The sequence below is a fragment of the Megascapheus bottae genome, chromosome 2, assembly GCF_031878675.1.
Source record: "Megascapheus bottae isolate mThoBot1 chromosome 2, mThoBot2.hap1, whole genome shotgun sequence".
In the NCBI taxonomy this organism is placed as follows: Eukaryota; Metazoa; Chordata; class Mammalia; order Rodentia; family Geomyidae; genus Megascapheus; species Megascapheus bottae.
The window spans coordinates 82,657,181-82,718,350 of NC_143510.1; the positions used below are offsets into that span (position 1 = coordinate 82,657,181).

A 61,170-nucleotide genomic window follows, 5' to 3' on the forward strand; every position below is an offset into this window, starting at 1 on the left:
GTTGGGAAGTGGTAGAACGTTTGGTAGGTAGGGCTTAGTGGGCGGTCTTTAGGGCACTGGTGATATAACATGAAAGAGGATTTTAAGACCAGAACCTTGCTTCTTCTTAGTTTTCAGCTCCCTGACGAAGGAGTGAACAGGTTGGTTCCACCACTTATTTCTGCCACAGGCGCACAACAGTGGGGTAAATGGATCATGGACTGAAAGTTCCCAGATAAATTTTATCTCCGTGGAAAGTGGCTGATGTTGGAGACAGAGCACTGACTGGCTAAGTGTGAGGTCTTGAGTTCAATTTTCATTCTTGCTAAGCAACCCTTTTCTCTTTATAATTGTCTTAGATGTTTTGTTATCCTGATGGCAAACTGATCAGCACAAGCACAAAGGTAAAAACTGTTAAAGATCATGAACTAAAAAAACAAAAACAAAAATAAAATACATTTTCGTGGCTTTCCTCCCAATGAAATGCAGGATGAATTTTATACTTGACGTATCAAAACAGTTACAGATAGGAAGGTTGAACTTAACTGTGATTTTTCTTTCCCAGAATTTGGGCTATGATTATTATGGCTGGACCCAGAAGCATGAACATGGGAGGGTAATGAATAAATTATTGAATTATGAATCCTTCAAGCCCGTGTATGTCTTCAGTCAAGTAAGCCATGCCTGTATAGACAGACCCAGAATTGAAAATGGATATTTTTAAAAAGAGGCACAATTTTGCCAGGCACAGTGGCTCATGCCTGTAGTCCTAGCTACTCAGGAGACTGGGATCTGAGGATTGTGGTTCAATGCCAGCCTGGGCACTAAAATCCAGGAGACTCTTATCTCCAATTAGCCACCAGAAAATGGAAGGTGGTGCTGTAGCTCAAGGTGTAGCCTTGAACTGAAGAGCTCAGGGACGGTGCCCAGGCCCAGAGTTCAAGCCACATGACTGACAAAAAGAAAACAACAACAAAAAAAGAGGCATAATTTAGCTTGACTGACAGCTGATTAATATTGAATAAAAAGAAAAGAAGAAAACAGAGGAAGGAAAAGAATCAGGATGAGAACCAGTAGAGAACAGAGCTAGGGATTGAGGAAGCTGTGGAACTCGGAAGGCTGATGGCTAATTGACCAAGTGACTGGCAACCCCTTCGCTTCCTAACTGCAGATGTGTCCCAGAGAAGAGCTAAGAACCTGATTACAAAGAAGCAAGATGCAAGATGCTCATGAAACCCAGTTGAAGCTGCGCAAATTCTGATCGGAGCTTTGGCCTTGCTGAAGGCAGATGTTGAGGGGTTTTCTTGGGGTCTGTGCAGAGAAGATAGATGATGCTTGTATATCATGCCAATGGCTGGGATCAGAAATATCTTCCTAGTTTCATTTGGAAAGAGACTTAGAAACACACAGAAAGCCCATGTACTATAAACTTTCACATAATACTTTCTAGAAAGTTCATTAACCTAAATCTCTCTTACATGACCTCTATCACTATTTTCTGGTAAATGCGAGGACTTGGGGATTTTTCTTTTGAGTTTTTTTTCTTTTTTTTTTTCTGGGCAAATACTATCCTCAGATTATTTTCTTATCAAGGTGGCTTCTATCATTTTCATTTGCAAAACCTTTTGTCTTCTTCTCGCTTTAAGAAACACAGTATGACTGTTATAATTTTTTTCATGTAAATTACAAATATTTAGAATCCCTGTCAAGGGAATGAAATAAAAGCAGATGTTTTCCTTTATGTTGGCCCGCAAGTAATACCACATTAGAAAACAGAGAGTGTTTTCAAGTCTTGTTAAAAACTATTTCAAGAAAATAAACATGTGTTGAATGCAAACAAGAGCAGAAGATGGCTTTTTTTTTTTTTGGATACTAGTACAGAATTTAGTGCTATGAATCTGGAAGCCCAGAGGTCAAAGGTCCTAGCGTGAGTCTGCAGCCAGGACAGCATCTGACAGTCCTCTCACGTCTCAGCCTGATGTGTTCTCTGTTCTCTGTAATAGATTAACTGCAAAAGCAGCCACTTCTTGAGTCCGGCTGCCCTTGTGATTTGCTTTGGCCACAGAAGTGGAAGTGATGGAAGCACTTCTGATCCCAGGTCTGGAGTGATAGTGTTTCTTTGCTTGCCCCGCTAGGACTTTACCAGTACTGTAATAGACAAGCCTGAGTACCTCAAATCCAGTCTATGACAACAAAATACTCAGGACTGGATTCTAAAAGAATAGAAATGCACATCTTTTTGCTCCAGAAGGGAGAAATTAAGATGGTGAGGGCCTGCTTTTTCTTTCCCAGAATGTGCCTTGATGATCACTTCCTCAGGAAGCGGTAAGGACTGTGTGCTCCCACAGTGCAAAGGTCAGAAGGCAAAAACAATTATGTGAATTATTTTTTTTTAATTTTGCTTTTTTTTGGGGGGATGGGGAGGTGTTGGTCATGGCACTTGAACTCGGGACCTGGGTACCTTCCCTGAGCTCTTTTTGCTCAAGCTAGCACTACCACTTTGAGCCACAGCAATACTTTTAGTTTTCTAGTGGTTATCTGGACATAGAGTCTCATAGACTTTCCTGCCTGAGCTAGCTTTGAACTACAATCCTCAGATCTGAGCAGCTAGGATTACTGGTGTGAGCCACCAGAGACAGCATGAATCCATTCCTTTTTTTTTTTTTGTCAGTCCCGGGGCTTGAACTCAGGGCTTGGGCACTGTTTTTGAGCTTTCACAGGCTATTGCTCTATCACTACACAGCACTACTTCTGGCTTTTTCTGCATGTGTGGTACCAAGGAACCGAACTCAGAGTGTTATGTATACTAGGCAAGCACTCTACCACTAGGCCCCACTCCTGGGCTGAATCCATTTTTAAGAAAGCCAGATAGCTCCCTCACACCTCTGTTATGAGGCCATTCATTCATCTTTTTCATGAGGGTTCCACCTCCTTGGTTAGTCATTTCTTCCAGGCTCTAGCTCTCAGCGATACCACACATGATTAGGTTTCATCTGAACCACAGCACAAGACTACTTGGATAGAAAATGGAGAGTCACATGGAAGACAGCAGTTATTGTAGTTAATTCTATAGTAGACCAGCTGATGGCTGAGGGATCAGATCTCATCACTGACCATGGCAGGGGCACAAGATTGAAACGAGAAAGGCTGTCATGCGGAATCATGAGCTCTAACATTCACTCTCTCTTTGCAACAGAATTCAGCAGCCCAGTTTCATTTTTCTTTTTAAAGAGCTTGATAGTAAATATTACAGATTCATGAGCTTCCCCAAACTATCTTCTGCTGCTAGGGTGCCACAATTATTCATAGAGAAGATGTCAATCAAAGGACACAGTCAGGTGCAGATAAATCTCCCTTTACAAAAATCAGGAATTGGCTTCACAGGGGGTGGTTTGCTGAGTCCTGACGTCAAAAGCCACTGAGTTTCAGGATGATCTGTTGCACAATAAGAGCTAGTGGATAGGCATGACGAAAATGTTATCATGAGATACGTTATTTTGTACAATTTGATGTGATTCTAGGTTGAAATCTCAAAGAATCAAAGACAATATCAAACAATATGGCCTGCTAAAACTCACGTTGGAAAGTAATTGGTATTGAAACTGTACGAAGAGGCAGGCCCTGGGAAGGTTTCTACCCTCTGTCTCACTTGTGCTTGCTTGTTTTTTTTCTGCCATATGACAGCATGGAGGTCTAAGAATCATCGAACCTACCTGGCCTGTATGAATTACTCCACAGGTTGATAGTTCAGAAATCTTCACCTTTTCTCTTTCCCAATCTCTAGTCCAAGTATTTATGGGTATGATCTGCTTATACAAGCATGATAAATGCTACACTAAATATACCATCTCCATTTCAAAAGCTCCTTTCTCTTTTTATAATTAATCATCCCCACCCACACACACTGTCTTCAAATTCACTCTTTGAACTATTTTTTGTTTCCATTCCTTACATGGAACAGCCCGTAACTCAGCACACCCTTTTTTGTCCTCTATCTACTTTGTTATTCTCTCACTTGGGACTTTATTGACTCTTGGCAGTATAAAGGTCATTGCCTTGTAGGTAGTTTCTGCTTTTCATTTCTTCAGCCCATCTTTCCCACAAATGCCAGAGTGAGCTTCTACAACCTGTTTCGGCTCCCATTATCACTCTTCATCAAAATGAGCCCAAACTCCTGAATATCTCCCCTCCCAACCAAAGAACTTCCATCCTTAGCATAGCAGTCAGCATCCTGCATGATTGAGTAGCTAAGTACTGTCTCTTCCTTTCCTCCATGATCTCCTTCTCCCAGCGTCACACTCTGCTATCTAATCTATGAGCTGCTTTTCCATGGCTCTGGGCTTCCACACAGGGTCTTTGTTCAGTCAGAAATGTCCCTACTCCTTTGCTGCACAGATACAAACATCAAAGCCTAAATGTAGTGGTCTTCTGAAGGCATTTTCCAATTATGCTTTCCCCTAGGTTTACCACAGGCACCTGCACAGACGGTGTGTCACCCAACTGTAGTAACATCTACAATAAGTACAATGCAAGCTGAACTATCATGCATAATATCAAACAACTCTTGGCAGAAGTAATTTGTTTTCTGCAGTTCTTTCATTTTGCCCCTTAAGAACACTTTATAACTCCCACTGTATGCCAGCAACTGACTAAAGATGTGAGACACAGAGATGAATATTATCAGGTCTTGATCTTGCAAGGCTTAAAGTTAGAACAGACATGCAATCCAATCTAATATATACTATAAAATTTGTCTCTCTATTTTACCCTTCTTTTGCTCTCTGTAGTGGGGTTGTGTGAAAGCTCTATTTTGTTTCAAGACAGAGGTCATGTGTTAACATGGTCTACACTAGACTATTCTAACACTAGTCTTTGTATCATGAAGGGGCTCAGATAATTTTTATTTTGCTTTGCCTTGATTTTCCTTTTCTAAGGAATTACACTATTTGAGATCTCCCTTCAATCTACCCTATCTCAGCAAATACATTTGTATAAACTTCCATATTTACCTACCATTTTACTAGAAATTTATAAGTGAAATCTAGATTCCACACGTAAAAGAAAACATGCATCTCTAGGCCTGAGTTACTTCATTTAACATAATTTTTCCACATCTTTCCATTTCTTTACAAATGATATGTCATTGTAATGGATAAATAAAATTTCTGGTGATTAATTGGAGATGAGTCTCATGGACTTTTTAGTGTCCTGGCTGGCTTTGAACCTCGATCCTCAGATCTCAGCCTCCTGAGTAGCTAGGATTATAGGCCACCTCCCCTGGCAAGACTATCAAGATTCTACAGAAACTTCCACATACCTGTTTAAGCAAGGGCTATGTGTAACGTGAGATCTAAGCCACAACAGACTGTGAAATAGGATTTAACTATTTGCTTAAGGGACACACACTTGGAGAATGAAAACGGGACTCAGTTTCCAGTAAAGTTTTTTTTTTTAAACAAAACAATGAAAAAGAAAATCCTTACTATTATCTACTACTCCATGGGTTTTGGAGATTTAATAATATAATTTCAAGCAGGGCGTGGTGGCTCACACCTGTAATCATAGCTACTCAGGAGGCTGAGATCTGAGAATTGTGGTTCAAAGCCCAGCCCCTAAAATCTGAGAGACTCTTAACTCCAATCAACCAATAGAAAATTGGAAGTGGTACTGTGGCTCAAGGAGTAGGGTGGTAGCCTTGAGCCGAAGAGCTCAGGGACAGCTCCCAACCCCAGAGTCCAAACCTCATGACAAACCAAAAAGAAAAAAAGATTTCAAAATCAACTTTGCGATAAACTACAAAATGGTGAACAACAATTTAGCAATATTTTGAAGAGGCGAGTATTATAACAAGAGTTGCCAGGTTTTTGACATAAGTAAGATAGAAAACAGAACTTGAATGCTCATTTGTTCTAGCAGGAAAGCATAAATATTGGCTTCAGATTATGCCAACTTCTCACAGCTGTACATCAGCTCTCAACTATTAAAAAAGAGTCTTAAAATCCTAGGGATAGAAAAATCAATTTCAGCCATATAAGTCTGTATATAAATAAATTGTAGTTATCCTGAATCTTTACTCATCAAGAAGTTTGGCACAGTTTTTTTGTTTGAAAGAGACTGTCTTCAGTTCACCCATTACACCACTGTGAACTTTGCTTAGACAATTTCAATATCTGTAACATGCCAGTGATAGCTCAGCATTGATATCGATACATTTCATTATTTGGCAAGATAGTCACTCACAGCAAAAGACTGGAATTCTAAGGCTGCTTTCATCTATTTCAGTATTCCTCGTGGTTGCTCTTGCCTTGATTTTTTTTGGGGGGGGCTGAGAGGGGGTTCGTGGGGTTTGAACTCTGGGCCTGGGTGCTATCCCTGAGCTCTTCAGCTCAAGGCTACTGCCTTACCCCTTGAGTCAAGGCCCTGCTTCCCATTTTCTAGTGGTTAACTGGAGATGAGAGTCTCATGTTCTTTAGTGCCTAGGCTGGCTTTGAACCATAATCCTCAGATCTCAGCCTCCTGAGTAGCTAGGATTATAGGAATGAGCCACGGTGCCTAGCTTTTGCTTGACTTTTCTTGCTCTCTTGGCAAAACACTTGTTTCTCAAATTATATTTTAAAAAAATCTATTTTATCTGTTAAGGTTCATAATGAGCTAAGTGGTTGCTATGATAATACCAAATCAATATGTGTATTCAGGCCTTAGATGAATCCTCATCATTATAACCTTTGCTCATATTTTCTGGTATATAATGATGCTCTTGTGTCATTAGAGGTCATTTTCTATATTATTCTTGTAGATTGTCACCAATGGCATAGCGACTCTTGTACACACACTCAAACAAAGTAACAGCTGTGATATTAATTTTCTGGGCTATAGAAACATCTGTAAGAACTAGTATACACCTTTACTACAGTTGAAGACACAGAGATATCTTTTGTGCACATTCTAATGTCCCAAACAGCTGGTTAAAAAAGAATCTGAGATCCCATATGCAGAGGTTCTAAGTGGGGGTTAGGACTTTGACTGCCCATGCATTCCCAGGTGCTTCTGATAGCGTCAACACACAGCTCACTTGTGGAGGGACAGTGGACGAGAGTGGAGTGACGCAAAGCTGTTCCTGTCGTCCCGTGGTCAGATGGGTTCAAATCCTAATTTGCCAGTTACATGCTTGTTGTTTGGGGGTAGTTTTCTTCAACTATACTGAAATTTGGTTTCCTCATCTACTGTATATGAGCTTTTGAAGGATTAGATAAAATAATGTCTACATTAATGTCTAAAATTAACGTCTAAAAAATAATGCCTGCACTTGGCAGAGCTGGTATTAAATGGCAACTATGGCTACTTTAAAAATAACGTAGGTTCCTTTCCCAGGATCCATCTGACCAAAAATACTAGGTTAGGGCCTCGCTAGTGAGTCTAGTTGACTGGATAAGGAGTCCTCTGACATTGGACTAGCCATTGTTCAGGATTTCAATTGCTCAGGTTAAATCCTTTAACAGAAACTTCAACTAAACACCACATTAAAATTGTGTTTGATGCTGTACTTTGAATTACTTTTCACTTAAATTGCTTTATAGTTCTACAGTTGTGCCGCCTCCTCCTCCTCCTCTTCCTCTTCTCCTTCTCCTTCTCCTTCTCCTCCTTCTCCTTCTTCTTCTCCTTCTCCTCCTTCTTCTTCTCCTTCTCCTCCTTCTCCTTCTTCTTCCTCCTCCTCCTCGTCTTCCTCTTCCTCTTCCTCTTCTTCTTCTTCTTCTTCTTCTTCTTCTTCTTCTTCTTCTTCTTCTTCTTCTTCTTCTTCTTCTTCTTCTTCTTCTTCTTCTTCTGTCTGTTCTTTTTGGATTCTGGGGCTCAAACCTAGGATGTTGCACTTAGGAGGCAAGTGCTTTGCTGCTGAGTTACATCCCAACCCTATGAACTCTGTCCCTGAGTCTTCAGCTCAAGGCTACTGCCCTACCCCTTAAGCTACAGCGATACTTCCGGTTTTCTAGTGGTTCATTGGAGATAACAGTCTCATGGCCTTTAGTGGCTTTGAACGGCAATCCTCAGATCACAGCCTCCTGAGTAGCTAAGATTACAGGCCCAGGCCACTGCACCTGGCTCTTCTTTCTTTCTTTTTTCTTTCTTTCTTTCTTTTTTTCTTTCTTTTCTCTTTTTTAAAGAGCATCAGTTTATTTTCAAAATCAAACTCAAGCCTTTGGAGACTAATATCCTTTCTCTTCATATTTTGCTATTAAGAGGACTGGGGTTCTGCCAAGGTAACATATTAATAAATTTAAGCTTGTGATTTTCATTGTCATGTGAACATTGAAATTGGCTCTCAGTTATACAAAGCAGCCAATTCAACAGGATACATGTATTGGATTTACAATGAAGATGTCCATAAAAGAATGACTTTTAAAATCTCTAATTTTGTGGTTTGTTTTTAGTTTGTTAAAAAGGCATGATCTACTGGTTGCAAAGATCCTGTCCAATTCAGACCATGTTTATTTTGAGTAATATATGATTTTACTTTCACCTGGTTAACAAATGAAATTATTTTTCATTGAAGTGCTTATTCTATTGTTTATTTAATAGTAAATTCCATCTTGTTGGTAGGTACTGGGCTAACCACTAGGGAAAAGTTACTACATCTTCTGAAATTGTGTGTGTGCCAGTACCAGCGCTGGAACTCAGAACCTGAGTACTGTTCCTTAGCTTTTTTGCTCAAGAAAGGTGCTTTACCACTTGAGCACAGCTCTATTTCTGACTTCTTGGTGGTTAACTGAAGGTAGGAATCTCACAGACTTCCCTGTCCTGGCTGGCTTTGAACCTCAGATCCTCAGATCTCAGCCTTCTGAATATCTAGGATTACAGAAATGAGCCACTGACACCTAGCTGTGAGATCTCATAGTCCAGTGAGGAAGATAAAAGTGTAGTTTTCAGAGTCTTATTTTAACAGGCTGATGGATTTCCAATGATAATCAGTTGACAAGCTTCAGAAAGTGTGGGGTCTATATGTGTATGTGAATATGTGTGTGTATACTAATGCTCAATTACCTATAAATCCCCTGACTAGTACCCAAAGCTTCAGATGCATCTCCACTAGTAGGGGATATGTTCTAGAAGAAGGAGCCTCCAGAGCTGCTAGCCAAAGAAAAACTTGACATTTCCTATGATCCAAAATCAATGCTGATTTTGGATTAAAAGGAAAAAAAATGATGTTCACATGCATATGATCTGTCCTAAAGCAAATACGTATATGTCTCTCTCAACTTCACACAGGTCTTGCCCTCTTACCCTCCAGTGTGCTGGTTTTTGGAGACAGGACTGTTAGATGGTAATTAGGGCTAGTTGAGGTCATGGGGTAGAAACTTCATGAGGGGACCAGACATCAGAGACCTTTTTTTCCTTTTCTTTCCTCCTCTCTCTCTCTCCCTCCTCTCTCTTCCTCCCTCCCTCCCTCTCTGTGCCATGTGAGGACACAGCAAGAAGGCTGTCAGCTGAAAACCAAGAAACTTCATCAGAAGCCAAATCACTCAATACCTTGACCTTCTATTTCCCAGCCTCCAGAATGGTGAGAAATAAATTTCTGCTGTTTAAGCCACCATGGTATTTTGTTATGGCAGCCTGAGCAGATGAAGAGATATGACCTTAGCAAGTCTCTGGGATTTATACAAAACTGTGGAAATGCTCCAGACCTATCTCTTATTATTCCCGAGCAGGCCCCTCGGCCCGTCTCTGCCAGGATGGCTCCTTACCATTGCCTGAATGCAATCTGCTCCTTCTTGCCTCTGGTATGTAGTCCTCTTAGGCTGTTTTCTTTACCCAAAATGACCTCCCCATGTCGTTCACTTCTAGTTGAAGGCTCATCTGTCTTGAAGTCTTTGCTGATTTCCCCTGGCTTTCTTCTTCACAATCCATTGCTTATTGTGTTTTCCCATGCACTTACTTGCATCTCATTAAAAAACCACATTATTTTAAAGTAGTTGTACAAAGGAGTTGCCATTTAACAAAGCATTCATCTTGATGAGTGTCACCCATCTGCTTTGATCCTTATGTTTGTTCAAAAATGTAGGCTTTATCTCCTTTACTTGACCTTGAGCATTTCTGGGATGAGGCTAGGGTCTCGATTTTCCAGATCTTGTGTCTTACACTGGCCCTCTTAAGAGTATCATGCCAATAAAAGGGGAATAAAATCTACTGAATGGATATTGAACTAAATTCTGAGAGCCAACAAATTGTTTTGAGGCAAATGAATCAAGTAAAACTAGGATATTCAATAAAACCCTGGCTCCAGAGGCTGTGGGTGGGGGGTGAGGGGGAGGAGAGCTGTTCTGGATAAGTGAGTTTAATAGATGACTGAGGATTTATCCTTTTAAACACCAAAAGTTTTACTTTTAATTATCTTAGGTGGGAACATTTCCAATATGTTACTCTTCCTTGACTTCAAAAATAGTACATTAAAAACATCATCCAGCTAGATGAGTCCAATTGTCATTAAAAGTGGTAATGAGCTAAAGCCCTTGGGAGATAGGTAGAACTGTTTGTCCCTATTCTAAATGGCTGAAAATTGCTGTGTTTTTATTCTTGTTTTGTTTTTAGCCTTGTGAGGATTCTCCCTTGCTATTCTGTCAATCTCACTGATACCATGTTACTGATGAAGCCATTGCTCCACCCACTTTTAAACTGCTATTTCTTTGCTAAGCTAAGTTTGGGCATCCCGTGTCGGGGAAGTAAACCAAGCACGGAGGGCTTGCTAAGGTCTCTGTGGCAAAATGGTGCTAAGAATCAAGCATGTCCATGTTGTAAACTCTTAGTCCTGCTGCTGTGAAGCCTTTCTTACTCTGTTCTGAAAATACAACTTGATAGACACATGCTTCTCAAACAAATGAGGATTTAGTCATGTATTTAACAAATGAAAACTGAACACTTACAAAGTTTGGAATAAATGCTAGGTACAGTGGAATGACCCTCCAGCATCCATGTTCTTTATGCCTGGCTCACTATCTTCCCTATAGCACCACAAATAACAGGTACTCAATAAGTATTTATTGAAAAAATGAAATGATCTTCATTCTCTTACCATAGATATGATATTGATAACTGATACAAATAAACTATTGTTTCCAAAAGATGTAAAGTACAGTAGGGTTCATGATGAATATAAAAGTAAAACATGTTCAAGGGTCAAAAAGTATTTCCTGTTGAGAAGTACAGAAAGATATCATGGAAGACACAGTAGTTTTGGGTGGCACTTGAAGGATGGGGGCATAATTTAATGAGTAAGAAGTTAAGAGAAATAAGAAGGCAACAGAGACAAGACCCAGATGTTGGAATGGACAGGGTGTATTTGGGAGTTGATTAGCACATTTTGGCTGAAATTCGTGGAGGGGAGTAGGTAGAGATCACATTATGATGTTACACTGAGGTCAGAGTATGGGTGGGCCTTAAATGTCAGGCTGAAAAATTTGGACTTTGTTCATTAGCTGATGGGGAGTAACAGTGTACTTGAGCTAGGAGGGGACAGGCCTAGACTGAGCTTTGGAAAGATTGCGTTGGTAGATGGTGGAATTTAGGACTTGAAACTGGAGGTGACTCTGGAAAGTACTGGGGCCTGACTAAAACGTTGGCTGGGAGAATGTCAGTGAGGAACAATTGTCACAGATGGTTGTGACAATTGAAATAAGAAAACTAAGCCAGCCAGGCGCTGTGGCTAACACCTGTAATTCTAGCTCCTCAGGAGGCTGAAATCTGAGGATCACAGTTCAGAGGCAGCCCCGGCACTAAATACCATAAGACTCTTATCTCCATTTAACCTCTAGAAAACTGGAAGTGGGGCTGTGGCTCAAGGGGTAGGGTGGTAGCCTTGGGCTGAAGAGCTCAGGGCCAACACTCGGGCCCAGAGTTCAAGCCTCATGACTGATGAAAGAGAGAAAGAAAGAAAGAAAGAGAGAAAGAAAGAAAGAAAGAAAGAAAGAAAGAAAGAAAGAAAAAAAGAAAGAAAAAAAGAAAGAAAGAAAGGAAGGAAGAAAGGAAGGAAGAAAGGAAGGAAGGAAGGAAGGAAACAGCCAGAAAGGAAGAAAGGAAGGAAGAAAACAGCCATTTATTTGCACCCAAGAGCAATGTAGGACATACCTGAGAATGACTTCACACAGTGTTCTTTCAGAATTGAATCTAAAAGGATATGTTATGGAGAGCTGAGTTTGGTTTAGGGTGTATTGAGGTATGAGACTATCAACAACTTGGTAGCTCAGCTATTAAAAGGCCTCAATGGGAAATAGCACTGAAAAGTATTGAGGGGGCAAAGAATACTCACAAAGTAAGTGTCTATGTAGACTCAGCCAGTAAGAAGGAGCTTAAATGTCCACATCACGTTTTTAGTTCCCTTTTCATAAGGCTGTACTAAAAATTAATCTCTTCATTTCAAATATCTCTGTGAACTTTTAAAAGAAATCCATTACTTGCATCCCTGAGAAATTACTCTAAATGCAGTATTAATGTTATCTGAAGTTTGAGCATTTATTGGGCATGCTCATGGCTGGAGATAGTGCCACCTTTCATTAGAAACAAAGGTATTTTCAGATTAGAAAGGCAACAACCTCCAGGGTAACTAGAGACTCTGGGCTAAGGTGCTAGGTTCCATTAACTGGATTAGAAGGATTATGACCAAAAGAAAATCAGGAGGAAAAGTGCCTAACAGAAAAAAAGGATTGACTATCAAATGATAGTATATTATTATATAATAATAAAAATGATATAACATGGTCAGATGGTGAGAAGTTACTTCTGTGTGATCAGAGACAGGGAAAGAGTATGGGGGAGACATAACACAACTAGATAACTAGATGAATACTATCAGAGTGCTGTTGAAAGCAACAAGGGCTAAGGAAATGAGGTTATGAACTGAGCCTGCCTAGCCTATGAGAAACACATTGTAATGTGCTGCTGCTTGATAAATGGTGCAAGTTTCAAGGGCCCATTCAGTTCAGCCCAGCCAGATTGCAAGAGCTTCCTCTTGGGTTCAAACCAGCTTTTGCAGTAGGTTGCTTGGCCAGAGGTCATGAGAGGCCCTAGAAGATCAATACTATTGCTAGTGGACCTGCTTCCTCGTAAAATGGACAGTGTTTTAGGCACGAGAATTTTTGTCATGAACAAATCAGGTCCTATATGACAAATATAGGAACCTGTATAGTCTTTGGACAAGACCAAAGGAAAAACCATGAAGACTACCCATAGAAGTGACTGCTTTTTCTTATAAACAGACATGTGCTACCCTACAGAATTCCTTTACGCAACAGAATAGCTATTACCCACTGTGAATTTGAAATGGGATTCTGATTTGCTATATGTACAAACACAGCATATTTCAAAGACAACAGAAAAATATAATGTATAATTTATATACATATGACTGACATGATAAAGATGATATATGATTTCAAAGACAACCATATCTGATTAAGCTAGATTTATGACAGATAGTAAATCAGATATTTGACATTAGAACAATGAGATACTGTCAAATATCTGATTGGTTTAATTAATGAGATATTTGACAATATCCCGCTAATACTCTTTGTACTACTTTAGGTTCAAATACAATTTCTGACATATTGGATTAAAAATGTATCATAAAATAAAGTTTAAATATCTCTTTTGGCTTTTAATAAAGAAGCTGTTGATAAATTTAAAATATATGGCTAATGTTTGACAGAACTACTACAGAAAGTTCATGATTTTTTTTTTTTTACTGCAGTCATGAAGTAATTCTACCAGCTGTGGAACTTGCCAACTAGGGAGACAATCAATTGACAATCAACAGGTTAATGTAGTCTTATCTAGTGTGAACTTGTTTATTTGTGTGTTTCCATGGAGAGTAAAGTACTACTGCAGCTTTAATGACTATGGTGTGCTGTACACTTGGCATCCTATAAAAATAAATGAAACAAAAAAAAATTGACAGGCTTCCTTACGTGGGGCCATTAAAAAGCAAGAAAGACAAAGGAGGGAAGTGGAGGTCTCATATTAATAACTTTCATATCAGGCAAATTGTTGTCTGACATGTTCAAACACACTCACCCTTTCTGAAGAGGTTATTGCAAAATTCTGCTCCCCTACAATGTTCTTCCAGCCAGCACTCTATTAGAACAATTGCAAATCGTCAAAAAGCAGCACTTGGAAGGATCATTTTGCTTTCACATTGGTGAAAAGACATTCCAGGATTCAATTCGAGGGCTTCCCAGACCTTCCTTGTCTTTTTCTTGTGGGTTAGTAGAAATTGTGATGTTTGATCTTCACACTAACCTTTAACTTAATTTGCCCTAATTTTATGAATCTTTCCTGTCTCACACCACCAAACTCCGATGACTCCACAAGTTTGGTGTATGTTAGCACTTAGCAGAACGGGGCAACAGCCTCAAGGATTCTCCGCCAAATGGAATCGATTATACAATGAAAACAAACTGCAGCTAGGATCTGAGGCATCATGTAAAATATTTTACTGTGTTTTGCAAGGCTCTTTGCATTTAGGAAGCAAGCAAGTTTGTTTTCAAATAAAAATGCTCTCTGTTTAAAAAAAGCAAAGCCCTTACTCACTGTCTTTGAAGTGTCAGTAAGCAACAGCAGTTCACAATGTTAAATTATGACTATGAAACCCAAAGGGGAGAGTTACAATCTGAGGCGTGCCTGCCACACCGAGTCTGTGGTAGTTCAAAGCAGTTGGAGCAGTTTGTGTCTATGGACAGTCTGATAATATTCAGCAGACAGTGAACCTTTTAGAAGAACAGGCAGTTCTTAAATACCTGTCACCAGTGTTCTCTTGCAGAGAGAGATGAAACTAGAAGATTCTCACGTTAGGCCTTTCATATTGCTACAACAAAAAATGACTTCATTTGTGCAATTAGTGAACAAGCTGTTCCTTCTCATGTAATAATAGCTCCAGCAGGAGAAACTTACTTTGACTTTGATTTGTCTCATTTTTCCCCCTCCAACAATGAATATTTTAACCTTGCTGACTGAAATCTCTTGGCCTACTAATTATATTTAACATCAAAAATCTCTGCCCTCATGTTGTAATTATTAGCACAAATAAAAGGAGGGAAAATAAATTAAGCCTATTCCCAAGTTACAGATGACATCTACCTGTACCTTGGAAGCATAATGATTACAATGTTTCTGTACTTTTTTCTTTTTTCACCAGTCCTAGGGCTTGAAATCAGAGCCTGGGTACTGTCCCTGACTTTCTTTTTTTTTTTTTTTTAACTGTATTTTTTTTGTCTTTTCTTTTTTGGCACTGGGGATCGAACCCAGGACGTTGCACTTCCTAGGCAAGCGCTTTGCCACTGACCTACATCCCAGCCAGCCCCCCTGAACTTCTTTTGCTCAAGGTTATCACTCTGCCATTTGAGCCACAGTGCTACTTCTGGCTTTTTGTTTATGTGGTACTGAGGAGTGGGATTCATTTATGCTAGGCAAGCACTCTACCACTAAGCCACATTCCCAGCCCTTTCTGTACTTTTCGATTTATAAAAGCTAAATTTTTCTTTTCTTTTTTTTTTTGTCAGTTGTGGGACTTGAACTCTGAGCCCTACCCCTGGAGCCACAGCAACACTTGCGGTTTTCTGGAGATTAATTGGAGATAAGAGTCTCAGGTACTTTTTAGTGCCTGGGCTGGCTTTGAACCATGATCCTCAGATCTCAGCCTCCTGAGTAGCTAGGATTATAGGTGTGAGCCACCGTGCCTGGCAACAACTAAATTTCAACCTAATCATTTATTTCTTAATAATGTCTTGGGTTTTTACTACTCTTATGGCTTTATTGGCCCACTTGGATCATGTATTCCATAAATTGGGAAGGGAATCTGAATTCTTTTACTTAAACCATATGAGATCCTTTCCTCCCCAACCAATTTCAACTAGAGAGATGGCTGAAGGGACACAAGCACATGTAGAAATGTATGTTTATTGTGATTTCAGTGCATATGAGAAATTCACTGGACTAATGCATCTATGTAGAAGAAAGACTCAGATATTAACATGTTATATCTCAGAAGGAAAGAAACTGGGTTGTGTAAGCATACCCATTCCTTTTCTTTATCACAAATTGAAGCATCAGAAGAGGAAGACAAATGAAAACAGGAAAATACAGAAGAGAATAAACTCAATAATGAGTAGGCTATCAAGAGAGGAGTAGTAAAGAAGCAAACATCATAAAACACAACCAACCATGACATACCTCTCAGTACTAACACTGAATGTTAAGGTTCTCAGTCAAAAGGCATGAATTGGCAAACTGGATTAAAATGGAAGACTGAAGCAGGCCAATGGCAAGCTACTCAGGAGGCTGAGATCTGAAGATGGTGGTCTGAAGCTGCTCCCGACAAGACTCTTCAACTAACCACCAGAATAGGTAGCCATGCTGTGACTCGAGTGGTAGAGCTCTAGCCTTGAGCAAAAGAACTCAAGGACAGCACCCAGGCCTTGAGTTCTACATTATAGACACACAGAAAGACAACAAAACCCCCTATGCTTCCAGTTTCTGCCCATGCTCTCAGGTCTGATATTGAAAGCTAGAATCAGCGCACAGCAAAGAGTAAACCAGGATGGCTAAGTAGCCCCTGAGAAGATGAAGAAGCAGCTTTGTCAGAGGATAACAAATTTCAGTGCAAGCGAAAAATTGAGATCATCCCTAAAATGTTAAGGATGTGTGAACATTTTTTTCTCACCACTTCACTTGGTAGGTAAAACTTGAATAAAATTGCTTGAATGTACTTGGCTTTTGGTTGGACCTCAAGTCTTGATGTTTAATATTATTATTGAGAAATTAAGTATTTTCCTTCTATAGATAAATATCTTTTTTCTTACCTTGAGCAAGTCAACTCCTTTGGGCCTCAGTTAATTCCTTAGTAACAATGAGTCAGTCAGACTGGATACTTGCTAAGATTTACTCTAGTCTTAAAAAATGTTATTGTTCTACTTCTCAGAACTTATTTCAAAATGAAGTTTGCAATGTTAACAGTGAACAAAGTATTTAATTCTGGTGTATAATACAATTTCATCAATTTGAATATAAGTATATACAGATGCCCAGTAGATAAATTGTAGATGTAAAATAAAGTTGTGAGAATCTAAAGCAATAGTGTCTGGGGAGGAAAAGAAATGGAGACATGTGTTCTGCAGGAAGGAAAACACCTAATTTTAGATATTTATCCAGGGGGCTGGGAGTTTGGCCTAGTGGTAGAGTGCTTGCCTAGCATGCACGAAGACCAGGGTTCGATTCCTCGGTACCACATACATAGAAAAAAGCCAGAAGTGGTGCTGAGGCTCAAGTGGTAGAGCTCTAACCTTGAGAAAATCTAAGGACAGGCAAAGCCCTGTCCTAGCCCAGGACTGGCAAAAAAAAAAAAAAGATATTTATCCAAAACCAAGTTACAGTGACACTAGCTGTAGTGCCAATCCTTTCATTTGCCAGTCTTGCCAACAAGCAAGATTTTCTAAAAAAATTAATGTTTGGGGAGACAAACATTAGTACACAGGGATAAATAGTGGGAATTGAGGATCTCTGTGAATTCTGGAAATCAAGCTTGTTTTTGTGAAACAAAGTGTTTGACTGCCTATCATGCTCTCTGGGCACACTTCAAGAGCACATGGACACAATTAGTGTTTTGCTGTTTTTTTTTAAACAGGAGCCATGCTCTAGTTCAGATATAAAAGTTTCACAGAAACTCTGTGGGGTATGTGTAAAAGGAAACATTTAAACTTGTCATGTAATTATAACAGACTATAAAGTTATAGATTTTCTCTTTGTTTATCCTTAGCTCATTCTTAGTTTTTTTTTATTAAAGAATTTATTAACGTTGATTTTTACATCATATTTTAAATGACAAGTTTAACAAACAAGTGTTCAAGGAGGGAATCTCAGAAGGTTTTTTTTTTAATGTAAGTTTTAATGAAAAAGTTTTGGACATCTTGAGGGTAGCCCATAGGTATACAAGAAGCAATGAAGAAATTTGCACTTATTTTTGTTTTTTACAGTCCTAGGGCTTGAACTCAGGGTCTAGGCGCTGTTCTTGGGCTTTCTCAAGGCTACAGTTCTACCTCTTGAGCCACAGTGTCACTTCCAGCTTTTTATGTTTATGTGATACTGAAGAACTAAACCCAGGGCTTCATGTATGTTAGGCAAATACTCTATCACTAAGCCATATTCTCAGCCCCCAAATGGTACATTTTAAATCAAGGTAAGCATGGGTCATTCTGGGATTTTAGAAGCCTCACTGTCTGTAGGTGACACGTAGTAGTGCCCCCAAAACAGACCCCCATCTGCTTTGGATTTCAGCCACAGATGTGGGGGAGACTTCGGACTTCCCTTTTGATGAAGGAACCTACCTCAACTAAGCTCTTCCTTTGCCTCCTCAGAGGAGCCGCCAGGTCTGGTGGAAGGAGACCCTCCATGCTAGAAGACAAATACTCAGGATTCTGTGCCTTCAGGTGGAAAGCTTGGGAAGCAGCACCCTTTTCTGAGCTGGTCCTTAAATCAAGTCCCACAGGCCCCCAAGAACAATCACACCTTGATGTTAGATTTTCTTCCCTTCTCATTTTTCCCACTCTTATTCATTCCTTGCTTGCTGGGGTTACCTCTCAAACTACTTGCAGCCAATCTTTTGTCTCAGGGTTGGTTTGGGGGACGAGGAGCGATGGCAAAGCAGATCCTCAGGATGGGATTCTGGTCCTGGATCATTTCTCTTCTGTGCCAGGACAAGGAGAACACTGATTTCTCCTGGTGTGCATCCTAATTCCCATGAATCTCAAATGTGGCGGACTGTGGTGAGACGTAATGGGCTACCAGACAGCCAGACTTCTGGATGATACACAGGGAAAGGTCTTGGGTGGACTGACATTCAATAGCAGCTTGCAAGCCTTGACAAACGAAGTATGAGGCAGATCAGGCCAACCAAGGACTTTAAGCACCGTGAAGTCGCAAGCCTTCTTTCTTTCTTTCTTTCAACTGTGCTGAAAATTAGACCCTGCGTATACATGTAAGCATGGAGGTGTGGCACCAAGGAGAGAAGATGCAGCACCAGTATCCTTGTTGAGGTGAGAGCAAAGCCGCAGAACTGACACCTGGGACAGGAGAATCTGGTGACGGTAGTGAAGGAGCTTGCATCTCTATTTTCCTTCAAACCTTCCATACAGGGAAAAGCTGCTTCTACTCTCACAGTGAAGAAGGCCAGCGTCCCCTGCATGGAGACAGGGGGTGTGTCCTCCCGAGGCAGACGCATGGCAGAGGGCTCTTCTGTGGTCTTGCTGCCCTCCCCACCGCTTCAAGATGAACGAAGGCCAGGTCTTGGCACATAAACTTGTAGAAATCACTTGTTCAGGCAATAGAATTTATCAATGATACTTGCTCACTTTAAACCACACTGGAGCTATCTTCAGTATTTGTTTGATAATAAAAAAATACCTTAAGGGGCCGGGAGTTGGGCCTAGTGGTAGAGTGCTTGTCTAGCATGTGCCAAGACTGGGGTTTGATTCCACAGTACCACATGCGTACAAACGCTGAAGTGGTGCTGGGGCTCAAGTGGTAGAGCGATAGCTTTGAGGAAAGCCCAAGGACAGTGCTCAGGCCCTGAGTTCAAGCCCCAGGACTGGCAAAAAAAAAAAAACCCCAAACCCAAAACACTTAAAAAAAATCTTACTTTGATAATATGTGAACTATCAAGCAAGTAGTAAAAAGCAATATATGCTAGTAAATATGGCCAATAAATTTCATATCCCTAATAATATCTCAGGTTACCACAGAAAATTTCAATACAGTATTCTTTTGTCAGAATTCTTCTGATACAAATGTATATGGCACTTTTTGTGTTAAAATAGTCACAGTGAATAATTCATTAATTTCTACATCGAGTCTAGTTTTTGACCATTAAACTCACACTAATTTAACTTTAAAATTCTCCTGTACGTCTGGAACCTTAGCATCTGTAGCACTAATTGCAATTTAGGTGTTTCAGTGTTTCATTTTAGAGCCCTTAAGTTTTGATCACAAGATATATTGGCAGGTTATAAAAGCTTTTTTATTATTATTGTTATTATTTTTAACAGAGAAGAAGGTTGGTGAGATACATGGCTGTTTGATGTTTCTGTGATCGAGAGAGTACAGACTCTCTCACGGACTGTCAATGTATCAGTCCCTATGTACAACCAATTCTTATGAAAACAGCTTAGTCACTAAAAGAGGATTCACTATCTGAACTTTCTTCTACAGGTTTTTCTTTTTCACCATCAGGCACTGGGGCATCTGGCCTCCTGAAAGAAAAGGAAAATGTTTAAAGGTGTAACCAATTGAAGCAGGGCACTTAGAAACTGTAAACTAGGCTCGTCCTACTATACTGCTGCTAATACATCTGCCAAGTCTGCGTCCCTAAGTGAAGGAGTCTCTGGCCTCCAAGGCAGCATGATTGTGTCTGGCTTCGAGTACTGCAGGGGATTAAGTGCTATTCCTGCAGAGGCCACAACGGCACTGTTTCTCCTGCCAGCCCTTACATACTATGCTCCTTCAGCACTTTCTACTTCTCATTTCCATGGAGACCCAACTATAGACAAGAGCTGTGATCTGCAGAGGTTGGCACCGCCAATGCTAAACTCCCTGCAGCCTTCTGTGTACACAAGGCACACACAGAGAAAAGCTAGAAATGGAAAGAGAAGTTCAGGGGGAAACAGAAGAGGGCTCAAGAATGGCTAAGAAACAGGCAAGATGGAAATTGTGCAGGAGGAGTGCCTGGCTAACGAAGATTTTTAATGTTCGTGGAGTGTTTTCACTTAAAAGTTTTATCTCTAGAGAATATAAAGAAGTATGAGTTGGTAAGAAATTTAACAATGCCATATCAAAGACTCTCTAGGCACAATAAAGAGAGCAGAGAGTGGTTCAACTCCCAACTTTGCATGGATGTGCTATAGAAAACCCAAACGAGATTTTAATGGTGTCATTAAAATAGCCATTCCAATAGGCTTCAATATCAACAGTATTCATACTAGCAAATCATTTCATCAACCAAGAACTTCTAGCACTCAGCCTCTACTTCTACTAACAAGGCAAATTTGGTGAGTAAGGAAGGGGGAAGGAAGGGGGTAAGAGGACAAGGAAGAATAACAGAATGGTTATATCTTACTAATTAGAAACTACTAAGCTTATTTCTGTCTCAGCCTCCTTGATCTTATTAAGGATTTAAGAGATTCCCAAATAGGAATTATTATCATTAAAATAAGAAAATGGATAGCCTACTCATTACTTTTAGTTACTCAAAGATATAGCTAGCATAATTTTATTATAGCTGGCATGTTACTAGACAGAAAGAAATGTCGGGCCTGCTCCCTTGCTGTGAAATGTAAACTCATTTGCTCTGCAGAATAATTCTGATGACTCGGTTGGGTAGCTATAGTTCCTAGGACAATGAGACTTTGAAAACTGCACCAAGCATTTCCAGACTTGGACCTAACATGCTAACATGGAACCATCATCTTCATCACTGTGCGCAGAAGCAACAACCAGAGCAGTGTGGGTGTAAAGACTAGATACATTTCTTTTCTGCAGCAAATATTTTTCTTTGCCATATTATAGAATTCTTCTTACATCTCTATTGCATAATAAAGGAAAAAATTACTAGAAGGCCTTACTTCAATACCACGTCAAAATGATATTAGTATCTATGACAACTCAAACAAATAAAGTAATGTACAGGACCCTGTATAAATAAGTGCTACTTTAAAAAGGATAAAAATAGTTTAGGTCTGAAAGCCTGCTATTGAGCCTGCTCAGGATGTTGAGAGAGTTCAGGCTTCCAATTTTCATGGAAGACCTGCCACCTTGCCACCAATCCACAATTTCCTTTCTATCATTTTGGTTAAGCACACTGTATTTAGTCTTGCCTTTTCAGCACCATTTGCTTTTGAGGAGGCAGATTTTTCACAAGGATAAGGAGAGAGGTCCAGCCAGCAGATCACTCACACTTTAAACACAGAAACTGATAAGAACACAGCATCCACGCATCAAGCGAGCTGTGGAAGGCACAAGCAAGCATTTGAATTTTGTTTTTAATATTTCTTTTGATTTTTATGATTATGACCAAGCCTGCTCAAAAGCAAATCCACAAAGAAGGTGGGCCTACAGTTCTTCTCCTCCACTGTATAGAAATAGCATGTCGTGCAGTCCCCTCATCAGGCCAAGGACATCTGGGTTGTTGTTTACTTCTTTGTCATTACAAATCATGTTACTGAGAACATCTGAGTACAAGTTATATGGGAGCATATGTTTTCCATTCTCTCTGCTATATACATAGTAGCAGACTTTCTGGGTCATATGGTAATTCTGGTGAGCTTTTTGAGGAACTGTCAACAGTGGCTACACTACTTTTTAAGTCACATAGTAATGTGTAAGGATATCCATTTCTTCACATCTTTGCCAGTGTTTATATTGTCTGTTCCACTTCCTCCTCCATCCCAGTTGTTCCTTTGTATATTTTGACAGTCCTGGGGCTTGAACTCAGGGCCTGGGCACTGTACTTGGGCTTTCTCAATGCTAGTGCTCTACCACTTGAGCCACAGTACCATTTCTGGCTTTTTCTGTGTATGTAGTACCAAGGAATTGAACCCAGGCTTCATGCAGGCTAGGCAAGCACTCTACCACCAGGCAACACTCCCAGCCCTATACTAGCTCTCTTCGAGTATAAAACGAGGGAAAACATTATGACATTACAATAATCCAGTGAGATACTATACAGTGAAGCATTTTATAGTTTATCAAGGTTTACATAAACATTAATACCCATGATAAAACTCACAGCATCCCCCTCACTTCTATCTAGTTATGGGGGTGGGGAGAAGAAACAGAAGCTGGCCTTCTTGTGTTATGATTATAACTGCTCTATCCTGATATCATACTATATGCATTTTTCATTTTAACTTGTTATTCATGCAAAGAACTTTGAAGACATGTTTGAGGGGACTAGCCTAAAGTTTAACTTCTCCAAATCTAAAAGAAATACACCTCACAGCTGGGCATGGTGGCTTATGTTTGTAATTCTAGCTCCTCAGAAGGCTGATATCTGAGGATCATGGTTCAAAGCCAGATGTAAGATTCTTATCTCCAATTAACTACCTGAAAAAAACAGAAGTGGCCTGTGGTTCAAGGGGTAGGATGGTAGCCTTGAGCTGAAGAGCTCAGGGACAGGGTCCAGGCCCAGAGTTCAAGTCCCATGATGACAAAAAAAAAAAAGAAAGAAAGAAACACATCTCACTACTAAATGCTGGACATGGGAGTATTGGGGAAATGGCCTTGAGTTCCCATGCCATAACATAAAAACATACAAAATTCTAAAACCCTGTCTCTGTTTTAATATATAACTATATATTATAAATATGTACACATGTATGAGTTACTAAAAAAAGTGTATCAGAAAAAAATACATCATGTCCTATCTTCATGATGTGCATTTTCCAGAAAGCTTAATTCATTGATTATAATAAGTTAAATAAGGTAACTATATATTTAATAGGTGACATTAATGTTAGCAGTGAAATGTTTATGTGTCTATGTGTGGGTACTGTCCCTTAGACCTTTTGCTCAAAGATAGTACTCTGCCATTTGAGCCACGACGCTACTTCTGGCTTTTTGGTGGTTAAGTGGAGATACAAGTCTCACTGACTTTTATGACCAAGCTGGCTTTGAACCACAGTTCTTAGATGTCATAGGATTACAGGCGTAAGCCACAGCTGCCCAGCAACCAATAACATTCCTTTAAAAAACAAAAAAACAAAACCACCAGTCTTGGGGCTTGTGATCCTCTCCTAGGATTATCCTACAATAATTGTTACAAATGAGAGCAACCATGAAGCCTATGTTTCTTTGCCAGTCCTAAAATTCCTTAATGAAAATCATGTTTTTAAAATATAAGTTTAAACTCATTACTAAGTTTAAATTATAAAATAAACCTTTTCAAAGAAGTTACTAGATTGTTTAAAAAAAGGGAGGGGCCCAAATTTAGAATAGAAAGCATATGCAATCGACACATTTTTTTTTTAGCACAGCACACTTGATATGATACTGTGTCCATGGCTGATTCTGAAACCCATCTTCTCCCATTCATGTGAACTAGCAAAGGCTGTCAACCATAGTCCCTGTGGTCCTCTGTTTTTCCTTATCCACTTCCTTATTTCAGTCACAGGACCAGGCCAATCACAGAAAGCTCTTGGGGGGGGGGGGGAGAGAGGAAGGAGAGAGAAACTGAGAGAGAGAAACTGAGAGAGAGAAACTGAGACAGACTGATTCAATAGAGGACACAGAACTCAAGCAGGCCCAAATCAGAATGGTTCTACAGAAATGAGCTAGGAGTTATAGAGCCAAAGTAGTATTTTCATGTGAGTGGCAGAACTAGAAGTAGAGCTGGGTGCTAGTGGCTCACACCTCTAATCCTAGCTTCTGAGAGGATGAGAATACAAAACATTATGGCTTGAGGTGAGCCTATCCAGAAAAGATAGCTAGATCCCATCTCAACCCATAGCTGGGTACAGATGTGTGTACTTATCATCCCAAGCTACATAGGTGAGTGAAGCTGGGAGGATTGTGATCCACCAGAAAGGAAAGTCCATAGGATCATCTCCATGAAGGGAAAGCTGGACTAAGTGGCACGTGTATGATCTCTGCAATGATGAGAAGCCTGTACAGGCTGACCGCAACTTAGGCATATGCTCATGCCTAAGAAAGTGAGATCAAATCCTACAACTAATCAACGAAAAGCTGGGCTAGAGGTATAGCTCTACACTATTGCTCTATAGGCTAAGTTCAAACCCCAATACCACTGCTTCAGAAATAGCCTCGCTGAGGACTTCATCCTCTGGTTTATAGAGAAAGCTTATCCACAGTAGAGGGCAATAATAATAATAATAATAATAATAATAATAATAATAATAATTAGTGATATGAGGTAGGGAGACAAGAATAACGGCCAGCCAGCCCCAATGACATTGAGGCCCAAGGTTTTTCCTTTACCCACATTTTTCAGTTTTGAACAGAGTAGTTTTCTTTCTGCTCAAACTAATTTAATTGGTTTCTGTAGTCCAGAACATGAAGAGAGTCCCAAAGCAAAAATATAACTGGGTATAATTTCTTTTCATTATGGGAAGGTTTATATTTCTGTTTAAAACTATAGCCACTTCACAGACAAAAAAAATGTTAAACTAACGTTCTTTGGAAAAACATTTATGCAGATAAAGGGCTTAAAATCAATTTTCTTTACACTTAAAGTAGTTGAATTTGAAACAGATTAGGCACGCAAAAACACTGTTAATAAAAGCTTTGCTGAGTGATAGGGAGTAGGGTGTAGCTAGTTTAAATCATTTTTCTCTGTGTTTTCACTGTCATATAAAATTAGCATTTTCACATGCCATTGTTTTTTTTTTTGTTTTTGTTTTTGTTTTTGCCAGTCCTGGGCTTGAGCTCAGGGCCTGAGCACTGTCCTTGGACTTTCTCAAGGCTAGAGCTCTACCACTTGAGCCTCAGCACCACTTCCAGCTTTTTTTCTATGTATGTGGTACCGAGGAATTGAACCCAGGTCTTCGTGCATGCTAGGCAAGCACTCTACCACTAAGCTAAACTCTGGGCCCAGCATGCCATTGTTTTCTATAGTGATCTATCAGATTTCTATGGACTCGAGTAGGTGATCTTAAGATTCATTGTGGGGCTTGAACTCTGGGCCTAGGTGCTGTCCCTGAGCTCTAATTAACCATCAGAAAAACAGAAGTGGCTCTGTGGCTCAACATGGTAGAGCGGTAGCCTTGAATATAAGAGTTCAAGGAGAGCATCCAGGCTCAGAGTTCAGCCCCACAACTGAAAAAAAATACACTTGAAATTTAAAAAATAACTGCTTAGAAGTACTGAAGAAATAACACTCATTTAGTAATTAGAGGCATTTTCTTCAGTTTTACAGATACCCTAAAAGACTATGACTTTCTGAAAAAAAAATTGCCAGGATTTCTTCCCCTGATCATGTAAAGCCTTTTAGTTTAAAATAATGTATTTTCAGTTTCCAAAATTTTATATAACCAAGATAATCAAACCACAATTTGTTTGCTGATACACCTCAATTTTTCTCTTTGTTTTGAACAGATAGATCTAGACTAGTTCTAACAGTTATGAGTTTGTCTTATTACCTAAAGATCTTTACAAAAAAAAAACAAAAACAAAAACAAAACAGAACAACCTTTACTGAAAGTTCTTGGATGAGGCTCATTAGGTCCCTAAGCAATAAAAAAAAAAAAAATCATACTCTGCCCTTGGTTGGCACATCATTTTCTTGCTCACCACTTTCTTGACTTGACCACTTTCTAAACTTGACTCTGGAAGTGTCACAATGTCTCTGTTAAGTGCTTGATTCTACTTGCCATACTAAGCTAAGTGTACTTACAACTTGTTTACTAGTAGTGAGGCCAGGTTAAGTGAGTGCTCTAACCAGTGCCCCTGGTGACCAATGGCATGTACTTATGAGGTAATGGGACAGAAGTCAGCCTCAGACTGTGGTTGAGGTACAGCTTTTCTGTAAGATGATGTTAAGTGTTACTGGAACTCTACCCTAGAAGTTGGCACCACCTCAAGATTGAGTGTTTCTCAACATTTACAGACAATGACATCCCGTCAAACTTGTTAATTGAGGTACAAAATTTTGAAAATGCATAGGGCTCTCCTGCTGCTAGGTGCCAGTCCTGGGTCTTGAACTCAGGGCCCGGGGCCTAGGCACTGTCCTTGGGCTTTCTCTCACAAGGTTAGCACTCTACCACTTGGTCCATGGCACCACTTCTGGCTTTTTCTGTGTATGTGGTGCCAAGGAATCAAACCCAGGGCTTTGTGCATGCTACTCAAGCACTTTACCACTAGGCCAGACCCTATATACTTTGTGTGTGTGTGTCCTGGGGCTTGCACTCAAGGCCTGAGCACTGTCCCTGAGATTCTGTGTTCAAAGTTAGCACTCTATGACTTGGGCAATAGTGCTACTTCCAACTTTTCCTGAGTAGTTTATTAGAGATGAGTCTCATAGCCTTTTCTTCTTGAGCTAGCTTTGAACTGTGAGCCTCAGATCTCAGCCTCCCAAGTTGCTAGTGGTGAGCTACCAGTGTCCTGAGCTTATAAAATTCACATAGTAATACCTAACAGACTTCTGAATATAAGGAATTGACGAGGCCACCTTGAACAAAAATCCCCAAGGATAGTGCCCAGGCTCTGAGCTCAAGCCACACATACACATGGCTAGGCTGATAAGACAAGAGAAAGGAGAGAAAAAAATAATATTTACTGACCAAAAGGAATAGAAAGATGACACTTTCAGAGACCAGCAAATTGTTTGCTCTGGCTGTATGGGATAGACATGCATGAAGAGCAGCAAGAGACACAGATCACAAGTTCCAGATTTAATGGCAAAAGTATTTATATGTAATTCTTTTTGTTGTTGTTGTTGTTATTGTTGGTTGTGGGACTTGAACCCTGGGCCTAGGTGATGACCCTGAGCTCTTTAGCTCAAGTCTACTGCCCTACCCCTTGAGCCACAGTGCTACTTCTGGTTTTCTGGTGATTAATTGGATATAAGACTCTCACAGACTTTTTAGTGTCCAGGTTGGCTTTGAACCTTGATCCTCAGATCTTAGGATTACAGGTGTGAGCCACAGTGCCAGGCTTTATATGTAATTCTTAGATGTGAGGTTATATGTGGAGAGTCATAGGTAATAAGAAGCAAGAATGAGTGTAAATATTTTTTAAAAATATATGAATAGTTGGGTGCGGTGGCTCATGGCTGTAATCCTAACTACTCAAGAGGCTGAGATCTGAGGATCTGGGTACAAAGGGACCTGAGACTCTTATCTCCAATTAACCTCTAGAAAATGGGAAATGGGGCTTGGCTCAAAGGTAGGGCAGTAGCGTTGAGCTGAAGAGCTCAGGGACAACACCCAGACCGAGTTCAAGCCCCATGACCCACCCCCCACAACAAAAAAAAGTATGAATAGATGCACTCAGGCTTTAGTAGATGAACAAAAGAGAATGGAACACAAACCAGGAGCTACTGTAAGAATTGAGATGAGAAATGGTGACAGCCAGGACAAACAGTGAGTATGGAAGAATATTAAAAATGAAAAGATCATAGGAAATTAAGGGTATTTTATTGTTGTTAAGAATATTGCTGGCTGAACTGAAGAATACTAAAAGTAGGCTTAGGCTGGGCAGGGGATGACATAGAAACAGAAGCAGGTAAAGGCAATAGATACTCAGCATGGACACATGCTTGGAAAGATACTGGATTGCCAGTTTTTACATTCCTCTCTCTCTCTCTCTCTCTCTCTCTCTCTCTCTCTCTCTCTCTCTCTCTCTCTCTCTCCCTCCCTCCCTCCCTCCCTCCCTCCCTCCCTCCCTCCCTCCCTCCCTCTCTCTCTCTCTCTCTCTCTCTCTCTCTCTCTCTCTCTCTCTCTCTCTCTCTCTCTTCCAGTTCTGGGGCTTGAACTCAGGGCCTTTGTACTGTCCTTGGGCTATCCTCAAGGCTAGCGCTCTACCACTTAAGCCCCAACACCACTTCTAGCTCTTCTATGTATGTGGAACCAAGGAAATAAACCCAGGTCTTCTTGCATGCTAGGCAATTACTCTACCACTAGGCCAAACTCCAGGCCATTTTTTACATTCTTGAGAGAGACTACCGTGTGTGTGTGTGTGTGTGTGTGTGTGTGTGTGTGTGTGTGTGTGTAATATCATTATGTGGGAATTACTTACTCAAGAAGATCTGGATCTAGTCCTTCTGATATCATTTTGTTTCTTATTGCCATCACTGGAACACCCTAAGCAAAAGACATAAAGCAGTAATTCAGTCATTAAAAGTGCCTTCTTCGCCATTGCCACATATATCATTACTGATCACATATTTTCATCTGCATGTTAGCATGTGTAAAAACACACTTGAATCATCTAATCAAGCATACATTTTATAGTGATTGAGTAAAGTTGGTACTAATACCAGGTAAGGTTAAAATGGACTATTTGAGTTTATTCACTTCTAATTCTTTTTTTTTCCCCTCAGTCCTGGGGCTTGAGAAATTCTTGGGCTTTCTAAAGACTAGAGCTCTACCACTTGAGCCACAGCACCACTTTTGGCTTTTTCTGTGTATCTGGTACTGAGGAATCGAACCTGAGTCTGTGTGCATGCTAGGCAAGCACTCTACACTAGGCCAAATTCCCAGCCCAGAGATTGCATTCTTATCCATTCACTAAGAGAATACATTGATAACTGAAATGACAAAAAGTTTAGCTGAAGTGGAAATAATTGATTTTTAAAACAAAAACAAAGATTTCAAAGTTTAAAAAAAAATAATGCATATTCACCTTAATGATCTTTTAATAAACAAATAGACCAATTCCAATTGGACTTTTTTTTTTTTTTTTTTTTTTTTTTGGTTGCGGAGCTTGAACTCTGGGCCTGGGTTCTTCAGCTCAGCTCATGGCTACCCCCCTATCCCTTGAGCCCCACAGGGCCACTTCCTGTTTTCTAGTGGTTAATTGGAGATAAGAGTCGCAAGTCCTTTTGTGCCTGGGCTGGCTTTGAACCTTGATCCTCAGATCTCAGCCTCCTGAGTAGCTAGGATTACAGACATGATCCACTGGCTCCCGGCTTCATTTGAATATTTTACATACACAGAATTCAAAGACCCTTGAGCACTACATCATACAACTTCCCAACACCTCTACAATGTGAGCAATGACCATCCTAGAAGTATGTATGTGGTGAAAATATTGAGAATGTGAGTTGCCACATCTAGGCTAGAAATATGAGCAGTAAGAAAAAGGTACATCAGCCGGGAGTTTGGCCTAGTGGTAGAGTGCTTGCCTAGCATGCACAAGGACCCAGGTTTGATTCCTTGGTTACCGCATACATAAAAAAAAAAAAAAAAGCTGGAAGTGGTGCTGTGGCTCAAGTGGTAGAGCTCTAGCCTTGAGCAAAGCCTAAGGACAGTGTTCAGGCCCTGAGTTAAAAAAAAAAAAAGTATCCAATGTTCAAAAAAATAAAAAGCTATAAATAATCTAAAAAAGAAAAAAGAAAAAGGTACATCAGAAATACTGATTTGAGTAGGAAATTGATTCGATGAAGAAGTAAACCCTTATTGAACACCCACTTAAGTAAAGCTCTAGGGAGAGAAGATGCAATCAAACCTCTGCAAACTCCTCCTCCCATCATTTCCAAGGATGAGAAAGCACTAAACTGCTGTGTTCAGTTTGAGGATCTGCATTAGATCACCTTAATACATAGAATGGATCATTGGATGGGACCCTTGCGCTCACATCACATTCTCTTATCACAGAATATCTCTTCTGTTTTAGGTAGAGAAAATTTTATTTCCAAAAATAAGTGCTTTATCCTTTAAAAACTGCTCATTTATATGAAGAATCATAATCACTTGTTTTGGCTGTGAAAGAGAAAAGACGCATGTGACCTTTTACAGCTTACAAGGCTGAGGCTGTGAGCAAGACCCCCACAGGAAGCAAACAACTTCTTCTCTATTGCTATTACGCACTTTTTCTGTCCTGCCATGTCACTAGCTAGCTGTAGTATTTAATTTGGAACCTAGGTACAGAACTACTTTGTTGAATGGCAACTCCTTTGTACAAATACTCAAAGATTTTATATATATATATATATATATATACACACACACACACATATATATTACATACTGTATATACTACCATATATACCATATTTATTTATTTAATTATCTCACAGACGTTCCTGCCTGGCTGAGTTCAAACCACAATCACCAGATCTCAGCCTCCTGAGTAGCTAGGATTATAGGCATGAGCCACTGGCACCTGGCTCAAAAAATGTTATTTGAAAAAAATGTTACTAGCCAGTGGTAGAGTGCCTGCCTAGCATGCTCGAAGACCCAGGTTAGATTCCTAGGTACCACATACATAGAAAAAGCCAGAAGTGGTGTTGTGGCTCAAGTGGTGGAGTTCTAGCCTTGAGAAAGCACAAGGATAGTGCTCAAGCCCTGAGTTCATACCCCAGGACTGACAAAAAAATATTTTCTTTTAAAAATTGCCCAGAAATGACAGGAAGAGTCATAATCATTTGCTTTAGCTGTGGAGAAAATGCCTACAGGTCCTCTTACAGCTTGCTGGGTTACTTGAGAAGCAACCTGGTCCTCTCAATTGTACAGGTCACTCAGAAGATGCAGCGAAAGAAGGCAGCACTCATACACTTCCTTTCATGACTGCTGTATTTGATAGTATGAATGAGGGCAACTCAGGTACAACTAAATACTTAAATGCGTTTGGAATGTTACATGGATGAATATAAATAGCAGCCACATAAAATTCTCCTTAAAACCATTCCTCTAGAACAGCTGCTGCCCTACAAGACAACAAGTCTTAATAAGTCACCAGAACATTTGTATTAGACTTATTTGTATTAGAAGACAGAGGAGGTAGAAGATAAAACTCTGGGCCTTTGGTATAACTTAAAGTTTAAAGACTAATCCAAAGTCAACAGACTTGTATTTGGATTCGAGTGAGGGATCAAAACTATACTGTTTTAAATACTTTGAACTAAAACTTGAGCAAAATAGATTTTAGAATAAAATTTACTTAATAACAAAATTAACTTTTAATAATAGAGGAGTAAACCAACTACTTAAATGACAGGAGTTTAACTTGATAATTAAATATCATTCAACTATTTAGTATAACAGAGGGAAAGGTAGGAATTTGAAATAGTTAAACAACTACCCCAGCACAGAAGTGCTAAGGATAATAAGGGAAAAGAGCAGAGTTCTTTTAAAAATACAAACATCTCAGCTTCAATTTACTCTGGTGTGATGGTACATGGTCTTTCTACAAACCTGACTTTGTGATTTACTTATCATATATTAGCATAATCTAGAGGACATCATGGGAAAGGTTAAACAAATTAATTACAAAGCCCAAAAACATGAAGGGAAGAAAATGAGGATGAAAAATGTTTCCTAAAATACAGCACAGAAAGTGTGTATGGTGTAGAGATGGGTGGAAACATAGAAATGAAGAATAAGGGCATTGGTGGAATCAGATAAACTCTCCATTTTGATTCATTTCATGGAACTAGTTGCAATAATAAAAAAAATAGAAATTTGATTGGTAACCTTAGGTTCTGTGTGTAACTGACTATAGCAGAAAAATATGTATCGTAAAACTTCAGTGAGCTTTAGTCATTTCTAACTATGAATAGTATGAATTTCTATACATGGACAATATTTTAACCCATCAAACTTAGTGTCATACTTTAATACAAATCTCATAAAGCTTGAATGAAAAAAGACTAATTTGTCCTGTGTTGCAAAGGATGTATTCTAAAGGGATTTGCTGTTATATTTCCAGTGATACTGCTTCAAAAATTTGTTGTATTCTTCCTTAGATATCAAGTAACAGTGTCTGGTTTGTTGAACATCAAAAAGAAGTCTCCAATTTCTAATTGCCAAGAAACAAAGCTTCTAATGGTCTAAAGAGGACATGAGAGATCTCAAAACTTAAGTCTACTGAACTGTGGGATTTTTTTTGGCAAGTGATAATGGCATTTTGTCCAACATAAGTAATGAAGAAGAGAGAAGGCAGCCATAAGTCTGATGTTCCAAAAACTCACGTCTGTATTTGCGTCACTGGAGAAAGTGTGTAAAGAAGCCACACTAATGAAATTATGATGGCAGCACCAATGGTGAAATACTAATTTCTTTTGTCACAAAAACTGGAGGTTTACAGACTTGCCAATTACATATATACATATATAGATACATACATACATACATGGTAGATACATAATACATACACACACACATTTGTTCCTATGTTAATGAAAACAAAGCTACTAAATCTCTTTATAAACCATGTTGAAATTTTCCTTCAGTTTTAGATTAGTTAAGAAAACACCTCTCTTACTTAGTTTAACAGAGATAAATGACTACTTTTTTAAAACTAAGAAAAATGTTCCTTATCTTTTAGATTTGTCTCCTTTTGTTAAAGTTTGAATTGCAGCAATTCAGTTATGAAAGATGGAAAATACAAATATTTTCCCCCACCTACAGCAATAATAATAATAATAATAATATTGTTGATACACAGGGAAAACTTTTTTTTTTGCCAGTCCTGGGTTAAACTGAGGGCCTACATGCTGACCTTGAGCCTCTTTGTGCTCAAGGTTATGCACTATCACTTGACAATTCCACTTTCAGTTTTCTGAGTAGTTTATTAGAGACAAGAAATCTCACAGACTTTTGTGCCCAGGCTGGCTTTAAACCAAGACCTTCAGATTCCAGCCTCCTGAGTAGCTAGTGTTATATGCATGAGCCACTGGCCTCCAGTTGAGAAAGCTTTGTTAATGCAGGCATGGTGGTCCAACATTCCCACAGCCCAAGCAATTTCTAGGACATCCTGGGACATTGAGTAAGACCCTACCTTAAAACCAAAGTATTTTCTTAGTTGCAGGGAAAGGGAATATGTAGGAATTGGAAGTTGTTTGTTTGGTTTTTTTTGAAGACTTAAGTGAAATCAACTCAATCATATCTTTGTGTTCTGATTTTCTATTGTACTACTTGAGCAAAATAGACCTTTACATAGAGAAAATATATTGTATTTTATAAAACACTTCAGAAGGGTATGACATGAAGAATAAATATTTGCTGATGGACGATTATATGTAATAGATAACTATACTGAAAAAAATCATAACTCAAAAAAGAATGTTCTGGTTGTTTTTTTTCCTTTTCTAGAAGTTAGCTGTCCTTTTATACATACTTCCAAAGTGCTAAAGAGTTGTTTAAATGAGTTGGAATAAATGACAGGAAATCAAAAGTTAACTTTTTTTCCTTCTAATACTTTGCTGGTTATCATTCCTTTAAAAGAAATTACTATAGAACTTAAAGTATTAAAAATAAATCCTCCATAAGTTTCCTCCTCTGACTTTTAAAAGGTGTAGAGACAGATACAGTGTTACAAAAAATTCAGATAAATGAAGTAAATATTATTAGCATTTGGCAAAATAAGGTGAAATTGAAAATTAAACACCCTGGTTTAAATGGATTGCTTTAGATAAACCAGCCTATGCAATCTATATATTATTTTAATTAAAATACAAATGATACAACAATGCCATATGAAGATAAGTTCCTGGAAAACACATTAGTTTTTTTTTTTTCCAGTTCTAGGAACTCCCAGCCTTTACATTAGTTTGTTTGTTTGGTTATTTTGGTTGCTGTTTCTTAAAAATTAGTTTTATACTTAACAATAACTGACTTGTCAATTGTTTTTTTTTTGGTCAGTCGTGGGGCTTGAACTCTGGGCCTGGGCACTGTTCCTGAGCTCTTCAGCTCCAGGTTACCTCTCTACTCCTGGAGCCACAATGCCATTTCCGGCTTTCTGGTGGTTAACTGGAGATAAGAGTCTCACCGAATTTAGTGTCCTGGCTGGCTCTGAACTGATATCCTCGGATCTCAGCCTCCTGGTAGCTAGGATTATAAGCATAAGCCACCTCACCCTGCTGATTTGTCAATTTTTTTGTGGGGGGGGATAAGTCATAGGGCTGGGAGTTTGGCCTAGTGATAGAAGGATAGCCATCATGAAAAAGATGTGATATTGGTACTAACATAGTCTGGACTAGGCCAGGTGTTTGGCCTAGTGGTGGAGTGCTTGCCTAGCATGAATGAAGATCCAGGTTCAATTCCTCAGTATCACATACATAGAAAAAAAGCTTGAAGTGGTGTTGTGGCCCAAGTGGTAGAGCTCTAGCCTTGAGAAAGCCCAAGGAGAGTGCCCAGGCCTGAGTTCAAGGCCCAAGACTGGCAAAATAAATAAAAAATAAAATAGTCTCGACTAGAGATTATAGTAACAGTAGAATTAAAAAGAAAGAAGAGATGGGAGTCAAAGGGAGGTATACAAAATATCAACAGGAAGCACACTTCCTGCCATCTTTATCCCACATCAGGAAAAGCAGGGAATTCAAAACTGTACTTACTAGTATCATTGTTTACTGCTGACAAACATCAACAAGAAAAAGAGTTTTAAAGAACAAACATATAAAATGACAGCATAAATTAATACTTCCTTAATAAATTCAAGCAATGCCTAGCATGCATGAAGACCCGGGTTCAATTCCTTGGTACCACATACATAGAAAAAAGCTGGAAGTGGTGCTAAGGCTCAAGTGGTAGAGCTCTAGCCTTGAGAAATCCCAAGGACAGTGCTCAGGTCCTGAGCTCAAGCACAGGACTGGCAAAAAAAAAAAAAATTCAAGCAGATCTCACTATATTGCTCATGTTGGCCTCCGGCTTGAGATTCTCCTACCTTTTGAGGGCTGAGATTACAGGCATGTGCCATTGTGTTTAGGAACAATACTTAGCATGAAATCTGTGTACACTACCGCTTGTTTTGAGCTCCTTCACTTTGAAGACACTATTGAAAGGGCTCAAGAGGCAGTCCCAATGATGGAAAAATCATAACTTATAATACTGGCATAATTCTTCATAATTCTTGGCTTTCTTAGAGATCATCAGTTCACTGATTCAGTCAGGGAATGAGTAAATTTTTAGGTTCTCTGTCAAAACTATGACAAAAGTTACCCATTTATAGATAGGTTTTCTGAGTACTCAGATTGTGGGAAAGCATAGATAACACTTTAGGTAGCTAACTGTTCAAGATTTCCTGCTTAGAAGAAAGCTCCAATAGTACATTTAATACAAGACAAAATGTAGAGAAAAGAGGGCAACTACAAGAAGTCACATGGGTTTCATTTATCTCAACTTATAGTTACTACTCATATAGTATAACATTCTGCTAAGTGCTGTACCTTTCTTCTACCTGTAGTCAAATAGATGATTCAGTGGATGGAAAAGATAACATCTGTCATTATTGAGCATATAATTTTTACCTTCAAAGGACAGTGTGAAGCTAAAGCATTAAAAAAAAGTGTCTATCATCTCTGAAGTCTTCATGTATTCAAAAGCAATGACCTTGATATTGATAAGTAAACATTCGGTAGCAGAAGAGAAATGAACCATATATTAATGTTACCACAGTCACATAAAGTTTGAGAAAGTAACATAGTTATTAAACTAAATCTATACCTGTGGACTAAAAATAGTTATGGTTATACACTAACCAATAACTTCTGTTGATTACACTGTTGGTCATGTGATAAGGAATCTACTCAAAAGCATGGAAAACCACAATGTTGTCATACAAAACGAGGTTTCAGGACTATATATCATGCTATGGAAAGGACACTCTATTGCATGCCTTCATGAACTTCGTTATGTGTGAAGCATCTAGCTTTTTTTTTTTTTTCTGTTCCTGGGTGTGGTCTCTGAGCTCAAGGCGAATGCTCCACCTCTTGAGCCACAGTGCCATTTCTGGCTTTTTTGTGTAGTTTACTGGTAAGAGTCTCACAGATTCCTGCCCAAGCTGGCTTTGAACTGTGATCCTCAGATTTCAGCCTCCTGAGTAACTAGCAGTACAGGTGTGAACCATTGGTGCCCGGCTTGTGTCTAGCTTCTTGACGAACACATTTAAGAATCATCTGGAGTCCCTTTGCCCTGAGGTTATAGAAGTCACATTTTCCCAAGCCAGCTTCCACTGCTGGCAACAGATACATCAGAACCACCAGAACCAGAGATTATTCAATTCACATTTTACTCAAGCCAAGAAAAATAAGAGTTAAAAAAAATCTAAGTGTCTGAAGAGTCTATTTTGGCAAACATGGTTTCAAAAAAATACAAGTCATTAGCTTCTTAATGTAGAAGTAGGACTTTCCCAACGTACAATTTATTACTGGCAAAGTATTCACCAAGCTCTGCCAGTAAAAAGGGAGAATTGTTGGAAAAGTGATCTATGTGCACAATTCCAGTTAAGTTATAAAAGCAATATGTAACTTAGAAAAGGTTTGTGCTGCACTATTATGACAACAAACATTAAATCAGAACCAATTATCAGCCATGTTTGGAACATGGCAGGATTACTCACTGAAAAATCCTGTGTAAATCTTGCTTAAAAAGAAAAAGAAAACAAAAACAACAACAACAAAAAAACCCAAAGTGCCAGCAGGTGTTCCAGGAACTTTAATTAATAAGATTCTAATTTGATGGTCAATTAATGGACCACAAGTCTAGAAGGAACTTGAGATTTTACTTTATACAAGGAAGCTAAGGCCGTGAGAGGTGACATAACCTGAGCATGCTCACAGACTATGTATATATGACAAAGCTACGAAGTTACACCATCACTATGCTGCACTCCAGAAGCAAGGGGTCTAGAACCAGGTCTACTCTGGGCAGAGAAACCACCACTTGTTGGAACTGTAACCACTTCTATGTCTCACAAAGAGAAATAATCTAGGTCTAAAAGGAAAAGGAATGGAAGTGTTTATTGATATATGAATATGAACTTGTGAGACAAGTGAGATTGTGTCGGTTTTCTGTTCTAATGGATTTAAATTAATTGAACAGTTTAAATTATTAGGCTTATAAACCAGATTTATAGCAAATAATCTGGGAGGCAGGACAGCTATAAAACTGTAAAAGGGGAAGCCAGGGCCTAGGAAGAGGCAGTTTTCGTGACATCTTAAAGAAAGAGCCCCGGGGCCAGGAACATAGCCTAGTGGTGGAGTGCTTGTATAGCATGCATGGAAACCTGGGTTTGATTCCTCAGTACCACATACACAGAAAAAGCCAGAAGTGGTGCTGTTTCTCGAGTAGTAGAGCTCTAGTCTTGAAAAGTCCAAGGACGGTGTTCAGGTCCTGAGTTAAGGCCACAGGAAGGAAGGAAGGAAGGAAGGAAGGAAGGAAGGAAGGAAGGAAGGAAGGGAAGGAGGGAGGGAGGGAGGGAGGGAGGGAGGGAGGGAGGGAGGGAGGGAGGGAGGGAGGGAAGAAGGAAGGGAGAGAAAAGAGAGAAAGAAGAGAGAAAGAAAGAGAATGAGAGAAAAAAAGAAAAAGAAAGAAAGAGCAAGGCTCCCAAATTATAGCACACAATAACATCCAGAAGAATCTTGAAAATTAAAACAAACAAAACATATACAGGAGTTTCTGTGTCCTCCTATCTGAAGGTCTCTACATGAGTGGTGCAATTTCAAACTTTTTATATTGGAGATAATGCCCATAAGGCTTGAGAAATGCTTTTCTTTGTCTTATCCAAACAATTCAGGAAGGAAGTGGTAGAAAAGGATATAAGATTGCTGACAGGTTTATGACATATCAAGGAAGATGCTATAATTTGGAAAAAGTTATGTTCAATATAGATAGAATTACAAGAATTTACTTATGGAGAACTCATGTTTTTAAATAAAATATGATACTTAAGAACAAATCAGGGGCTGAGAGTTTGGCCTAGTGGTTAAAGTGCTTGCCTAGCATGTATGAAGACCCAGGTTCGATTCCTCGGTACCACATACATAGAAAAAAAGCCAGAAGTGGTGCTGGGCCTCAAGTGGTAGAGCTCTAGCCTTGAGAAAGTCCAAGGACAGTGCTCAGGCCCTGAGCTCAAGCCCAGGACTGGCAAAAAAAAAAAAAAGAACAAATCAGTATTGATCTTAGAAGTGAGATCTTTGTAGCATTGTTAATTGTATTTTGAAGGCATAGATACCATGTTTTTGTTTTTAGGAGTAGATTTTTATATTATTGACATAGTGACATCTTTTCTTATCTTTTCTTTCAGACTGAGCTATTTTTTAATGCTAATATAAGCATCTCCCTAACAACAACAACAGTAGGATTCTGAAATTCAGCTTCAATAACTTATAATAATAAATATGATGAATGTTAAACTACTTACAATCATATGTACAGTGAAGGTAGAATTTATTGATTGAAATGTGCTGGTACCAGTCTTTCTCTACACTAGTAACTAAAATTTTCTTTTGAAGTTGAGAAAAACTGGGTACCTTCATGAGATCTTTTGGGGAAAGGGAAATTCTTTTCACTACTGATAGGCAGTGAAGGTATAATTAAGGTACACACTAAAATTAGCTGCAGTTAAGTTCTTCCTTTAGGCCAGCAGTCAAATTTGTCTATTTGTATCCTTCTCAACTCTGATTTGAACCACTTTATCAGGATGAACTGATGAGAGGACAACACAGAAAAGAAGAAATACTACTGACTTAGTGTACAGACTTACAAACCTACCTAGATTATTCTCCTATCAGTGATAGAAGTTGAATATGTCAATAATGTGTCTTATTAGGGGTCTCTAAAGACTTTATTTCTGTGAAGCACCTTCTAAAGCAGTACAGTACTCCAGGTTTCTTTCTTTCCTGAACTCAGGGCCTTGTGCACTGTCCTTGGACACTTTTTGCTCAAGGCTAGCACTCTGCCCCTTGACCCACAGAGCCACTTCTGGATTTTTCTGTGTATGGTTCCAGGGAATTGAACTAAGGGCTTCGTGCATGCTAAGTGAGCACTCTACTATTAGGCCAAGCTCCCAGCCTCCGTTTCCATTTTTGACAGTCAGTCATGATATAGTTAAAAAATGGAGAAAAGTATATTTACTTGTTGCTTAATAATTGTAACCCAAATGATCAGTACAACTGTATCATTTCTTGTAGAAGATCTCTACTTGGTCAACTCTTGGTTTGGCTCTATAAAATATTTTAAATCAATCTTGAAGAAATAGGGTAAGTATACATTTCCAAGTAGCATAAAACTGAAATGGAGAACTAAAAGGCAGGGTGTCACAGTATGTGGAGGAATACTGGTTGAATGTATGGGGAATGAGGTTAAAGTGAATATAAAAATTAATCAAGATAGTGTTCTTTTTTTCATGGTTCCTTCTTGAATGGAGATATATTATAAATATTTGTAAAAAAAGATATGAAGTACTAAATTCCATAGTGAATTCAGAAAATAAGGCTGGATAGGTTAATGAAGAAAGGCATTACTTATAGCTTTAGGTGTGGGTGGGCTTAAAATATGGAGTGATTTACTGAGAGTTCTCATTGAAACATGCTAGATATGTAAAGTTTAGGACATGTAATAATCAAGAAGAGGAGATCTAGATTCAGACATGGAAAAGCAGGAAACTTACATGTGGAGGGATTTGTGGTTTTATCTGATTGAAGAATGGAATTCAGGACAAGGATCAGTAGAGAAAATAAAAATTGGGTAATAAGATTCTGGGATACAGGTTGGCACAATAAATGAAAAACAATAAAATTAAATTTAACTTGGATGAACTTCCAGTTTTAGGATGGCAGTGTAAAGATACTGCTCCCCACTTTCTTCTTAAAAATCACCCCAAACCATTAGAAGTAGAACACAACCTCCAACTTTAATGACTAAGTGCCATATAAGAACCACAATGCTTGAAAATTAAAAGCAGATAGACAAATGATTGATGAGCTAGCTCAGCACAGAAGGTCATGTCCACAAGTCTTAAGAGGGAGCTACCATGAAAAAGCAGCATGTCCAGAGCTCTGGAAATGCTTAGCACATTGGAATTACCTGTACTAAAGGTTTAATGAAACCAAGGAAATAAAAACAGGAAATTCTGACTGCGAAAAGAAAATGTCTGTGGCAAGTAAGATTGAACTCAAGGACAAAAGCAAAAGGATAGATTAGAGTTAAGTGTCAAGTGTGGCTATTAATCTTTGTGCTGATGCTGAGGAACAGTGCCTTGACCACGCAGCTTTTCTTGTGTGTGTGATGGTTGTGGGGCTTGAACTCAAGACCTGGGTACTGTCCCTGAGCTCTTCAGCTCAAGGCTACTGGCCCTTCCTCTTGAGAGACAGTTCTACTTCTGGTTTTCTGGTGGTTAATTGGAGATAAGAGTCTCAAAGACTTTAGTGACTGGGCTGGCTTTAAAGATGGAGTCTTATGAACTTTTCTGCCTTCACCGGCTTTGAACTACAATTCTTGGATTTCAGTTTCTTGAACAGCTAGGATTACAGGAGTGAGCCAATGGGTTGATCCAGTGGTTCTCTTAAAATGGCATTCCCACTTCCTAGTATTTAGGCCAGATGAAAATAAAGAAGATTCTTTAAGTCATGGTGAAGTTTTGTTTGAAAGAGTTACATAATTAACTGTCTTTCATTTTTAGGATTTCCTGGGTTCTAGGTTTTTTTTTTAATTAGTCATTGTTATTTATTCATTATTATTCAAGTTTAACCTGAATCCTTTTCTTTTTTCTGGTCCTGGGGCTTGAACTTGGGGCATAGGCCCTGTCTCTCAGCTTCTCTGTGCTCAAGACTAGTGCTCTACCACTTAAGCCACATCACCACTCTTGGCTTTTTCTGAGTAGATGATTAGAGATAGAAGTATCATGGGCTTTTCTGCCTGGGCTGGTATCAAATTGTGATCCTCAGATCTCAGCCTCCTGAGCAGCTAGGATGACAGGCATGAGCCACTGGCACCCGGCTGAAACTTTATTTCTATTTGTGAATCTTATATGTTTTCACTCCAGAGTCTATGTTTTTGAAACCTATATCCCAGATGTAGACTGCAAGAAAGAATTCTGAAGGTAAGTTCTAAAGCAACTTGTATGCAGAGTACTTGAATTTTGCTTTATTCCCCTAGTTCTAACCATTGTAACTTCTAAATTAGCCACATGGCTCCTTCTCTTTGTTAGAGAGCAAAATAGTATTTGAATTATTTTTGACGACAAGTAATACCATGGACACCAAAACAAATCTGTTCTTTTGTTTTTAGTACTTCTGTTGCCTAATAATAACATATTACAAAAGCATTAATATTTTGATTAAAGTAAGAATGATCTTCAGCTAGCTCTTTCAACAGCAAGGTTTGAAGGGCTTTGTATAGCAAGAAAAGAAATTAACTTTTATTACTATTGACAACTGTGTATTTTTTTAGTATCAGACTCATGTTATAGTTTCTTTGGAAAAACTATGAATTCTGAAATATGATATTAAATGCATTACCTTATATGATCAAGAGTTTGCATTTTGTATAACCAAATTATTGATAGATGAACATAAGACTAAATTATATGTTTTTAAAGCATTATATGTTCTGATATATGGGAATTAAGCTAATCATACGATTTACCAAATGAACCATCCACTTTCATTTCTTTCTGATACTTTCAAGATTTTCATTGATAACCTTGCATAAAGCAAAAAAGTATGCAAATCTATAAAGCTGTCAGAAGTCTAATCAACTTTAACAAGAAAGACTTTTCATCAGGGTATTCATTAAAAGGAGAAAGATGCAAAAGACTAGAAAGCTTTGTCACTCGGTTTAGCAGTTTTCTCCAATTGGAAAAAGTAACAATGAAACCTCCAGGGTTAAGATGAGGCTGCTAGACAGAGAAGACAAACCAAATTGGCTTACCACTTGAACCATTTTGAGATATCTGGCATATCTTGGATCCTTGGCTACAGTTAAGATATTTTCTGATGATACTTCACTTTCCTGTGGTCCAGAGTCTTGTATATTGTTCTGCTGTAGAGAGTATTTCATGTAAATCTTTAGATAATTCACAAAAAAGGCCCATCATGTTACTTAAAAGGGATGTTTTTCTTTTTTATAGTTAGAAGGCAATAAATATCAGAAAAAGCCATATCACTAAACTTAAATAACAAGAATTTAATTATGAGATATTGGCTTCTAATATCTGCAGAGGCTTCAAATATGACTTCAGTGGAAGCTATACTAGAGCAATAATACATGGTTTCTTAAAATGCAAATGCATTTGTGGCACTAAAATTTTTAATACTGCTTTATTTGTCATAGGGTGCTGATACGAAACATGAATTATAGGTAAATATGTCAATAAAACTTTTTAAAAAGCTAGTGAAACGCTGTATCAACTGCTGAGCCCTCACGGGAGTAAACTGATTCTAAGATGTCTTCCATTTCTCCTGCTGTTCTCCTTATTTAATCATTTTTTTTCTAAGTATGTAGCGATTTGTGTGTGGGAAGGGAACTCAGCTTCTCAGATAAAATTATTTGGTTTTCTACATTTCAAGTACTGACTAAGTTATTGGTAATGGTAACACTGTCCACAAAGTGGTTGAGGTTCTAAATGCTAATACTAAATGCTACTTGAAATGATAAGTAATGAGGAATGCCTTTGTGATATATGTCACTTAGAATGACCCCAAGTTAGCTGAAGCACAGTGGAATCCTTTCCTCACTACAGGGCAAAAGTATCTTTATAGAGTACTAATTTTTCCATCCAAGTAGAACAAGTTTACTTTTGGGAATCTCATTCTGTATCTCTGTTTAAGTGTTAAAAGGACTTTCTTTAACAAATAAAAAACAGCTTTCTGTTCATGTCTATGCTAAAAAAATAAATAAGTTATCTATTTACATAAGGGTTTTTTCCTGATAATTCATATGTAAACTAAATCTTAAAAAAACTTAGAAGCAATAAAATTTTAAAAATCCTTTAGTAATTTTCTTCTATAATACTATTCAATGTTAAAAAATTAGAAAATATGGATCTATATACATGTATTATTTTATAATATACTTCACTATGAAAACCTAAAACACTGCAATTAAATAAAAAAAAAAAATGAGCTGGGCGCTGATGGGTCACACCTGTAATCCTAGCTCTCAAGAGGCTGAGGTCTGAGGATCAAGCTTCAAAGCCGGCCCAGGCACTATAGTCTGTGAGACTCTTACCTCCAATTAACCACCAGAACATTGAAAGTGGTCCTGTGGCTCAAGTGGTAGAGGATTAGCCTTGAGCTGAAGTGCTCAGGGAGAAAGCCCAGGCCCAGAGTTCAAATCCCATGATTGAAAAAAAAAAGGAAAGAAAACAAAATCCAATTGTATTTTTAAAAACTGTAAAGATGACAAACTCAAACAAAATCACCAAGGACAAAATGGGAACTATATCCCAATGTAACAGTTATAATCTCACAGCTACTAATTTTTGCCTAATAACCAAAGCCTGACAAGGCTTAATTATGCAAACCTTTACTACTTGAATAACCTATTAAATTCTCTATCCTCTCTCAAGGTTTCCTTATTTTATTCTAATTAATCTCAATCTATAGAATTGGATATCTTATTGTCAATGAGAAGCCATAAAACAAAAGTCAAAAAAATTAATATAGAAATGTTGAATGTTTGACTCATATAGACAATGATAAGTAGATGATGATGGAGTTTTTGAAAATGAATAATTATCCCTTACGTTATCATTGTGTTGACTATAATATCAATGAAAATTCTGTATAAAACAATAAGCACATTTCAAAATATTTCACATAATATGTACCAATTAATAACAGTGAAGAAATGAAAAGCTAATTTGAATATTAGCATGCTGAAATTATTTTATTAGACTGATACAAAACTATCACAATATTTTAAATTCAGGTCAACAGAGCTTCATAAACTTAAATTAATGTTCAACTTAAAAACTGTCAGACATTTAGTAGGTGATTCTGAATTTGCAAAACAAGAAGTTCAGGTATGATTACTGGCAGTCAATTTAAATAGGTCAGGACCAATACAGCTGCATAAAAGTCCTAAAATACATATGACACATTAAATTCATAATGCCAGGTAAAAAAATTAATATTCAAAGTTAGGTTCACTTAGAAATTTATATAAACATATGACAATTACATCTACCAAACAACATTTGATTAGACTGGAAGTATTTTCTTAATATTCTTTACAGATGCCTATTGTATAAAACAGGCAATCCAAGTTTTAGAGAGCCATGTAAAATTGAATTATTTTATAATATCTGAATCCCTTCTTTTGTATTAAATTTATATTTCAATAGCCATCATAAATTTACTGTATTAATTAAATGAAGGTTAAAATTTCTAAAATTTGTTGAATGATCATCAAATTCATTCCCTAACACATCATATCCAAATATATGGCCTCTCTCATGGCCTTGCACCATAATATGCCCAATCAATTGAACACAGGCACAGGAGATAGTGCAGTGAGCTGGCACCAGACTTCATTGGTTAAAATTTCACTACTTACATTATTTGACCTTCACAACAAGTTATTTAAACCTCTGTGTAATGTAGGATTGATAATATTGTAGTTTTTCCTCTGTTTCTGTAAGGCATTGGCTCCAGGACTCCATAGAATACTGAAATCTGCAGTCTGTTCAAGTGGCTTCTAAAAACTAGTACAGTATTTGAAATTAGGATACATACATCCGCCAATGTACTTTCAGTCATCTCTAGATGATCGATAATACCTAATACAGTTTAACTACTGTGTGACTACTTGTACTATTTAGGAATGACAAGAAAAGTCACTGTATATTTTATGTACAGATGCAATTCTTTTTCTAAATACTTCCAATCTACAACTGGTTGTATCTCATAGATGCAGAATTCAGCAGTAAAGAGGGTTGACTATATTTAAGTAAGAGCTGTTGTAAGGATTAAATGACTTAAGAAAAGCACTTAGAAATGTGTGTACTTTGGCACATAATAAGCATCCTTTATTACTAACATCACTATCAACATTATTGCCTAAAAAAGTACTTCTTGGTAGAAATGCAGAATTATATTGAGATCTACTTGATTAGTTTTACTTTGGTAGGCCAGCATAGAAGTAACTGGTTTTATTTTGAATCCTAATATCCCACTGTGATAGCTGATCTCAAAAAAGAGATCAGATCAATCTATACAGAAACATAAAAGAACATTAAGACATAAGGGCCAAATATAAAGGACCAAATACTAGGTTGAGAATTCAACAAATCAACTGAAAAGCATTTTTTTTGATAAATGCTTTGCTAACATCAGTAGTGCTCAAATTTTAAGAGACTACAATTACCTACATATTTTGTTAAAATCAAGATTGTGTTTCAGTATTTACAGAGTGTAGCTTGAGATTCTTCATTTCTACCAAGCAAAGTGAGGTCCATGCAGCTAGTCCACGAGACACACTTCAAGTAACGAGAGGTTAAATGAGACCAGAGGATTACTGTTCATTATATTAGATATGACAAAACAATATAGACACATCTATGTAAGAAAACATTACGTGAGAAAACAAAATCTTCTCAGAGACGCTCAAGGAATTATGCAAGGGCAAAAAGACATGATGCTTGGAATTTACTTAGGCAAGGAACAAAAAAAGACAGACTTATCTCTATCTCCCTTCCTGACAAGACTTACATTGTATAGTTACATTTTTTATTCATAATGCTATAACTTCTGTAAAGTAGCATTGTTCTAATTTTGTTGGGGAGTGGGGCTTGAATTCTTGCTGGGTAGGTATTCCACTACTGGAGGCATGTACCTTGCTTTTTCCTTATTTTCATATGGAATATTGTATTTTTGCTCAGGGCTGGCCAGGACCATGAGTCTCTTCTACAACTCCCATGTAGCTAGGATCATAGGTGTGAACTATCACACACAGCTCATGTGGACATTGGGTCTTGCTGTCTTGTTCAAACTGACTTTGAACCACCATTTCCCAGATCTCATCATGGGTAGTTGGGATTACTTGTTTGAGCCACCATCTCTGGTTCAGTTGGCTGTGTTAATTCAGCACTACCTCTCTCTGCATTTTGGTTACCTTGCTTCTCTTATTATCTTCACTACGAGTGATCAATTCTCAGCTCTTGCTACTCCTAGAATATTTCCTTTGATGATTTCCCTTAGTTCTGCTCTTATCTTTGCAAATAAAATCATTCCTTCATTAAACTTTCCTTGTTTCACTTGTACACTTTTTTAAAAAAATTCTGAAGACCTAAATGAAATAATGTTTTAAGTAAAGGATGATCACATAAATACAGTCTATCTTTTTAATAAAGTTTGCCTTTAAGTTTCTTTTCAGATAAGTTATTTGAATTTGATATTCATAAAGAATTACCTAGAATAAAAAAGTAATGTGAATTTGTGTATTTATGGTATTACTCAATTTCTGCTTATGTTCATAAAATTTATAATAAGGCATGTTAAAAAATGTCTTTCTTTCTTTTTTTTTCTTGTCAGTCATGGGGCTTTACCTCTGAGCCTGGGTGCTGTACCTGAGCTCTTCAGCTCAAGGATAGCCCTCTACCACTTGAGCCATAGCACCACTTAGGTTTTCTGGTGGTTAATTGGAGATAAGAGTTTCATGGACTTTTTGTGCCTGGTCTGGCTTTGAACCATGATCCTCAGATCTCAGCTTGCTGAGTAGCTAGGATTACAGGTGTGACCCACTGGCTCCTGGCTAAAAGTATATTTCTTATAAGAAATTACAACAAAATTCCATAGTGAGCCAGGTGTCGATGGCTTATACCTATATTCTTGCCTATTCAGGAGGCTGAAATCTGAGAACTGAAGTTTAAACCTAGCCTGGGCAGAAAAGTCTGCACGACTCTGTGTCCAATTAAGCAGTGAAAGAGCTGGTCTGGAGGTGTGTTTCAAATGGCAGAGGATCAGCCATGTGTGGAAGATAGTAGGAGTGTGAGGCCTAGTTCAAGCCCTGCTACCAGAAGAAAAATTTCATAGTGAACTTGAATAAAATAATTACATTTAAAGTTTTTTCCCAGTCATGTTTAAATTGCTTTTATTTTTACAACCAAATATATTATCTTTGGAAACCCTTCAAAATGAGTCAAACTTTTGTCACAAACTTCATTTTCTACCTTTTTTTTTCCCCCTGGGTCATGGGACTTGAACTCTGGGGCACTGTCCCTGAGCTCTTCAGCTCAAGGCTACTGCTCTACCCTGAGCCACAGCCCCACTTCTGGTTTTCTAGTGGTTAGAGGTAAGAGTCTCACGTTCTTTAGTGCCCGGGCTGACTCTGAACAGTGATCCTCAGATCTCAGCCTCCTGATTAGCTAGGATTACAGGTGTGAGCCATTGCATCCAGCTATTTTCTATCTTAAGACTGTATAATTTTACTATTTCTGTTTAACTTTTTTGTTTAACATCACGTTGTCTAACTTCCTTCTTCCAAGATCCAATATAGATTCAACAAAGAAGATTGGCTCACACTTCTTGGAACTGAATTACTTACCTGTGATTGCTCTGAGGTAGTTTCATAATGTGATTCATTTGTGACATTAGGGACACTTATTGGAGATACTTCAAATGTGACATCATCTAAGCCTGGGATAGACGACAACTAAGAAATGAAATTAGTATTACTATTTGAAAATAATTCTCTTAACATCTGTGTAGTTTTAAGCCTATAGAAACTTCACGGTTCACTGAATCTCATCTTTAGTTTCCCATGTTATTAAACTAAAAGTAAATGACATTCACCAAAAAAAAAAATAATACTTTGAACAGTTTCTTGAAAATTTAACTTGGACCATTCCAATCCCCCACCTTTTTTTCCCCCCAGATGGCCCAATTTATTGGTTCCTTCAGCATCTTTCCTAGTGGGAGTCTAAATGAAGTCCCAAGTAAAACCCACGGATGCTGCTACTGCAGCTGCAGCTATCAGTGTCACAGAGTGGAGGGCCTTTCCTAGAAGACACTCTCCCACTCTGCCTCAGTCCATAGCTGCTGAAGCCACCCACTTGATGCCCTCTGACCTTGGAGGGGTTCAAAGTCCCTCCACCACTCCTCTGACCCTGGAGGGGTTCAAATCCTTCCCCCACTCCAAGACACTCAATGCCACTATCAAACCGTATGACTCCAGCGATGGTAGGAATTAGCATGAGAAACCGACTCTCCCAACCATTTCTTTCTAATTCTCAGTTTTACAATATGGATCATTCAAGTGTAAGGACTGAGAGCATGGGATGTGGAGGCAGATTGCTTGGGTTTAGAAAGGAGACAGCACGACACTAGGACTCCCAACCTGTGTGAGACCTAGTAAGTCTCCATTTTTCTCATCTGTAGGAATAAGAAAATTAACCTTTCCAAATTGTTCTGAAATATTTTCTTCATTAAAAATGCTACTAAATAGGGGATGGGAGTTTGGCCTAGTGATAGAGTGCTTGCCTAGCATGCACGAAGACCAGCTTCAATTCCTCTGTAACACATACATAGAAAAACCTGGAAGTGGTGCTGTGGCTCAAGTGGTAGAGCTCTAGCCTTGAGAAAAGCCCAAAGACAGTGCTCAGGCCCTGAGCTCAATCCCCACAACTGATTTTTTTAAAATGCTACTAAATAAGCACTCTGTAGTCATGCTTTAAGTTTTAATTATTTTGGTTATGAAAAAATTCTTTACAGTTTAATATGCAACACAGCTTATTTTCCCTTAAACATTTATCACTCAATATAACTAAAATATGTTGTCTGTCGTATACAATAATGGGCATTCTGCCAGCATTTCAATCAGGAACAGCTAAGAATTTGGGTATATTTGCAAATCTTCTTTTCTGAATGTTTTCCTTCTTGGTAATCAATGACACATAACTTTCAGAATTTAGGCTGTCTGGGGATTAACCCTGTGGCCATGGAAGTAAGAAAGGTTAGCTATCTTAACTTATGCTGTTGAAATATAACTCCATGACAATGCCCCAAACATTAAAATAAGGGGCTGGTAATGTAGCTCAGTGGTAGATTGCTAGCTTAGCATACAGGAAGCCATGGATTCCATTCTTCACTACTACATAAATAGAAAAAGCTAGACGTGGCAGTGTGGTTCAAGTGGTAGAGTGCTTGCCTTGAGCAAAAGAATCTCAGGGACAGTGCCCAGACACTGCGTTCAGGCCCCACAACTGGCAAAGAAACAGAACAAAACAAAACAAAAACAGTAAAATAAAACACAGTGACAGTAATGAAAAAAATAAGCAATGCTCATTGACTGATGACAGGATTTAGCACAGTAGCTAACTCCCAAATAGTTGCGAATGGGTATGACTGCTAGAACTATATTTTGAACATGTTCCATGTCAGAAATTCTAAGTTTCTAAGCTGAAGTCCATAGAAGATATAGAAAGCAAAAATATTATAAAGGTATTAATATCATTTTTTGTTCTCATAAATAGTCAATCAATAAGTACTCTCTGAGAATATAAGATAAAGGCACTAAAATATGATTCTCTTATTTTATGAATGACATTGACAGTAATAAAATTAAAACAAAACCAATTATGTCACTGATGTTAATCAAAACCTTTAGGCTTTCAAATTAAAAAGAAAAAAAAACTTTTTCTCAGTGAACTCTTGGCAACTTGGAACATATTGGTTTTCTTCCATAGCATTTAAGATATTTACAAATAGAAAACATCTGATGATCTGTGAATTTTGCTCCAGAGACACGTAAAGTTTTTGTTTCTCTCTCTTTTTTTTGGGGGGGGGTCAGTCATGGGGATTGAACTGTGGGCCTGGGTGTTGCCCCTGAGCTCTTCAGCTCAAGACTACTACCCAATCCCTTGAGCTACAGTGCCACTTCTCATGTTCTGGTTGATTAACTGGAGATAAGGAAGAGTCTCATGGGTTTTGTTGTGCCCAGAATGGCTTTGAACTGCGATCCTCAGATCTCAGCCTCCTGAGTAGCTTGGATTACAGGCGTGGGCCACCGTGCCTGGCTGGCATATGAAGTTTTATATAATTATTAGTGTTATTATTTGGTAGCCATTCATTTTGAATTTTTATCAAGTGAAGTAAACTACATTACAGCACAATTTATAAACATGCTATTCATATAACGCTTTCGACTAGTATCATGCAATAAATCTTAATCTGTGTATATATTTGAGAAGACTCAGCTAAGGTTTAAAATGGATATTATTTCCTTACAATATAACAAAATTTTAAAAACATACATTACACCACTTCATAGATGTAAGAATTAAATTGAATTCCTTTCCAAATATAATTAAGATTAAATATGAGTGAGAAAGACCACATGTACACAGATGTTTTCTATATATTCAGAAATACTAACCTTTGCATCTAAAATATTGAGTGTCGTTTCAATTTGTTGGATTCGAAGAGAAAGGTCTGAAAGTTTCTAGAAAAGAAAAGTTAGAGATATAGACTAGTCTATTAAAACTGTTAAAAAGAACAACATAGGGGGCCGTGAGTTTGGCCTAGTGGTAGAGTGCTTGCCTAGCATGACGAATACCTGGATTTGATTCCTCAGTACCACATACATAGAAAAAAGCTAGAAGTGGTGCTGAGGCTCAAGTGGTAGAGCTCTAGCCTTGAGAAAGTCCAAGGACAGTGCTCAGGCCCTGAGCCCAAGCCCAAGACTGGCATAAAAAAAAAAAAAAAGAACATAGGACAGATTGGCAAATAATAAAAACAATGGCTTAAGTATTGGTCATTTTCTAATATGTTACTGTATTGTTTAGGTAGAAATGTGAACTCAAGTTTTCTATTATTCTTACTAGACTGCATCACAGTTATTTTATAAAGTAAAATTCATTATCAATAAGTTACATTTTCAATCTTAAGAAATTACACAGGCTGGGAGATAGTCCTCATGGTAGAGTGCTTGTCTAGCATGCATGAATACCTGGGTTCAATTCCACGGTACCACATACACAGAAAAAAGCTAGAAGTGGTGCTGTGGCTCAAGTGGTAGAAGCTCTATCCCTGAGAAAGCCCCAAAACAATGCTCAGGCCCTAAGTTCAAGCTCCAGGACTGGCCAAAAAAAAAAGAAATTAATTACTAGGTTAATAAACAACCAAAAACAAGCTCAACGCAGGCCAAAGTCTTTTGCTTACTGCTGTATTCTATTCAAATCAGTACCTGAAGCTTAACAGGAGATTAATAATTATTTGCTGATGAATGAATTCTTTATTGAAAACAAGAGTAAAAATTAGTTGACCAGTACCTGGAGTAGTACTTCTCTCTTCCTCTTTCCTTTTTTTTTTTTTTTGTTTTTAGGCAGTGGGGTTTGAATTCACAGCCTTTTGTTTGCTAAGCAGGTGCTATACCACTTGAATATTATGTTTCTATAAGCTAGAAATAAAACACAGAATCTTACAGTATTTTATTTGTTTGTTCATTTGGTTCAATTTGATTTTGCTTTTTAAGACAGGGTCTTGACATGTAGCCAAGGTAATCTTTCTTAGCCTTTTAAGTGCAGGGATTATAGAAACAGTACTTTAATATAGTAGATCTCTTAATATATCCTAATGCATTATATCTATCTGTCTGCCTGTCTGTGTGCCTGCTTGTCTGCCTGCCTGCCTATTGGCTATAAAAGAGAAGTAATCAGCATTTTCTTAAGCTCATTTGACAGGTAAATAGATGTTGTAAAAGAGGGAGCAAAACTCAGTTTGTAGACAAAGCATCATCTGTGTGAAAGTGATGCCCAATGGTATGTTTAGAAATAGAATACAGATGATAAGTACTCCAAATGTTTTTATTACTATGAGAAGTCTCAGCACTTTTGCCTGTACTTAAAGCTTTTAGAAAAAGACAAAAAGGACTATAAAAATGATTTAAAACCCTGTGTTCTAAGTGTGTTATAAATCCAAGTAAAAAGAAAATCTCTTAATAATCTCCAGTTTTACAGGTATCTTTGGTGTGGAAAATTCACTCTGAGATTAAGGTTTTCCTGCAATCACATAGACTTGGTGTTGACCCTGCTGCCCTTTTAAATTGGACCACCAATAGATTCTGCTGACTAGGACAATAATAGAAATGCTTACTGGGGAGTTGTCAGGGAAGCATGACCCTAAGTAACTTTGTGACTTGAGTCTGATTCAACTATTCTTTTTCTGTCCTCAATCTCACCAGACATAAAAGAATTACAAAGTAGCCTACTATGCAGCAAGTTTCTAAAAAGTTGAGCTTTTCATATAATACAATCATACATTTCTCTCTTATTAGAACTCTAAAAGGTATCACTTATGAAGAAAGAGTTAAGTATTTCATTGTATTTTGAGGTTGGTTGTGACTGAAAGTGTTAACAATTTGGGTTTCATCCAAGTCCTGTCATGTATGGAGAGGGGGATGGGAGCTTCCTTTTTCTCCAGTTCCCCCGAACCCGTGTTCAAGAAACAAAACAAAACAACAGCTGGAATGTACTTCTTTTACTTTTCTGAAGGAAACAGTCATTCTTGTTTAAGGCTTTAAATAAACAAGGACTATAGGCTCAGTAAAACCAAATTGAGAACGATTTCAAAAAGTCACACTATTCCTAGCATGAGGAAAGGTGGCACTTTGCATCTGAGTAAAAATATTCTTGTGCTGGGTGTGGTGGCTCACATCTGTAATCCCAGCCCTACTCAGGAGGCTGATATCTGAGGATCAAGGTTCAAAGCCTGCCCAGGCACAAAAGGACCTCTAGAAAATGGGAAGTGGGACTTGGCTCAAGGGTAGGGCGGTAGCCTTGAGCTGAAGAGCTCAGGGATAGCGCCCAGGCCGAGTTCAAACCCCATGACCTACGATTACATTACAGTTACATTAACGGACATAGTATAGCAACCAACATGAATTCAAAATATAGGTACCATATTCTTTCATTTGAAAAATGATGCAAACAAGCTTCTTATTCAGATACCAAAGGTAAAACAGCGAGCGAGGAGAGTTGAATGTTTAACTTCTCTAGTTAGACCAGACTTGGATTCCTGCTACTTTATATGAGTACCAGAACCACAACTGTAACAGGAAGAAATGACAACTGCTCAAACATGCTGACTATGTTGAATAAAAAAAAGGAATAGGTGATTGAAATGATTCAGATTCTCTTAAGATGTATGTGTGTGTGTGTGTGTGTGTGTGTGTGTGTGTGTGTGTGTGTGTGTGTGTGTAGCTACCAAGGAGGGATGACTGGACCTATCCCAAAGGGTTGGGCTATCCTGATTGCATAGGTGTAAAACCTTAGCTTTACAGGTACAGTGCCTAGCAAACAGTAATAAATGTTAGTTACTGTCATTTCACTCAGTAGGCACATCAAAACTGAACAGTACAAGCTGTATATGAGTTGTAGTCACCCCTGGATTATCATACTTGAAGGAGAAAAGGGCTATGCTAACAGTGGCATAGAACTTTCCAGATCAACCATTCACATATGAAAATACTTCAAGAGGTAAGGGAAGCAGATAAGAGATCATAGTAAGGAGTGGAACACAGCTAGAAGGAAAGATGCATTGAAGGGGGAAGGGTAGCTTTATACCTCTGCCTTTACCCTCCTCCAATCCCAGGCTGCAAAGCATGGATTAGAATTATTTTGTTAATTAAAAAAAAAAAAAAAGAGCTGGGCACTGGTGGTTTATACCCGTAATCCTAGCTACTCAGGAGGCTGAGATCTGAAGATTGTGGTTCAGTGCCAGCCCAGGCACAAAAGTCTATGAGACTCATCTCCAATTAACCACCAAAAAACTGTAAGTGGTCCTGTGGCTCAAGTGGTAGAGTGCTAGCCTTCAGCTGAAGAGCAAAGGGACAGCACCCAGGCCCAGAGTTCAAGCCCCATGACCGAAAAAAAAAAAAGAGAGGGAGACATGAGCATTAGACTTGGACTACACAGCTAGGTCCACTTGAATAAAACCTGGCATTGTGCAAGCCTCTGGCCTCAGACAACTGACCTGTACTCAAGGATGGCACCTGCTGGTCAACTCTACTGCTTCATCAGATCTCACAGCCTCAAACTCGACCAGCCTCATTTCACTCACTTTACTACCCTAGTAGCTCTGAATCAACTGAAGGCTCAAGACAGTCTAAAGGTAAAGGGCAAGCGAGTCCCACACAATCTCCAAAGCCATATTAGAATCAGGGTGGCCCTACTAAGTCTTACAAGCTAGCCTGAATAGAAGGTTGGCCCCTGTGATTTTCCCATGACTCAGGCAATATCGCTAGACCCAGCCTTCAAGCCTGCTTCTGGATATGGCTGGATACAGATAATGTGCCTGCCCTAGATTTTAGAGTAGTCCAAAGCCAGGTCAGCCCATCCTGGCCAAGCGTGGAGTCTTCCTTCACACCAGATCTGCACCCCTGAAATGCCAGGTGGACACTCAAACATTCTTCTCAGCTCTAGACTGACCCCTACAGAATCCCCATCTAGCCCTGTACTATGGCCCCAGGCTCCAGGAATAAAACTTAACATCCAAGCTTTGTTTCCACAATACCCCCTACCATCGTTTGGGAAAAAGAACTAACTGTAAAAAGAATTTGAATATAAATGGAAACAATGTATGCTTAAAATGTCAATATTTGGGGTATGAAAGTAACATTCCAAATAAACAACAAAAAAGTTTCCAACTGTGAAATTTTATGTCTTCTTTTAATTCTTTAATCATAATAAAAGTGTCCAAACTATCTCAAAGAAGCCTCTGGATTAGTAATCCAGTAGACCTGCAGGCTTGCTGTGGAGCTAAGGCAGGTTACCACAATCAAAGAAGTTCTGTAACTCTTGTGTCAACCCATTTGTCAATTTCGGTGCAAAGTGATGTCGTGGCTAAAGCCAAATATCAAAGGACCTACCTCCTCACAAACTGTAGAAAAGCGGTTGAGGAACTGTACAGTGTGCACCACAAACTGGTTTAGAAATGCCACCGTTCTTTTCTGTTGAATAGCTGGCACCTGTGTTTTGTTAAAAACAAACAAACACACACACAAAACCATGATTCGTGCTGGAGAGGCGCACAGAGTCTAGGTATCCGGGAATCAAGGGTGAAGGGGAGGTGGTGAAGGATGAAAACAGCCATTGAGCTTGTTTGCCTTCACGGTGTGTGGGAGCGGAGAAGGTGGGGTAGAAAGTGACAAGAGGCTGCGGAAAGTTGCAGAACGTCCCCTAGACTTTCAGGGAGGACTTTTAACCACACACACACACACACACACGCGCGCGCGCGCGCGAGGCAAGGGTCCTCACGAGCCATTCTCCAGCCATCAACCTCAGGCGCAGAGTTCACGTGACACGGGAAGCAAAGGCTGGGTGGGCGGACCACGCTCATCTCAGTGGGCTCTGGAGGGATCCCCCCACCTTTACTGAGGTAAACTGAGGGAGGGGGGCTCGCCCCTTGACCGTGTTCCCCCCTTTCGCCCCCCCATGACAAGGTGGGGGCCGGAGAGGCGACGTCCCAGCCCCAGGTTGCCGGAAGTTCAACTCTTTTCTTGTTTGTTTACAAACCTTGGTCAGGTCTATGCCTGACCCCATGAGCGGAAGCCCGTCTTCATCCATTCCGTCAGCGGTGTGTGTGTGTGGGGAGGGACCCAGGGGTCCACCCACAAACCCCCCGCTCAAATAAAACCTGTCAAGCCGGTGACCGCGTCCCGGCGCTTCCTCAAGTGCCTGCCCTCCCGAGGCCCTTCCTGCAGGAAGCAAACATCCCTTCTGGCCAATCACAAGTGGGTTTCTGGAGAGCCCGCCCACTCCTCGTCCCTCGGCATTCTGGGATTGGTAGTTCTTCATCCAGATTGTAGGCGGCCTTGGGAAGGAACTCCTAAAGAAGCTGTAGAAGTATGCTTCCTTGTCATTTTGTTTGTTCTCAGTATTGGTGTTTGAACTCAGGGCCCTTAAGCGTGTTCCACTGAAAGCGAATATTCTATCACTTGAACCCCACTTTTGGCTTTTCACTAGTGAATTAATGATAAGACTCTCAAGGATTTTATTGCCTACGCTGGCTTCAACCTTAAATCCTCAAATCTCAGCCTCCAGGGTAGCTTGGATTACAGATGTGAGCCATGGTGCTCGGCTAGTTGTAATTTTTAAGTAGGGGAAGGGTAGCTGCACCCACTTGAAGTTTTCCCTACTTAGTATTCTCTGTGATATAAATAGCTTTGTTATTCATTGAGCAACTTTTTTTTGAGAATTTATTAACATTGATTTTTACATCAAATTTCAAATGATGTGTTTAACAAACAAATATTCAAGAAGGGAATCTCTATATACAATCACAGGCACTTAGTTTTTAGAACATAAAATTAGGCTAAGGGTTTGTATATCATAGATACGTATTAATCAAAGTAATAAAACATTATATCTATAGAGTCATAAGTTTTTATGTCTATGTAGTTGTGTTTATATTTCCTGTACCATGTCCATATCATTGGGTATTGAGTCCTCGCTCTTGCGCTGTTTGGATCTAATAGCCACATATTAAGGATACCATGCACCTTTCGTTCCTTTGGTCTTGACTTGTCTCACTCAACATGATTTGCTCTAGATTCATCCACTTCCCTGGAAATGCCATTATTTTATCTTGTCTGTTGGATATGTAGAATTCGATTATATATATATATATATATATCTCACATTTTCTGTATCCATTCATCTGCAGGAGGGCATCTGGATTGTTTCCATCGCCTGGCTAAGCAACATTTAAAAAAAAATAATAACCTACTAAGTGTCAGATTCTCTGCTAGGCATTGTCAGAATTCAAAATTAATCAGAGCGAGCCTGTTGCACTGTAGAAGTTTATACCCCGAGGAAGGAGTTAAGATGTTACAAAAAATCTGCAAGACATGAAATATGCAGTCAACCTATGGTTGAGACCTAAAGAAAAGGAGGTGATCACCACTTTGGAAAAGGTAGAATACTGACCTGGAAAGAAAGATATTTGTGGGGCTGGGAATGTGCTTGAATAGCATGCATGATGACCTAGGTTGGATTCCTCAGTACCACATAAACAGAAAAGGGGTGCTGTGGCTCAAGTGGTAGAGTGCTAGCCTTGAGTAAAAAGAAGCTTTGCATTTGGAATTTGCATGTTTTGGTTCAGATTTTGACTGTGTAGGGCTGTGAGTGTGTTCTAAGTGTAGCCTAATGGTAGAGTGCTTGCCTAGCATAAATGAAGGCCTGAGCTCGATTCTGTCAGTACCATACATGCAGAAAAAGCCAGAGGTGGTGCTGTAGGTCAAGTGGTAGAGCACTAGCCTTCAGAAAGCTCAAGGACAGTGTCCAGGCCCTCAATTTATTAACCCTGTGACTTTGTACAAGTCATCTCACCAAAAGTTTGAACTCATCCCAGGTAAGACATTCGATACAAAAAAGATGAAAAGAATACTCTCTGCCTTCAAGAACTTTATAGTGTAGGGAAGACAATATACAATATCCAGTCATACATACCAACAAGATACTGTGAAAGCTGTGTGTTCACATAGGAGTAGACAAACACAGGTGCTTCTAGATACAAAATGCTGGTTAAAGACACACCTAAGTCCTCCAGGAAAACCAGAGAAGTTAAAACTTTACTAGCTATTTTACATTAGGGAGAGTTAATCAGAGAATTTGAAATGGACATTTGTTCAAGCAAAGGAGTCCAGAGGCATAAAGGAATATGGTATGTAGGGGAAAAGAAAGCTGTTTGGTGATTTTGAAGCCCAAGAAATGGAGAATGAGGCAGAAGAGAGAGAAAAAGCTTATTAAAGTCATTTTATGGTAGAACTATAAGCCATGAACTAAGGACTGCCTGTTGTATCAGGTATTTAGGAGTGCTCTTAAAATGCTCATTTCAGGTTAATTTCAAAAAACCCAAATCTGTTGGATGAACTTAGAAACCTTCCTTTTAAATGACCCTAGTACCCACTATTATTTTGAATCAAAAAGACTGAAATTTATTGTCATGGTGATGGAAGCCATTAAAAACTTCAGAGCAAGAGAGTAATATAAACCAGATTTTTTTTGCCAGTCCTGGGGCTTGAACTCAGGGCCTGGGCATTGTCCTTGGGCAGTTTTTGTTCAAGGCTAGCACTCTGCTATTTAAGCCACAGTGCCACTTCCAGCTTTTTCTGTGTGTGTGTGGTTTTGGGAAATCAAACGAGCTTTGTGTGTGTTAGCCGAGCACTGAACCACTAGGCCACGCTCCCGGCCCAAACCAGAAAATTTTTTTTAATAAAGACTATCCAGCGTCTGGTAAGCAAAATTCAGGCAGGACACAAATGTTAAAGGTGGGATTTGTACATGAGGGGAAATGAGACATCTCAACTGGCTACATGTTCTTGTGTATTTTATTGTTATTCATTGGTCATCTTTTTATTTTCTCAGTACAAACATTCTCATTTGTCCTTCAACTTGTATCCTCCTGCCTCCGCCTTGCCTCCCAAGGACTTTCATTACAGGACATGCTACCACAGCAAGAATGGCAAATGAGCATTGGCTTCACCTTAAAGTCAGTCTGCAGCTACAACAGGCCCAACAGGAGAGCCAGCCTGTCTTTTGAAACTTTGAAGTTAGGCACTAAGTTCTCTGTTGCTCTGGACATTCTTGGGTGGCATTTTCATTATGAGGCTGCATCATGTTCACTGAAAGTCTGTTGTTTAGTCTGGCAACCTCCATCCCTTACCGTGTCTGACTCTTCTGGGTAACTTGCTATAGCTGCATCATACTTTTATGTCACAGAACAAATTCTTTCCTCAAAACATTTTCCATGAGCTAACTTCTACCACCTTGAAACTTTGACTGTGCAGCCTCTTCATCTTCTTTCATAGAATTGAGGAGAATGAGGATCTGGGTCTGGATTAGGCTTTGGTTTAAGGAAATTCTATAGCTAATGTGACTTTCTAAGTCAGCCACTCAAGTAGATTAGCAATGAGATTGATTTGTTTTTGCATCATTCACATATCACTACAGTAGAACTCTTTATTTCCTTCAAGAACTTTTCCTTTGTGCTCATAGCTTGGCCAACGGTTTGATACAAGAGGCTTAGCTTTTGGCTTGTCTTGGGTTTTTGACATGGCTTACTTACCTATTCTAATCATTTCTAGCTTTGAATTTAATGAGAGAAATGTGTAATTCTTTCTTTTATTTAAATACTGGCCATGGTAGGGCCAATAATTGGTCAAATTTCAACATTGGTTTCAGTAAGGCCCATAGGGTTGGAGCAAGAAAGAGAAAGAATCACTTTGTGGAGGGCCGGGAGTTTGGCCTAGTGGTTGAGTGCTTGCCTAGCATGCACGATTACCTGGGTTCTATTCCTCGGTACCACATACATAAAAAAAAGCCCAAAATGGTGCTGAGGCTCCAGTGGTAGGGCTCTGGCCTTGAGAAAGTCCAAGGACAGGGCTCAGGCCCTGAGCTGAAGCCCAGGACTAGCAAAAAAAAGAGTACATATTCTATTATACTTTTCTGGAATGTCCCCTAGCTATTGATTTAAGGAAGACACTGACTTGATGACTATGAAGGTTCTAGCCCCATGTCTGATCTATAGTAAACCCTCAATAAGAGTTGAGTGACACTGGGGCCTTGTGCTCACTATGATTTTTACTCCATATTACTTTATGTTCCATGAACCTTTGGTTCAGGCTGAACTCTGGGTGGTCAAACTAGTCTAATTAGTCAAACTAGACTTCCTCTCAAGCTAAGAGAAGATCACAGCTAGAAAGTGGGAAAAACCCAAGCAAACCATCAATCTCTGGTTATATATAGAACTAAAAATCCTTCTCACTTGGCCAAAGAACAAATTTTTTAAAAAAGAGGATTAAAAAAATAAACCGAATGCTAGAATATGTAATTTCTAGTTAACAGAAGAGTGGCAATTTCTCTCTGTCTCCTGGGACCCTTGAGGGTTACTGTTCATCCATCATCCATAGCTCCTGACAGCAATGCCATTCCCATAGTAATAACTGAATTTCCAGAACTATTAAAAAAATCTATAGCTAGAAGTTTGTTGGCCAACTGCCTGAAATCCTCTGAAATATGTACTGTTTCAGGATTTCTCTCCCTGGTAAAAGTAAATTGTATTACCAGATTTCATTTAGTATAGTGAATTTTGGAGGCAAATGGAGTGGAATGTAATGAATACTGATTTCCAAGAGCAGGCACTACACAGCCCTAATCAGCCCACCTACGTTTATCAGAATCGGAATGGTTATTAAATGCTGTTAATTTTTATCATGACTAAATTCTTAACATAGAGGAAAGGATGAAAAATGTCCTCTTCCTTTTTGTTTCTTCCTACTGTGCTTCAGAAGGCCTATTCCTGGTTTATAATAGTAGGGAAAATTTTTTCAGTTCCTTCATCCTCTCTTTCTCACCTCTTATCCATAAGGGAGATAACAAATGTCTGTTGAGATTTGGTTAAGTGAAGGTATTCTTGCCAAATTAGTTCAGTGTGTTAAGAACCCACTGTTTCAACAAGCTATTCCTTTTTCAGATTTCTGTCTTTCATAACTTTCAGAACATTGGTTCTAGGGCTTATCTCCTCCAGGTGGGCACTCCAGATTCCTTTCTAGAAAGCTGACTACCTGAAGGGAAGGTTGCTAAGAAGATACTGAGTCAGGGAGTCCCCACCAAAACAATCCAGCCTCTTGATTGCCTCGCTTTCTTTGAGGGAATTGGAGGAAAGGTTTGTCTCTTCTGTACTCATGGGCTTTTGTTTTTGGACATGACTTGAGTGGTGACACAGACAATTTAACACCATTGAAAGAATGTATACATTTTCATGCTATGTAG

General features: G+C 38.8%; 1 protein-coding gene across 3 annotated transcripts; it reads right to left on the minus strand.

The window, feature by feature from the left end:
- Positions 1 to 19,694: 19,694 nt before the first annotated feature.
- On the minus strand, positions 19,695 to 56,106 carry Washc3 (WASH complex subunit 3). 3 transcript variants are annotated; one of them, XM_090328507.1, is made up of 7 exons: positions 55,912 to 56,105; positions 55,266 to 55,364; positions 50,775 to 50,840; positions 47,946 to 48,053; positions 42,330 to 42,437; positions 28,756 to 28,820; positions 19,705 to 20,261 (listed from the first exon to the last, which is right to left on the minus strand). In XM_090328507.1, exons 1-7 carry the CDS (start codon positions 55,960 to 55,962, stop codon positions 20,177 to 20,179), a joined length of 582 nt encoding a protein of 193 aa, XP_090184633.1. In that variant the 5' UTR covers positions 55,963 to 56,105; the 3' UTR covers positions 19,705 to 20,176. The 3 variants fall into 3 exon arrangements, with proteins under 3 accessions (XP_090184634.1, XP_090184633.1, XP_090184632.1); XM_090328506.1 differs by having other exon boundaries at positions 19,723 to 20,261; positions 42,330 to 42,440; positions 55,912 to 56,103; XM_090328508.1 differs by lacking the exon at positions 42,330 to 42,437 and having other exon boundaries at positions 19,695 to 20,261; positions 55,912 to 56,106.
- Between the last annotated feature and the right edge of the window lie 5,064 nt (positions 56,107 to 61,170).

Bases quoted from the DNA above. Each gene is read 5' to 3' on its own strand.
- Washc3 (XM_090328506.1), bottom strand. From the start codon at position 55,962: ATGGATGAAGACGGGCTTCCGCTCATGGGGTCAGGCATAGACCTGACC. The intron at 55,365-55,911 runs GTTTGTAAACAA...AACAAAACACAG, and splicing joins CAGGCATAGACCTGACCAAG to GTGCCAGCTATTCAACAGAA. The intron at 42,441-47,945 runs GTAAGTAATTCA...TACTCTCTACAG, and splicing joins CTACCTCAGAGCAATCACAG to CAGAACAATATACAAGACTC.